Source organism: Schistocerca nitens, chromosome 7, assembly GCF_023898315.1.
Source record: "Schistocerca nitens isolate TAMUIC-IGC-003100 chromosome 7, iqSchNite1.1, whole genome shotgun sequence".
Lineage (NCBI taxonomy): Eukaryota > Metazoa > Arthropoda > Insecta > Orthoptera > Acrididae > Schistocerca > Schistocerca nitens.
In genome coordinates, this window is record NC_064620.1 from 78,765,213 (window position 1) to 78,837,301 (window position 72,089).

The following is a 72,089-nucleotide window of genomic DNA, read 5'->3' on the forward strand; positions in this document are numbered from 1 at the left end:
AGCAGTAACAAAAGCTTGAAGTACACTGCACTATTTTACGTCCAATATCTCTGGAGTTTTCGATAGGTGCATAATCAGTGATAGATATGGAGATTATAAATTAATTGCTGATGCAGAAACTTGCAAGCATCAAACTGGAAACTTGGTAGTAAATCCAACTTCTGTTTAACGTCTAAGGAAAAATTTTGTGATTAAAAAGCTTGAGTGGATGATTGTTATGAATGACTTTCATAAAAACATGTGAAACTCTTTCAGGACTACAATAACATGCGCACAACAATCGAAACTGTGGAACAATACCCGGCTGCTACAGAATGTTCTCTTAGGAGTAGGTAATGTACAATATTCATTTAATCAAATTATTTTTTGGTTTTACGGAAATGCAGGTTCAAATGGTTCAAATGGCTCTGAACACTATGGGACTTAACATCTGTGCTCATCAGTCCCCTAGAACTTAGAACTACTTAAACCTAACTAACCTAAGGACATCACACACATCAATGCCCGAGGCAGGATTCGAACCTGCGACCGTAGCAGTCGCGCGGTTCCGGACTGAGCGCCTAGAACCGCTAGACCACCGCGGGCGGCAAATGGAGGTGGTAAACCAATTACCGTAAATAAAAATGTACTCAGACTGAAATATATGTGTAAATAAACGTTTTCAAAAAATTCTCGAACGAATTTTTCAGTAATGTTACTCAAAATGATTTTAAATAATCGCTCAGATTGCTTGCATGTACCACACACAGTACTCTCGCAAAAGACAATTGTAAGTGCACAACGAATTTTAACGGGAACACCTGTTGCAAATGATATGTTCTAACTTCGAAGCGTTTCACAGTCGCCTAGTATTTGTTGAACTGAGATGTTTCTCCTTTTCGTTTTGTCAGTTTCAGTAAAAGTGGTGGGTGGGACAAGCAGAATTCTCTGAGAAAATTATATGTAGCTATTGGCCACCTTACTGTGATGTAATAAGACCAACTGCGGCAGAAAGACATATGAAAATTACACGCAAATGACAAAAGTTTGCTCAGTCATGGATGAGCCCTCGAATTCCTGTAGTCACGTAACCTAATCAAATTTAGGAACTTCAGTGTGAAAAACGCTTAAATGACGTATTTCCCTAATGCGCTGTGCTGCACAATAATATCACCACAGTTCATAAGGCACAACGAGGAACGCTACATGCAGCAGAGTGTGACCCCCGCCATTACTTTGAAGTCAGAACACCCGCTTCTCCACCTCTCCAAGCCCTGAGCTTCTACTTGTAAGTCTTCTTACAGAAAGTGTCAAATAATTCTTTCTTCTCCACTTTTCACAAAACCCCCGGAAAAGAAGACTTCTTCAGTCAAGCCACTCCAACGAACATTGGTCTAGGAGATATTATTACTGATATATAAATCCTATCATTCTATGGTTATGGTGCAGCAGGTGTGACATACACTGAAGAAATTGGCATAGGAATGTGTGAAACTTCCTGGCAGATTAAAACTGTAAGCCCGACCGAGACTCGAACTCGGGACCTTTGCCTTTCGCGGGCAAGTGGTCTACCATCTGAGCTACCGAAGCACGACTCACGCCCTGTTCTCACAGCTTTACTTCTGCCAGTATCTCGTCTCCTACCTTCCAAACTTTACAGAAGTTTCATATCAGCGCACACTCCGCTGCAGAGTGAAAATCTCATTCTGGGAATAGGAATGTGTATTCAAATGCAGACATATTGAAACGGGCGGAATACGGCGCTGCGGTCGGCGACGCCTATGTAAGACACAAGTGTCTGGCACATTTGTTAGATCGGTTACTGCTGCTACAATGGCAGGTTATCAACATTTAAGTGAGTTTGAACGCTGTGTTATAGTCGCCGCATGAGCGATGGGACACGGCGTCAATAATGTTCAAATGTGTGTGAATTCCTAGGGGACTTAAGTGCGGAGGTCATCGGTCCCTAGGCTTCCACACTACTTAAACTAACTTATCCTAAGAACAACACACACACCCATGTCTCCATACCCATATGCTCGGGAGACATCCTCATGGGTCCATGGACCCTGTTAAAGCTGGTGGAGGCTTTGTAATGGAGTGGAGCGCGTGCAGTTGGAGTGATACGTGACCCTTGATAAATCTAGATACGACTTTGCAGGGTGACACATACGTAAGCATCCTGTCTGATCACCCACATCCTGTGATTTCCCTAAATCGCTCTAGCCAAATGCCGGGATGGTTCCTTTGAAAGGGCACGGCCGACTTCCTTCCCCGTCCTTCCCTAATCCGATGAGACCAATGACCTCGCTATTTGGTCTCTTCCCCCCAAACAATCCAATCCAACCACATCCATTCATGTCCATTGTGCATTCCTACGGACTAGGGCAATTCCAACAGGACAATGCGATACCACACGTCCAGAATTGCTACAGACTGGATCAAGGAACACTCTTCTGAGTTTCAACACTTCCACTGGCCACCAAACTCCATGGACAAGAACATTATTGAGTGTATCTGGGATGACTTGTCATGTGCTGTTGAGAAGAGATCTCCCACCTCTCGTACTCCTACGGATTTATGGAAAGCCCTGCAGGATTCACGGTGTCGAGTGTGTGCCACGTCGTGTTCTCTCGGGGACCCTACACGATATTGGGCAGATGTACCTGATTTTATTGGCTCTTCAGAGTATGAAAAAACCGTGTAGATTACAAAGTCAGCAGAAGATTTTCTTAGGCGTTTCGCATTTTTGAGGCATCTTCAGCATTTGTTTAGGAACTGCAGATAAAGCATTAGTCACAAGCAGCTAAAACTTTCGGTGCACACCCACAGCAAAGGCATACAGCTGTAGTTTGGCCCCATCTAAGCATTGTTCCAAGCCTTCGCTGAAGGTACACACCGAAACTTTGGGCTGCTTATGACTAATGCGTTGCCCACAGTTCCTAAACAAATTCTGAAGACTCCTGAACAAGGTGAAATGCGTCAATGAAGCTTCTGCTGTCTTTGCAGACTAGACTGTTTCTACCTACTGGAAACATTTATTTATTTATTTTTGAAACAGCGAACCATCATCCCATCTACCAGACCGTTGGTAAGTTATCCAATGGACTGCCTTCCAGTGCTCCAAACTCCCACTCCTACGATATCTTTCTACATTACCCAATGAACTGCCTTCCCATGTCAGAAATTTCTAGAAAATTGCATCCTCAACCGGAGCTTACAGATATTTTAACATACAGTGGGCTTCCTTCCCAACTTGCAAGGCAGTCCTTCCATTGGAGTGGTTTCTGGCTGTGGCACTACCTCTTCCAAAGGGGTAGAGGAATAATTTTAGGCAGCTGGGATGAATATCTCCTATCCTGCCTGGCGTCCTAGATTTTTCTAGGAAGAGTGTTGTCATCGAAAAACAACAATCCACCCAGGTTTCTTTGAGAAGAGAGACTGACTTGTAAAAAATAATTAACTCTCCTCTGGCTCAAGACGCGACACACTTTATTACACCTGGCAACTTACAGACGGAATCAGAGACCCCCCGGCACGAGGACACTCGCGGATGACGCAGTCTTGATTGCTTGAGCCACGCTAGCACCAAACCGTAAAATATAGGGTCCCCCAATCTGTCTACCTGCGACCTAGTTCTTATAACTCCCTAAGGACCTCCGGTGGCTGGACCAACAGCGGTCTATACCCTCCCCTACGGTCGTGACTAACCCAGATTCACACAGCACACGTGAAGGATATGCAAGTAAGTACTGGGCAGTATCAAAATTAAGACGTGCTAATAGCTCGATGTTTCTCGCATTTGTACACTTAGAGAAATCTTTTGACAATGTTAACTGGAATACTCTCTTTCAAATTCTGAAGGTGGTAGGGGTAAAATACAGGGAGCGAAAGGCTATTTAGAATTTGTATAGAAACCAGATGGCAGTTGTAAGAGTCGAGGGGCATGAAAGGGAAGTAGTGGTTGGGAAAGGAGTGAGACAGGGTTGTAGCCTCTCCCCGATGTTATTCAATCTGAATATTGAGCAAGCAGTAAAGGAAACAAAAGAAAAATTCGGAGTAGGTATTAAAATTCATGGAGAAGAAGTAAAAACTTTGACGTTCGCCGATGACATTGTAATTCTGTCAGAGACAGCAAAGGACTTGGAAGAGCAGTTGAACGGAATGGATAGTGTCTTGAAAGGAGGATATATGATGAACATCAACAAAAGCAAAACGAGGATAAAGGAATGTAGTCAAATTAAATCGGGTGATGCTGAGGGAATTAGATTAGGAAATGAGACACTTAAAATAGTAAAGTAGTTTTGCTATTTAGGGAGTAAAATAACTGATGATGGTCGAAGTAGAGAGGATATAAAATGTAGACTGGCAATGGCAAGGAAATCGTTTCTGAAGAAGAGAAATTTGATGAATACACTAAGCAGATTCAGAAGGATGTAGGATGCAGTAGGTACTGGGAGATGAAGAATCTTGCACAGGATAGAGTAGTATGGAGAGCTGTATCAAACCAGTCTCAGGACTGAAGACCACAACAACAATAGCTCGATCTTTGAAATCACTGGTATCACTCGTAATATCAGCACCAGACATTCATCAACAGGTAGAAATATAATACGGATTGCGATAAAATGAATCAAAAGTATTAATGAATGATACGTGAAATACTACCACTTTTAACTTTTGTGTTTCGATACTATTACGATCATTTACGTTCTGGGGCAATATACGCTATAGGGAAATCAGAAATGTAGCGTTTCTTGATAAATACGTGTTCCACGTCGAGGGAAGTCTAGCAACGAGAAAATCAAACGCTGAGAAGACCTAAGCTAATGTTAAAACTTATCTATGAGGCTGCTGCTCTATGCTGCTGGGAATAAGTGAAAAAAAAAACCTTAGAGTAGAATCGGTGGAAATATTGAATAAAGGATAACGAATGACAAGAACCTACAAAAATAAATGAAGAGAGAGAGCGCCTGAATAATTATAAGAGGTATAAAACGTGTACAACACATACTGAGGAAAAATAAAATGCTGAGCAACATTTATGAGGGCAAACCTCTGTCTGAAAGGGGTCAGAGACGTATCCAGGAAGCTGCTTCTTGAGCATCAGAGAGAAGAGTCCCTGATACACTTATTTACATCGCTGTATTACCCGGAGTGGGTAATCATGTCATAGAAAAACTAGATCGGTTTCATATTAGGATTGTGTTGTTGATCCTCCATAAATTGCTTATGAAAAGCGGGAAATACAGACGAGGTCATAGTAACATATGATTTGACGCGGAGTAGTTGTATGAAATTAATGGCTGAATAACAATTTCATGACGAACGCGGCAGTGGCTACAGATGTACTTCCCAACGGTGACGTATGAGAATTTGTGCCAGACCGGGATTCGAATCCGGATTTCTCGCTTAATGTGAGCGGTTGCCTTAGTCATTGCGACTTGCTTCAAACCTCCGTATGTCACTGTCCGCTTTCCTATCGTAGTCTTATGTACGAGGGTTGTTTTTTAAGTAAGGGCCGTTCGCGCGTATAGTCCCGTAGTTCGCGCGGACGCCGCAACAAGCCACCGCGCCACTTGCCGGCATCCTTCCCGTTCACACTGATGCAAGTTGCAGCTCTGTAGCTGACGTGTGCGCATCGCTGTGCTACTTTATAATGTTTACGATTATTGAATCGCCCGCCGCGTGTGAGATACGGTCAGTGATACGTTTTTTGACCGCGAGAAGCCTATCAGCTGCAGAAATTCATCGTCAGTTAACAGAAGTTTATGGCTTGAATGCAATGAATGAAGGTAAAGTGCGTCAATGGGTTAGAGAGTTTGAAAAAGGCCGTCAAAACGTCAATGACGAAGAACGCTCAGGCCGGCCCTCTATGATCACTGATGATTTGGTGGCTGCAGTCGAAACAAAGATTCGTGAGGACAGAAGATTCACAATTTCCACTCTTTCTTTGGAATTTCCACAAGTTTCAAGTTCGGTTTTGAACAAAATTGTGTCTGAAAACCTAAACTTTAAGAAACTGTGTTCTCGGTTGGTACCCAGACTCCTCACAGAGGACCACAAAGGGAAGAGATTTGCCACTTCATTGGACTTTTTGATTCGTTACGAGGAAGAAGGGGATGACATGTTGAGTCATATTGTCACTGGAGATGAAACATGGGTATCCCAATCACTCCCGAAAGCAAGCGACAATCGATGGAATGGCGACACACAACCTCACCCGTCAAGGTCAAAGCCAAACAGACGCTGTCAAAGCTCAAGATTATGGCAACTGTGTTCTGGGACCGGCGCGGTGTTTTGCTAGTGGACTTTATGCACGAGGAACGACAATCAACTCAGATGCCTACTGTCCAACTCTAAAGAAGCTCCGCAGAGCAATTCAAAACAAAAGGCGCGGCATGCTGACAAAAGGAGGTTTGCTCCTGCACGATAACGCTAGGCCTCACACCTCTCAAAAGACTCTGGATTTGATTGATTCTTTTGGCTGGGAAGTTTTGGACCATGCACCATACAGCCCCGACCTTGCTCCTAGCGATTTTAACCTTTTCCGGTACCTGAAACACCATCTTGGCGGGCAGCGCTTCAATGACGACGATGAAGTGAAAGCGGCGTGAACTCTTGGCTGTCGGAGCAGGCGGCCGAATTCTTTGAAGAGGGAATTAAAAACTTAGTTGTACGGTATGACAAGTGCTTAAATAAACAACTATGTAGAAAAATAGGTAAAAGTGTGTAGAATCAGAAAGTAAAAGTTTTTTTACAAAAGTATTTCTATCTTTTTTTAAAAATAAAAACGGCCCTTACTTAAAAAACAACCCTCGTACGTCTCCTTTTCAGCTCGCAACATTAAAAAAACAACAATGTGGATTCCAAAGTTATGTGATTTCAACAAGGCGTTTCGCCCTATTGGCGCATCATCAGATTGTTCAAAAGTAAGCGGATATAGAACCGTCCCGTCACAAAGTCATACAGATCGAGCAATGGAGCTTGAAGTCACCAGCAGACACTACCATAGCAGCACTGCACAGGATCCCATGTTGAAAAGTATAAACGTGGTACCAGCTGTACACGGCATAGTAGCTCATATGATCATGTTTGTGTGGTCGCTAAATGGACCTACTGCGCAGTGTGCAACTGATAACACGTTTATATTTTTCTGAGCTTGGTCCTGTTCAAAAAAATGGTTCAAACGGCTCTGAGCACTATGCGACTTAATTTCTGAGGTCATCAGTCGCCTAGAACTTAGAACTAATTAAACCTAACTAACCTAAGGACATCACACACATCCGTGCCCGAGGCAGGATTCGAACCTGCGACCGTAGCGGTCGCTCGGTTCCAGACTGTAGCGCCTAGAACCGCGCGGCCACTCCGGCCGGCGCTTGGTCCTGTACTGTGCAACAATGGCAATGTCTGCTGGTGTGCTTAAGCCTCAACTCCCATTCTGTATGACCTTGTCGTACATAGGTTTTATATCCAGTCTGGCACAATCTGATGATTCACCAAAATGGCCAAACTCATTATTGATATTAAATAAATTTGCAATAAAGAAAGCTTTCCAATTTGAAACAATTCAAAGCGGTTGCTACGCCAGCCAGCCAGAATGGAATTGAAAAAAAAAAAAATTCGCAACTTTATTTGATTAAGAAAATTAACAGTGAAATATGGAGGTTTGAGTCGGCAGAGGAGCAGGCATGGAAACCCGAAATGATTCAGTCCGCTTTCGGCTGTGGTTATGGGAACACGCATTGGTTGCGTCTCGCCCGTTGTACTGCCTGCGAGCAAGCGCCCGTTCGTTTTCCTTCCTCTTAGCAGCTTGCCTCCGTGTCCGAATTCGCCGACCATCACGGAATTTTCCTACTGCCAAGCCACGATTAAATTAACGTTTCCTTTCGAACATGAACGACCCATTCATATGAATTTGAGCGGTTTAGACGGAGCGAAATGCGTTTCCTGCCGCAAAATGTTCTCCACATTCATCTTTTGATCCTCAGTACCACATAAAACTGGCGAACGAAGAGATTTACGCCAACGTTGTGTGGCACCACTTTACTAACGATCTCAAGTGTCGCTACTCTGACAGCCGTATAGGAGCTGTCGTGGTAGATGTCTCTGGTTTTGGACACCGAACGTTGCGGATTTTTGAACTCCCGTTGGAGCTGCCGTAGGACCTTAAGGAAACTTCGTAAGTCACGTTGCTGAATCGTGTTCGAAACATAACGAGTCCTCAATGGTGTCCAGTAGTTAAAACTGAACTGGGGAAGGACTTGCCTTCCTACTTGGTCATATACGATGGCCAGCCGCGCACTTGTTCAGATTGTGACCAGGAAGGCCATGTCCGAGCTGAATGTCTCCGACGCAGACTGGTTCAGATGCCGATCGGAGACGTCGCTCTGCGTGCGGCGTCCACTGTGTTACCTCTGTCTTTACCGTCCGCGGCGGGACTGCCTGCAGCGCTCACTCTGAATCAATTGGTACCGGCGTCGACTCCTCTAGACAACACGCTGCAATTCTAGCCTGTCCCGCCTACACTGTCACCATAGTCACTACCAAAGGAAGATGGCCGTCATGGTTGCTGATCTGGAGGTGATCCGACCTACGCTTTTCTGCAGTTTGGTCACACGTTGGACAATAGCCGCCCGCCATCAGCTACGGAACAACATGTTAACAAGTAACGGTCGCCTAGAGAATGGAAGAGATAACGACGTACACCTTCTGATGACGGCCACTATCGGATGTGTGCTCTGGTTGGCGACCCTCCTATTGACGATAAACTCTGATTAGATTACAAAATATAATAACAAATTTCTGAAGGATTGTGAACATTACATCAAAATAGAAAAGAATTTAAATAATCAAGAAGAAAGTGAAATGTGCATATTACGAGGAGAATCCTGTGACAGATAACTGTGCGTTAATATTCGGCGACACTTCATACATTCTACTGATACATTGTAAGAAATATATATTTTCATAATATACCGTTCTCAAAAGTACGTGTATCAATTAGTATGATATACGGGATAACTAAAAAGAGCGTCCGTTTCACGTTTTCGACAATTTTAATCCCTTCAAAACACGAGGAAAAATTCCCACGCACAGCTTACTGGAAAGGGTATAAACCGATAAAAGGACGAGTTTTTTTAAATACTCAATTGCGCCGAGAGCGGTGATGAAAACTTTGTATAACAGATTAACCACTACGATTTCCCAGTGTTACGTTATTTGATGCAGAAACGTAGCCCGGAAAAGTACCAGCCTGCATATTGTTCGTGTATTTGTAGGAAGAGGACACATATACATACGCACACACTCTGAGCTTGATTGGCTTTAGTGGCAATGAAACACTGTAAGCAAATATTCCTACTGATCACCAGATCGGATCCTTTTGGACAACGTCCACAAAATGAGAAAGCTTTTGCACAAATATCTTAAGAGGGCTGAAAATGACAAAAGCATGCGTAACGCCCGTAAGACGTAAGACACAAAACTGTGAATCATTGTAGCTTACGGGACGTATTTGCATCACCGCAGTTATGTTTTCTGTATTAGAAATTTCTAGAAAAATTTGGTCAATAAGGTAAATCACTTTCAGAAAATGTATGTAAGTTCACATTTACGTGGTGTCCCATGTATCTTGACCACTAAAAATAAATTTTTGTCCATGAGAAAAACGAAAAATGTATCAAGTAAATGCAGTTCAGATCTGGGATGCAATATTCCGAACTATTTCCTTTCTTGGAGCTTTGTAGAGGAGGTATGAACAGCAGCACGCCATTTATTAAATAGTGCTCTATGTTTTTATTCGGCAATGCACCTCTTAAACACAATCTCAATATGTAACACTAGTGTCTGAACGTTTCACGGCACTTTATTACATATACCTATATTGTACATATAAAAACATTATTGTAATTACTGTTTTGTTGACTTACATTTACGTGAGAAGCTTTAAACCTCCTCTTCACTGGTGTATATTGTATTTACACAAACGTTCAGCTGAAGATCGTTTACTGTTTTTATTTACTTACTGTCAACTCCAGCAAGTAGACGAATTACGTTACCAATGGATATCTCCAGTGTGTGCTAGGACTAGAGAGTAAAACTCAGTTTTGTGTTACATTTTTAATGACGTCATGTTTATGTGAAATGTACACTGCGATACGTTTTCGAACAGGTAATGAGGAGATAAGTTCGGTTGCCGAATAAATAAATACGGAATGGTTTTTGAAAAAGAACTATGGTTTTTGGAAAGACGCACTACCGCTGTTTTTTCGGTATGAACGAAGTTACAACAAGACGATCATACTGATTACTATCCACACGGGAGCTGAACCACAATTGCTTAATACATTTTTTATTCTGTATCTAGACAAAATGTTATTTGGAGTGGTTACTGAAATGAGAAACCCTGCTTAGTCGACAAGCAACTTTATTTTTAGTCATTAGTTCTCTGAATGGTTTGATGCAGCATGCCACGAAATTCTTTCCTGAGCCGATAGTTTTATCTCAAAGTAGCACTTGCAACCTGCATCCTCAATTATTCCAATGTTTGTGTCCCTCCACATTTGACGTAGGCAGAAAAGGTACAAATGTGATGAATAAAATTATAACCATTGCAAATACGAAATTTCAGCTTCTCTTGAAGACAGCGTATTTCACCAATCTCTATTAGCATCTGTCGTATGGTATGGTGCGAGCGTCTGGGCTCATAGACTGCAGCTGGGGAAGTCAGCCTCTGTAGTGAGAAGATTTCAACCAGGCGTGCTACTAAGATAAATGGGATTAACGAACGCCTACTGCACTGCACTACCCCGAATCATGCTTTGTAACCACTCATAATACTAGGAATGTGTGCAGTGGACTTGGAAATTAGGAAAAGGGGAGCCTTTTATTGGTTAAAGAAACGCAATAAATTGGAAGAACGAAGGGTGCTTAGAACTGAGGCCAGTCCGAGAAAGACAATGAAAGATCGCATATTACAACTGCGGAAAAATGAATGGGGCTCTTCAGGCACAGGCAGGAGACCATACGAATTTCTCACTAACTTTAGGGAGAGATTGAACACGAGATTTCTTAATCAATTGAGTGGATTGACACATTACCTCACTGGCCATGGCTCTTATGCCACGTATCTATACAAAATCAAAAGACAGACGAATGATAGCTGCGCCTGCGGCAATGTGGGCACTCCAGAACACACGCTGTGGGACTGCATGCACTATGAAGGTGCAGCGGGTAATGCACGTCACGTTTTGAGCATTTTGGATCCCAAACCAGCAATATGGAGCGAGTCGAGCTAGAGCATCTTAGACGATACTGGAGCCGCGATATTCAGGAAGACCGGAAGATTTCACGAGGCACTCAACCATAAGTCATCGTGCTGCCATTAAGGCTAGACAATATATAGTGCAGATGGAAAGAAGACAACTGAGGTCAGCGACCACTGATTGAAATACTGTTCCAAAGATATATATTGCGTTGGTGCAACTTATCACGGTAGAGTGGACTTCACGAAGTAACATTGATGGGTGGAATTACTTGCTATGGAGGAAACGCTACTGACGTGCTGCCCTGTGCCCAAGGAATCCAGTAGACAATATTTGTTGACCGGGATAGTATGAGGGCGGATCCAGTAGCAGAGACAACCATCTAGAAAGCTAACTACGCCAAATAATGAACAAACGGAGAGCAAATTTTGTAGTGTTTGTAGCAGACTAGTACCTGGGTAATTTTTTAAGGGTTCAGTGTAGTTTTGCAGTAGTAGAAGTAGTTTTAGCCAACGACCTTGCCGCAGTAGTAACAACGGTTCCCGCCAGATCACCGAAGTTAAGCGATGTCGGGCTGGGCTAGCACTTGTATGGGTGACCATCCGGTCTGCCGAGCGCTGTTGGCAAGTGGGGTGCAGTCAGCCCTTGTGAGGCAAACTGAGGAGCTACTTGATTGAGAAGTAGCGGTTCCTGTCTCGGAAACTGACGTACGGCTAGGAGGGCGGTGTACTGACCACATACCCATCCATATCCGTATCCAGTGACTTTTTGGCCTAAGGATGACACGGCGGCTGGTCGGTACCGTTGGGCCTTCATGGCCTGTTCGGGAGGGAAGAAGAGAAGTAGTTGCAGTTCTTTATATACATATCAGAAATAAATAATTAATAAAAAATGGTTCAAATGGCTCAGAGCACTATGGGACTTAACTTCAGACGTCATCAGTCCCCTAGAACTTAGAACAACTTAAACCTAACTAACCTAAGGACATCACACACATCCATGCCCGAGGCAGGATTCAAACCTGCGACCGTAGCGGTCGCGCGGTTCAAGAGTGTAGCGCCTAGAACCGCTCGGCCACAAATAATTAATACATAATATATTACTATCCCAGGAAATGTGTTTTGTATGGCCCATTTTAGCTTACAGATAATAGGCTGTAATAATGAAGAATAAATTAATAAATCCCTCCAAAGTTTTACCTTCCGCGGTTCCTTCTATAATCATGGACATTGTTCCCCAATATCTTAACAGACGTGCTATCATTTTGTCCCTTGTTCTTGTCAATGTTTTGCGTAATTCCTTCCCTCGCCCGTTTTGCTGAGGACCTCCTCATTCCTTACCTGAACAGACAACGTAATTTTTCAAGAGTCTCCTATAGCACCGCTCCCAAATGCTTCAATTCTCTTCTTTTTCAGTTTTACCATAGTCCAAGTTCCATTACCGTACAATACTGTGCTCCAGACGTATATTTCTAGGCCTATGTTTGACACTAAATGACTTTTCTTGCCCCAGAATGCCCTTTTTGCCAGCGCCAGTCAGCTTTTTGTGTCCTCCCTGCTCCGTCCGTCATGGATTATTTTGCTGCTTGGATAGCAGAATTTCTTGACTTCGTCTACTTCGTGTCCCCCAATTGTGACGCTAAGTTTTTCGTTGCTCTCATTTCTGCTACTTCTCATTACTTTCGTCTTTCCTCGATTTATTGTCAACACATATTCTGCAGTCATTAGAAACTTCATTCCATTCAACAGATCCTTCGCTTTCACTGAGGATAGCAATATCGTCTGCAAATCTTATCATTGTTATATTTTTACCTTGAATTTTAATCTCACTCTTAAACCTGTCTTCTCTTCCCGTCATCTCTGACATATAGATTGAATGGTATGGGAGAAAGACTAAATTCATGTCTTATGCCCTTTTTAATCCTCGCACTTCTGTCTTGGTCTTCCAGTCTTATTGATCTCTCTCGATTCTGGTACACTTTGTACATTAAACGTCTTTCCCTGTAGCTTAACCTTATTTTTCTCAGCGTTTCGAACATCTTGCTCTATGTGAAATTGTCGAACGCTTTTTCCAGGCCAACGAATACTACGACTCTTGATTTTTCTTCAATTTAGCTTCCATTACCAACTTCCATTATCAACCACAAAGCCAGGACTGCCTGTGTCATACCTTTATCTTTCCTAAGGTCGAACTGATCGTCCTCTGATAGATATCGTCCTCCAATAGATATCGTCCTCTAATATATATCATACTCTAATAGATCCTCAATTTACTTTTCCATTCTTCTGTATATTATTCTTGACAGCCACTGTATAGTGCATGAGTAGGGTATTCCCAATGTTTGACTTCATGTTCTCTAGAACATAAAAATGCAGGTATTCGATATTACGCACACTAAATCATTACTCTCTTTCTGTCATGCTTTGTACGTGGTAATCGAAATGTAGCTGCAGAACACTCAGACGCCCCTAGTTACCGCTTCTGTGAATTTGCTCTGCAGGATTTCACTACAACAGTGTTGCCCTCTTGCCAAGGGGTCCCATTAAAGTTCCTGGAACTTCTCGGTTGTACGTTAGTAAGTAGTATGCAGATAGGTTGTCATGACTGAAGTGCGTCTCTGAATGCTGTCACGTCACTTACCTCTTAAGAACTTGGAGCTGTCACGCTAGTTTCCTTTAAGTGGTTTTCTTCTCTACTGCTCAATCAAAGATTTGTTCCATTTCTTTGTTGTTGGTTTCTAGTATTAATGTTAGGTATTTAAAGTGAAATGTATCAAAAATCACTTAATCCAGTACTATCGATTTCTTTATGATGGTTCTGGCCATTATGTTTCATTCATTAACATTTAAAATGATCTGCCTTTTACTAAGCTAAAGAGTGTCTAATCAGTTGTGCATGTTCTTGTAAACTTCCATTAATGAAACATTCCTGTTGAAGATAGGTAACCGTTTGAAGGAAAATTCCACTGTTACTTAAATGTTTCTACTTAGCCTTTAAAAATATATTTAATCTGTCATTAATTGTTATACGTCGTCGTACCTCTTTTTCTAATTTTATGGAAGAGAACATTTCGTCAGTTTCTCATATCGTTTGCGAACGCACTCTGAAAAGCTGCGAGAGTGGGGAAATTTTGAAACAGAGCAGAATAAGGGAAATAATAATTGGAACAAATTGCAAACAAACGTTTCTGTGAAAACATGTAAATTGCATTTAGTGAGACTGTATTTGCTAGATGACTGTGACTAGATGTGAAATTTATTTGAAAGTATAAAATGCAAACAGAGCGCTTTGTGCTCTAATTGTATCCCAGTGCTATTTTTGCCTCTGTCTCTGTTTCATAGTGCATGTTTAGCTGCACTGTTGCAATATGGTAATTTACTAGCTTCTGTCAACATGCAAGGGTGAAATACAATAAAAGACTCATTAACAACACAACTTCTGCGCGCTTGGTGGGATGTTAGTCTGTGTTATTTGGGATACGACGAGAGAACAGAAAATCGCAAACTAGCTAAATTACATTTCTTCGTATTACTTTAAAGTATGTCGCAGTTATATTCGAAGGTCACTAGAGCAGTGGAGGGCACACAGCGATTAGATAAAGAAGCAGATCTTTTTCGTTTACAAGGAGGAGCGTCGGACAAACATAAACAACAGTAAAAATATCCAACTATCAGTAATAAATTACCATAAACTTTTGCCGACCATCTTCTGATTACAGGTCACGCGCCTAAAGCTATTTACGATATCAACATTTTGCACACGGAGAAGAAAGGGTGTAGATTAGATATTCTTGAAGAATTAGAGATTTTTAAATATTTTTCTCGAAATAATAGCCTCATTCTCAATGAGCAGCTGCACTTGCGTAATAAAAATTTGTTCAACTGTATAAAGCCGGTACTTGACATTTGATTTCAGGTCTCCTCGTGCAGTTACCGAAATGTTTTTTCCATTTTAGTCAACTCATATTTTTTCATTTATTAAATGGTGTATTGGCTGCATTTCATGTTATATCGTTTTCTACAGGCTGTGTAATTCAGCTTTTTTGTATTTTCTATAGTGATGTTTTTGTACTTCAGACTGTACTTCTAAGCTCTGATGTAGAAAAAATGTTACTTTATTCGTCGCTGTTAAACAAAATATTGCATTTTACATCATGTACTGAAAAATGATCATCATAATATTCGTATGTCTACGTTTGAATGTTAAGTAACTAAGCTGTACTTGCGGCTACTAGATGGCACTCTCGGTGCAATGTTCACCTGCCAACACTTGTTAATTCGGCGCCTCAGTCCATTGCTACCGATGGCTTTACAGATATGAGCAGCCCATAGTGGCTCGCCTCCTTGCTTTCTTTTTTAAAAAATATTGCGAGTAAAGCCTTTCTGGCCTGTTATTTATTTCATACGTGACATGTAAGTACTGTCTCTGTCTTGTATTGTTAGTCAGTAATTACACCGTTACATAAAAATTTTTCTTTTCCCATAAATTTGTAATTATGTTATAGGCCACTTAAAACATTTAAATTCTGATGAAGGTACTCTTAGAAGTGTTGAAACCTTGTTAATAAGACTACAAATTGTGACTGAGGGCTCATTTGTTTCAACTTTAATATGCTCTTATAGTAAAGATAAAACATTAAAGGCCAAACGCCGTATGTCAGACAAGAAGTACAACCACATCTGAAGAACAGAATTACAAATAACATCATATAACAATGTGAGAATTGTAGCATACAGACAGACGTGCTTAAAAGAAAAACAAAAACTGACAACCACAATACAATCAACGGGATTTACAGTAGTGCCAGTAGAACAATGACATAAAATGCACAAGAGAGCAATAACGAAAATGTAATGTACAAACAGAGATCCGTATGCAAATCACAACACAAAATTACGCACCCGATCAGGAGCCAGTCTGATACCATTTGAAAATGAAGACCTTGTTAACTAATAAATTAAATTTTTATGTCGGCGGCTACGCATAGTCTGTGAGCAAGTTTAATTTATCAAAGCACTAGCAGGCAGGGGGTAACGTCTCGCTACCAATTTCTTATTCAGGTCTGACTGTGGAGTCGTGTACTTGGAACATGCCAACATAACGCAATGAAGATCTCAAACTGCCGTTGTATACTTATCGCAGTGTCCGGAAGTGATAACCTTTAACCGACATACATACATCAAAAAACGTTTTGCATCACCTCGGTTCCGAGAGTTCAGGAATCTGTACAGAAAATTGGAACAGAGATCAACATAAACATCATTTCCGCCCTTTTTGATGTTCATGGAGACGACACATTGCATTTTGTACCACCATACAGCGAGACCTTCAGAGGTGGTGGTCCTGACTGCAGTACACACCAATACCTCTAATACCCAGTAGCACGTGCTCTTGAATTTAAGCGTGCCTGTATTCGCCGTGGCAGATTATCCACAAGTTCATCAAGGCACTATGGTCCAGATTTTTTGACTCCTCAACGGCGACTCGGCGTAGATCCCTGAGAGTACTTGGTGGATCACGTCGTCCTTAAACAGCACTTTTCATTCTATTCCAGGCATGTTCGATAGGGTTCGTGTCTGGAAAACATGCTGGCCACTCTGGTCGAGCGATGTTGTTATCATGAAGGAAGTCATTCAAAACATGTGCACGATGGCGCGAATTGTCGTCCATGAAGACGAATGCGTTGCCAATATGCTGCCGATATGGTTGCTCTATCGGTCGGAGGATGGCATTCACCTGTCGTACAGCCGTTACGGCGCTTTCCCTGACCACCAGCAGCGTACGTCGGCCTCACATAATGCCATCCCAAAACAGCAGGGAACCCCCATTTTGCTGCACTCGCTGGACAGTGTGTCTAAGGCGTTCAGGCTGACCGGGTTGCCTCGAAACACGTCTCCGACGATTGTCTGGTTGAAGGCATAAGCGACACTCATCGGTGTTGACAACGTGATGCCAGTCCTGAAAGATCCATTCGGCATGTTTTTGGGCCCATCTGTAGCGCGCTGCATGGTATCGTGGTAGCAAAGATGGACCTCGCCACGGACGTCGCGAGTGATGTTGTCCATCATGCAGCCTATTGCGCACAGTTTGAGTCGTAACAAGACGTCCTGTGGCTGCAAAAAAAGCATTATTAAACATGTTGGCATTGCTGTCAGGGTTCCTCCGAGCCATAATCCGTAGTAGCTGTCATCCACTGCTGTATTAGCCCTTGGGCGGCCTGCGCGAGGCATGTTATCGACAGTTCCTGTTTCTCTGTATCTCCTCCATGTCTCAGCAACATCGCTTCACTCCGAGACGCCTGGATACTTCCCTTGTTGAGAGACCTTACTGGCACAAAGTAACAATGCGGACGCGATCGAACTACGGTATTGACTGTCTAGGAATGGTTGAAGTACACACAACACGAGCCATGTACCCCCTTCCTGGTGAAATGACTGGTACTGATCGGCTGTCGGACCCACTCCGTCTAATAGGCGCTGCTCATGCATGGTTGTTTACATCGTTGGGCGGGTTTAGTGACATCTCTGACAAGTCAAAGGAACTGTGTCGGTGATACAACATCGACAGTCAACGTCTGTCATCAGGAGTTCTGGGAACCGGGGTGATGCAAAATTTTTTTTGATGTGTGTTTTTGCGCGGAGTAACACCCACGTCCCACCCTCATCGAATGACGTAAGTCACATGATGTCTACGAAGCTGCACCGAGGCGAACCGTGGTCGACAATAGACGTTCGGTTGTATGGCCACCAGGTGGACGCCTTTACAGTGCTGACAGATATGCCATTCACAGTTCCAAGCGTGATAAGTAGCCTTCCGTCACAGCAGTTGCGATAAGCACCGTGTCTGGATGGCGCACTAATTAATTCAGCTGCCTAGTAGGCAGGAAATCGCACGTACGTGTCCCGGTCGGCCACAGATTTTCACTCGTCGTCACTGATTCCGCATAAAGTCCCGGTGAACTTGACATCAGTATTTCCTTACATTTCCTTTCCTTTCCCTACTCTTTATTACTTTTTTATAAGATTTATTTTACAATAGGCTGTGCTGCGTATCTCAGGCCAACAAATAAGTAAAGTAAAACACATCTAAAACAAATGGTAAAAGATAAAAGAATGAATGTAAAAGAGAGATTAGACTTACGCACATAATCGTAGTTACGAAGTACGTTGTTTTATTTGACATTATATACGCATTTAATAAGAACGGAGGTCGTACAACTGTACTAGTGAAAAATGTAAAACATAAATTAAGGCAGCAAAAAAAAAAAGAACCATGGCCTATTACTTGCTCACTGTTTACAGTATCTGCGTTAATATGACGATGTGTATAAATTTTAATTCTTCTAGAATGTCCAAATCCCTACCTTTGAGGTCCAAATGTAGAGTGTCTAAAGTACTCTCGATAGGACCTAATTGGTGGTCATTTTCCCTCAAGTGACAGCCCAAACCATTGCCATTACTTGCATAATTTGGCTCCCTGAATCTTCTTCTAATATTCCTTCCAGTTTGTCGTAAGTAAACACTGTCACAGGACTAGCATCCACTCCTATAGACGCCAGCGTAATCGAATTTATATAACTTTTTATCCACATCGTGGCGCAAAAAATCCAAGTTTTTCCTTTAACGAAATCCAAACTGCACTATAGCCTTTTATCAATTTTGTTGCACCAGGGGCCAAATTATGAAATGGGAAAGTGTGCGACCTTGTCTTTAAGTATAATTGTCTGCATTTTCTACGTTGTTAGAAAGCTTTATACCCAAACCTCGAATTGTTTTTTCTGCAAAGCAATTAGCAAACTTCTACTATCTTATTAATATCTTACTTAACTGCAACACTGTCCATTTCTAACTTCTCCATCACATAAAACACTGAAGAGAAATACGCACGTCTAATGATTTAATCTACAGTAGGATGACAGGAGTCAGCCGCTATAATTAGATCTGTTGCAGTTGGCTTATGATGAATGGCAGTATTCTGATTTGGTCCCGTCCTTAAAACTCGCAGTTCTAGAAAGTTTGAAAGGTAACTTGTTTGGGCTATTTAATTGATTGAGAATGTTTGCAAAATTTAGTGTACGAACAACTTTTATCTTACGAAACAAGACATAAATTATGCTAAACAAGTTAGACACTGAATTCCCCAAACAACTAACAGATGGTTAAACACTCCACTGGGTGGCACCTGGTTGGTAAAGACAGTTTAACTAGGTGATCAGTGAGTCAAGTACTCTGACACTAAAAATGTTGATAGCGCAAGCCTAATTGATCTGACGCTGAGTAGACTTTGACTGATCTAATCTATTGCAGTTTCTCTACATAGCTGCAGCCGAGAGCAAGTGGCTATTGAGATCTGTACGCCCTGACAGTGCTGCAGCGCCATTACGTTACCCTGCTCACTTCGTGAGGCGACGTGATTTGCAGCTGGCGAGATTTGTGCGCCAGAAGAGGTAAGGCGTGGAGGTGGCACCTGTGAATCGGAAGCGGGCACGAAAGAAATGCAAAAATCTCAGGGTCTAGCAATCAGGCAGACGGATCGCAATTTACTCTCTACCAGAGCCCTGAAATCACGGTAGTTCACTGGTCGTATCGAGGACAAGTTTGGCTCCTTTATATGACAGAGCACACAAGGACACCAAACGGCAAGACTGGTAAACGGAAAACGAATAAGTGTTCCCTCGGCAAACTAGTAGTCCGAGACGTTTGAAGTCACACTGTTGGTACAGTAAGAACTTCACCACAGTCTCCCCAGTCCAAACTACTCGCAAGTGAAGTCAGTTCCAGGATTGGTACCAAGTACCAACCACACATGCCAGAGCTTCGACCAGAAGTGCTTAGCAGACCAAAGTCCCGCACTCGAGTGCTTCCCACCTATCCAGAAAAAAATATCCGTTTCCCCACAAAGCGCACGAACGATACCGCCTCCACACCGTCTTGGGCCAATCACAATGCTCTAGAGGCGCTAAATCTCCCCTCCCACACGACAGCACAAACTCATGTCGAACCAGGGCAAGAGTTTAGAAACCTGCGACTCTGAACGAAAAAGAAACCGCCAATTACTTTTTTTTTAAGTTTTTGCAGAGGGGAAACGAAGATTTTCTCAAAAGTTGTCTTTCCCACGGCAACGAGTGAACAGATACAATCTCAGATATCTTTATCTGAACCGTCTTTGTCTTGGAGCTTGTTAGTCCTAGCTATGAACTGTAATAAAGATTTCTCCTCTAAACGTTTCTCATATGCCAGAGTTTTCTTATACAACAGGGGCAGCTGAGGGAAGTGTCTCACTGGCCTTTTTGCAATATCGGCGAATGCGAAAACGTGAATTTTTATTATTTGTGGCTCTGCACACAACGCATGGTTTACGACTCCATGGTGTAGACACGTTCCTTTAGGCAGTCGGCCCTGCCCAGGCTTCTGCTGGCGCTGCACTAGGTACCATGGCATTGTTCTGCTGGAGCCCTGTACGAACAATGGGCTGTCCTGCCTGCCCTGTATGGCTGTGGACCTGTCCGGCAAGATTTACTAATGGATGGGCTCGCCGCAAATTGCTCTCAACTCCCAACAAGCCATTTCTATGAGCTAAGAACCATAAAAATACCTTATGCTTTTTAGGGCCCTACAAAGCTCCTCAACGTCTGCTCAGGCCGTTAACTTTCTGGAGTCTTGCTCAAGATGCGTCAGGTTTTAATAAAATCTTTAATAATTTTCGGTATGGGAAAAAAATGTGAGTGAGTAATTTGTCCTCTCTCAAGTTCAGCCAACCCTCATTCCCAAATTATACCATAAACTGGATTTTTTCATGTGTTCTGTGAAAAGTTTGTGCTAAAGCCTGAACTTCATCACAATTGACCAGATAAATAACGAAAATATCGACAGCATACCTGCAGTAAAGCAGAATTGTTTTACATAAATCTTTGTTGGCACTAAAAGTGTCTGTAATATGTCCATTGCTATTCCAACATCGATCTTACGAAAACGTAATGCATTGGTGAGCAACAGCGCCACCATTCATACAGTATCTAGCATAAATGAGTTTACTTATGCATTGGCGACAGCCGGTATATTCATTTGTCTGCTAGCTGTCTATCTCATTTCAATATTACGTGAATGCAGTAACTTCCTGATTTATGAGCCGAAAGACTTCTTTCTCACGTCATTGTACTCATATAGCATTGTGGTACGTTGTTGTTGTTGTGGTCTTCAGTCCTGACGCAGGTTTGATGCAGCTCTCCATGCTACTCTATCCTGTGCAAGCTTCTTCATCTCCCAATACCTACTGCAACCTACATCCTTCTGAATCTGCTTAGTGTATTCATCTCTTGGGCTCCCCCTACGATTTTTACCCTCCACGATGCCCTCCAATACTAAATTGGTGATCCCTTGATGCCTCAGAACATGTCCTACCAAACGATCCCTTCTTCTGGTCAAGTTGTACCACAAACTCCTCCTTTCCCCAATCCTATTCAGTACCTCCTCATTAGTTATGTGATCTACCCATCTAATCTTCAGCATTCTTCTGTAGCACCACAATTCGAAAGCTTCTATTCTCTTCCTGTCCAAACTATTTACCGTCCATGTTTCACTTCCATACATGGCTACACTCCATACAAATACTCGTACTTTCAGAAATGACTTCCTGACACTTAAATCTATACTCGATGTTAGCAAATTTCTCTTCTTCAGAAACGCTTTCCTTGGCATTGCCAGTCTACATTTTATATCCTCTCTACTTCGACCATCATCGGTTATTTTGCTCCCCAAATAGCAAAACTCCTTTACTACTTTAAGTGTCTCATTTCCTAATCTAATACCCTCAACATCACCCGACTTAATTCGACTACATTCCATTATCCTCGTTTTGCTTTTGTTGATGTTCATCTTATATCCTCCCTTCAAGACACCATCCATTCCGTTCACCTGCTCTTCCAAGTCCTTTGCTGTCTCTGACAGCGGGCCGAAGTGGCCGTGCGGTTAAAGGCGCTGCAGTCTGGAACCGCAAGATCGCTCCGGTCGCAGGTTCGAATCCTGCCTCGGGCATGGATGTTTGTGATGTCCTTAGGTTAGTTAGGTTTAACTAGTTCTAAGTTCTAGGGGACTAATGACCTCAGCAGTTGAGTCCCGTAGTGCTCAGAGCCATTTGAACCATTGTCTCTGACAGAATTACAATGTCATCGGCGAACCTCAAAGTTTTTATTTCTTCTCCATGGATTTTAATACCTGCTCCGAAGTTTTCTTTTGTTTCCTTTACTGCTTGCTCAATATACAGATTGAATAACATCGGGGAGAGGCTACAACCCTGTCTTACTCCCTTTCATGTCCCTCGACTCTTATAACTGCCATCTGGTTTCTGTACAAATTGTAAATAGCCTTTCGCTCCCTGTATTTTACCCCTGCCACCTTTAGAATTTGAAAGAGAGTATTCCAGTCAACATTGTCAAAAGCTTTCTCTAAGTCTACAAATGCTAGAAACGTAGGTTTGCCTTTCCTTAATGTTTCTTCTAAGGTAAGTCGTAAGGTCAGTATTGCCTCATGTGTTGCAGTATTTCTACGGAATCGAAACTGATCTTCCCCGAGGCCGGCTTCTACTAGTTTTTCCATTCGTCTGTAAAGAATTCGTGTTAGTATTTTGCAGCTGTGGCTTATTAAACTGATTGTCCGGTAATTTTCACATCTGTCAACACCTGCTTTCTTTGGGATTGGAATTATTATATTCTTCTTGAAGTCTGAGGTTATTTCACCTGTTTCATACATCTTGCTCATCAGATGGTAGAGTTTTGTCAGGACTGGCTCTCCCAAGGCCGTCAGTAGTTCCAATGGAATGTTGTCTATTCCGGGGGCCTTGTTTCGACTCAGGTCTTTAAGTGCTCTGTCAAATTCTTCACGCAGTATCGTATCTCCCATTTCATCTTAATCTACATCCTCTTCCATTTTCACAATATTGTCCTCAAGTACATCGCCCTTGTATAGACCCTCTATATACTCCTTCCACCTTTCTGCTGTCCCTTCTTTGCTTAGAACTGGGTTTCCATCTGAGCTCTTGATGTTCATACAAGTGGTTCTCTTCTCTCCAAAGGTCTCTTTAATTTTCCTGTAGGCAGTATCTATCTTACCCCTAGTGAAAAAAGCCTCTACATCCTTACATTTGTCCTGTAGCCATCCCTGCGTAGCCATTTTGCACTTCCCGTCGATCTCATTTTTGAGACGTTTGTATTCCTTTTTGCCTGCTTCATTTACTGCATTTTTATATTTTCTCCTTTCATCAATTAAATTCAATATTTCTTCTGTTACCCTAGGATTTCTACTAGCCCTCGTCTTTTTACCTATTTGATCCTCTGCTGCCTTCACTACTTCATCCATCAAAGCTACCCATTCTTCTTCTACTGCATTTATTTCCCCCATTCCTGTGAATTGTTCCCTTATGCTCTCCCTGAAACTCTGTACAACCTCTGGTTCTTTCAGTTTATCCAGGTCCCATCTCCTTAAATTCCCACCTTTTTGCAGTTTCTTCAGTTTTAATCTGCAGGTCATAACCAATAGATTGTGGTCAGAGTCCACATCTGCCCCTGGAAATATCTTACAATTTAAAACCTGGTTCCTAAATCTCTGTATTACCATTATATAATCTATCTGATACCGTTTAGTATCTCCAGGGTTCTTCCATGTATACAACCTTCTATCATGATTCTTAAACCAAGTGTTAGCTATGATTAAGTTGTGCTCTGTGCAAAATTCTACCAGGCGGCTTCCTCTTTCATTTCTTAGCCCCAATCCATATTCACCTACTACGTTTCCTACTCTTCCTACACTCGAATTCCAGTCACCCATGACTATTAAATTTTCGTCTCCCTTCACTATCTGCATAATTTCTTTTATTTCATCATACATTTCTTCAATTTCTTCGTCATCTGCAGAGCTAGTTGGCATATAAACTTGTACTATTGTAGTAGGTGTGGGCTTCGTATCTATCTTGGCCACAATAATGCGTTCACTATGCTGTTTGTAGTAGCTTACCCGCATTCCTATTTTCCTATTCACTATTAAACCTACTCCTGCATTACCCCTATTTGACTTTGTGTTGATAACCCTGTAGTCAATTGACCAGAAGTCTTTTTCCTCCTGCCACCGAACTTCACTAATTCCCACTATATCTAACTTTAACCTATCCATTTCCCTTTTTAAATTTTCTAACCTACCTGCCCGATTAAGGGATCGGACATTCCATGCTCCGATCCGTAGAATGCCAGTTTTCTTTCTCCTGGTGACGACATCCTCTTGAGTAGTCCCCGTCCGGAGATCCGAATGGGGGACTATTTTACCTCCGGAATATTTTACCCAAGAGGACGCCATCATCATTTAATCATACAGTAAAGCTGCATGCCCTCGGGAAAAATTACGGCCGTAGTTTCCCCTTGCTTTCAGCCGCTCGCAGTACCAGCACAGCAAGGCCGTTTTGGTTATTGTTACAAGGCCAGATCAGTCAATCATCCAGACTGTTGCCCTTGCAACTACTGAAAAGGCTGCTTCCCCTCTTCATGAACCACACGTTTGTCTGGCCTCTCAACAGATACCCCTCCGTTGTGGTTGCACCTACGGTACGGCTATCTGTATCGCTGAGGCACGCAAGCCTCCCCACCAACGGCAAGGTCCATGGTTCATTGGGGGGGGGGGGGGGGGTGTACGTATTACCATAAAAAATTTGAATTTAGATTACAAACCAATGTCCCTGTACAAACACGTTTCAGCACGTGTTCACATTTGTAACGTAAATATGTGTTGTCAATTCGTCAGGCCATTTAATGACATTTCGCGCCTGAAACACTTTACGAAAATAAGAGTTCTATTCTACATCTACATCTATATGGATTACTCTGCAAATCACATTTAAGTGCCCGTCAGGGGTTTCATTGAACCACCATCACAATTCTCAATTATTCCAACATCGTATAGCACGTGGAAAATACGAACACCTATATCTTTTCATGCGAACTTGGATTTCCCTTATTTTATTATGGCGATCGTTTTCCCTATGTAGTCGGTGTTAACACAATATTTTAGCATTCGTGGAGAGAGTTGTTGATTGAAACTTAGTTAGAAGATTTCCCCGCAGCGAAGGACGACTTTGTTTTAGTGATGTCCACCGCAAATCCTGCATCACCTCAGTGACACTCTCTCCCTTATTTCGCGATAATACAAAACATCCTGCCCTTCTTTGAACTGTTCAGATGTACTCCGTCACTCCTATCTGGTAAGGATCACACACCACGCAGCAGTATTCTAAAAGAGGACGGACAAGCGTAGTGTAGGCGGTCTCCTTAGTAGATCTGTTACATTTTCTAAGTGTTCTGCTAGTAAAACGCAGTTCCTGGTTAGCCTTCCCCACAACATTTTCTACAAAATGGTTCAAATGGCTCTGAGCACTATGGGACTCAACTGCTGAGGTCATTAGTCCCCTAGAGCTTAGAACTAGTTAAACCTAACTAACCTAAGGACATCACAAACATCCATGCCCGAGGCAGGATTCGAACCTGCGACCGTAGCGGTCTTGCGGTTCCAGACTGCAGCGCCTTTAACCGCACGGCCACTTCGGCCGGCCATTTTCTACAGGGTGTTACAAAAAGGTACGACCAAACTTTCAGGAAACATTCCTCACACGCAAAGAAAGAAAATATGTTATGTGGACAACTGTCCTGAAACGCTTACTTTCCATGTTAGAACTCATTTTATTACATCTCTTAGAATCAAATTAATCATTGCATGGAAACACACAGCAACAGAACGTACCAGCGTGACTTCAAACACTTTGTTATAGGAAATGTTCAAAATGTCCTCCGTTAGCGAGGATAGATGCATCCACCCTCCGTCGCATGGAATCCCTGATGTTGATTGTGAAAATTTACAATTTGATCAGGTTGGAATGAAGCCTCATCCGTAAAGAGAACATTTGCACTCAAATGAGGATTGACACATTGTTGGATGAACCATTCGCAGAAGTGTACCCGTAGAGGCCAATCAGCTGCTGATGCTGCCTGCACACGCTGGACATGGTACGGAAACAACTGGTTCTCCCGTAGCACTCTCCATACAGTGACGTGGTCAACGTTACCTTGTACAGCAGCAACTTCTCTGACGCTGACATTAGAGTTACCGTCAACTGCACGTAGAATTGCCTCGTCCATTGCAGGTGTCCTCGTCGTTCTAGGTCTTCCCCAGTCGCGAGCCATAGGCTGGAATGTTCCGTGCTCTCTAAGACGCCGATCAATTGCTTCGAACGTCTTCCTGTCGGGACACCTTCGTTCTGGAAATCAGTCTCGATACAAACGTACCGCGCCACGTCTATTGCCCCGTGCTAATCCATACGTCAAATGGGCATCTGCCAACTCCGCATTTGTAAACATTGCACTGACTGCGAAACCACGTTCGTGATGAACACTAAATGGTTCAAATGGCTCTGAGCACTATGGGACTTAACATCTATGATCATCAGTCCCCTAGAACTTAGAACTACTTAAACCTAACTAACCTAAGGACAGCACACAACACGCAGTCATCACGAGGTAGAGAGAATCCCTGACCACGCCGGGAATCGAACCCGGGAACCCGGGCGTGGGAAGCGAGAACGCTACCGCACGTCCACGAGATGCGGACTTGATGAACACTAACCTGTTGATGCTACGTACTGATGTGCTTGATGCTAGTACTGTAGAGCAATGAGTCGCATGTCAACACAAGCACCCTGTATGTGTTCCTTCCAATTTAAGTTGTTCGTAATTGTAATTCCTAGGTATTTAGATGAATTTGCAGCCCCTATATTTGACTGATTTATCTTGTAACCGAAGCTTAACAGATTCCTTTTAGCAATCATATGGATGACCTCACACTTTTCGTTATTTAGGGTCAACCTGTGAGGTGACAGGCGAGTTGTGGCGCCCTGGAAATACTATGTGTTCGGAGTCGGGGCGGCCGCACAGCTCGCTCGTCAAAGCCGCGGTCCGGCAGCGACCATGTGGTGCTGAACGTGCAACTGCGTGATGCCACACACTGGCTGGTCCAAAAAAAAATGGCTCTGAGCATTATGGGACTTAACATCGGAGGTCATCAGTCCCCTAGAACTTAGAACTACTTAAACCTAACTTACCTAAGGACATCATGCCCGAGGCAGTAGTCGAAACTGCGACCGTAGCAGTCGCTCGCCTCCGGACTGAAGCGCCTAGAACCGCTCGGCCACCGCGGCCGGCGTAATGGCTGGTCCAGCAACGTGGCTGGGAATTCCATGGTGACACTGTGTTGATATATTTATTAGTTTAAAGTTTAGTATCTGACGATAAATTATACAAGTAACACAGAGCAACAAATGTTCAAAATTCCATCGCTTCATCCGATTTCGTCGATCGACGTGTCTTTAGAAAGCTATTAGTGTAATCCTAAATTGGTACGAATTACAGGCATGTAACTTCAATAGTACATGAGTTATTGGAGGTCAAAGTGGGCGATTACGATCGATCGCGTCGGGCCATAAGTACTCCACACACGAGAAAACGGTAGGAGCATGCTTATAAATATATTTATTGATCTATATCTTTGTGTATATTCGATATATGCTATCGATGAAGAAATTGGTTAAATATTTACTGTGTTTTAGAAAGCACAGAGACATTAGGCTACTGGCCTACCTTTTGTTGCTGTTCGTTTGATATATGTTTATTCAATTTGTTTATGTATTTAATAATGAATGTTAGAGCGTGTTTATGGTCCAGCCGTAGGAATGTTTATTTAATTTCATGTTATTCAAATGGAAATCCAGTATTTAGAAAGTGTTTCATTATGTTTGTGAATGTGCATTGGCTTGAAGATATGGCGGGAGCACTCTAGCCAATCAAAGCGCTCGTGAATGGGGAGACTGGATGGAAGTGGGAGGAGCGTATCGTTTCGAGAGAGGACACAGGGTAGTTCTCGGAGAGTACGGCAGAGGACATGGGAGGTGCTGGACGCGACGGTGCGACGGACGGACGGATGGTCGCAGGAAAGACTTGCAGAGTGTAGGCGGTTTGCGCGTGATCGCGGGAGATAGAAATTCTTCGGAGTGCCGACTTGTGAACGTGTGAGATTTCCGTGGTTTCTACAGTGAAGACGTAGTATGTGTTTAGAAGTGAATATCTCGCAATCTATGTTGTCGTTCATAACTAATTACGTGAAGTAGGAACCCCCCTATAGCTATTGTACATGTACAAATGCGTTTCTCCAAGTGTCCACATTTGTGATGGAAAAAAAAATGTGTTATCAGTTTGGCAGGTCATCAGCTGAAGCGCCATGCCCGAAACATGTTATAAAACTAAAGGAGATCTATTAACAGCTAGAGACTACTTTTTGCGACCTATCAGCATTTTAAGGATCATAATGAAAATCTGATTATAACTGTTTGTGTTTCGTATTTTCTAAGGTGAAAGTTGGGTACCTTCCCATAATTTGCCTAAACAAGTGTGTGAAACCGCCAAAGAACCGAGTTCAAGCCGCTGTTGCACCCCCCCCCCCCCTTTCATTAATACGCCGCGTTGATTCCACCTGATGAAGATGACGCTGGTTTGTGGGGCGCTCAACATCGTGGTAATCAGCGCTCATACAAGTTCCCAATCTTTTCATTTTCAGTGTCGCCACATTTCGAATGGTGATGAGACGATGTGGACAACACAAACATCCGGTTCCCGGTCGGAGAAAAACCCCGACCCTGGCGGTATTCGAACCCGGGAGCCCGTGATCCAGAGACAGCAACGCTAACCACTAGCCCACGAGCTGCGGGCGATTCCTTCTGAGTTTGGCTGACTTTCCTGGCTAGAAACTCAGTGCACTGTACAGTTACATTACAAGATCAGGTAGAAGCCAACTACAACAATGCCACTATATTCGGTAGACTCGTATTTTTGCACTAAATGATAATGTAGAGTTATGTCGAATGGCTTCCAGAATTCATTGAACACGGTGTCAATATTTACTCTGGCGCTTACTAAGCTCTGATATTTAGCAAAGAGAACGAGATATGTTGCTCAGAATATTTGTGTGCGGAATCAGTGTTGATTTTATACAGAAGATTTTCCTTTTTCAAACCCGTCATAATTATCTTGCATAAATCTTCCCCATAATTCTGTAATGGACGGACGTCAGCGATTTAGGTAAATATACGTCAGAAGAATAAGATTCTGGTCAGGGCAACCACAGCTTAGAGGCATTTGGAATAACAGTAAAAACGTACTCCATAAGCATTCAAGTTCCCACAAAAATTATAACGGTTAAGAGGTCAAGACTGATGAGGTATTTCTAAACGTCGATTGCTGAGTGAAGGCGCTTTATTAGCGACTACCGGTTTCACGTCAGTGCAGACGCATCTTTAGCTTGTTTCCCTGTTATTCAACTTATATTTTGTTTTATTTCGGAATCATGGACACCAATAAGTCTTTTGCAGAAATATACCGCATTCTTAAAAGTACTTCCGCTATCGTACTCATAATTTAAAGTCGTTAAAATTGTACCTACATGTTTAATTTAATTGCAATCTTTCATTTATAAATTTCTATATTAATTTGCAATTCCCGAGTGATAAGAAACATCGACCATTCGATTCATGCATGTATTCATATTGTATACTGTAGACTCATCAGTATTTGGCTTGTAATGCGTCAACTACGGCATCCTAGCCCCTAGATAACGAAACCAGCCAAAACTTTTAACATTTTAACTTTGAGTCTGTGGGTACATAGTTGAGGGCCACCCACATCGTTTCATTCAATCATTTTTTAGAGAGCCCGCAAACTGCCATTTTTCGTACCATACAGATATCTTTTCTACATCGTTTTGCAATTTGTTTTGATCTTCTTCTGATTGTGCTATTTGATAAACGACAGTTTCACCTGCAAAGAATCTAAGGGGGCTGCTCAGATTGTCTCACAAATCGTTTGTATAGATAAGGAACAGCAAAGGGCCTATAACACTACCTTGGGGAACACCAGAAATCACTTCTGTTTTAATCGAGGACTTTCCGTCATTTACTGCGAACTGTGAATTCTCTGACAGGAAATCACGAATTCAGTCACATAACGGAGACGATATTCCATAATCAGCAATTTCACTACAAGCCGCTTGTGTGGTACGGTGTGAAAAGCCTTCCGGAAATTCAGAAACAAGGAATCAATTTGAAATCCCTTGTCAATAGCAGTCAACACTTCGTGCGAGTAAAGAGCTAGTTTTGTTTAACAAGAACGATGTTTTCTAAATCCCTGTTGACAGTATGCGAGTGGACCGTTTTTCTGAAGGTTCGAACACAATACATGTTCCTGTTACACGTTGACGTTAATGATATGGACCTGTATTAAGGTTTAGTGACTACGTTTTGCGACCTTACATCATTTTCAGAATCACATTAAAAATCATTAAGAATGGTCGACTCTCACGGTACTGACAATATTTGAAATACGATAACACTCAGAATACAGTTTACACAGCGACGGCATTTAACGGGACTTCTGGGGATGTAGTTAATCTCTGTAGTGGTCACCCCCTAGTTAAAGGAAGAAGGTAGGCAACCTGCTGCTTCGGCCAAGAGGAAAACAGGTGCTGGATAACTCTTTTCGCCGAGAGAGGAGATGGCTGGCCATTCGCTCGAGGACGAGGACTTGGGAAGCCTAGGCGCAGCGAATTCAACCCGTTCCCAGAAATGTTTGTCAAGACGCCTTGCGACCCCGAAGTCGTTACGGACTCATGCTGGCTGCTGGAGGTCCGAGGCTATTGCGCAAACACAGAATCGAGGCCTGTCGGCAGCTGCCAAATGCCGGACACAGCCAGTATAACATTTCTCAGAAACGTTTCCCACGACGGCTTCTGACTGCTGGAGTTGTTATGTAAGCACAGCGGCCTTGGAAACTTGGAGTTTGCAATCTCAGAATCGAGGTGTGTAGCCAGCTTCAAAAGTTACTCTTCCTTTGACTGTAGCGGTTACTGTTCGCAGGCCACAGTTATACCGGGAAATTCATCTGGGAGGAAAACGAGAGGCAACGGGGTAGTAAGAAGTCGAGTTACCAATGAGAGCTTGTAGCTGTAGTTGTTTGAGACAGCCAACCAAACGACGACAAAGACCAATATTTGCGTATCGAGATACAGGGACAGAAAAGGCATGAGGGCTGCCGATGGTGGTCCGGTGTCGGGCCCGGTGACAGCCCGAAGGAAGAGCGTGGTAATGCGGCCGGGTCCGGTTTGTGAAAACAAACAATATGTCAAAGTCTGAGATCAAAAATAGTTGTATTTTGGAAGTTAGTAAAATTCCATAAAAAAACGTAATTTTCCGACAGTCAAGAATTTAAATAAATACAGTGATGTAATAGTTCACCTTCAGTGACTATGTACGATGATCTGATAACACTTTCAGTATTCATATATAAATTTGGAAAGTTTTTAGTTTCAGAAAACCTCTGTGACTTTTCTATAATAATAATTTCAAGAATTCTAAGTAAATATGTGTAATATGTGTTAGGGTCCGTGTGAATGAGAATGCATGAGTGAGAGTATGTGGGACGTTCGCCATTATTAAAAATCATTCATGTAATTCTCTACAGGAACTGGCAAGTGTTCCAACTCTGGAACGTGGGAACAAATCCACTAGTGGTTCCCCTACTAGGGAATGTCGGATGTCAAAGTATGTATGCTTATGTATAAGATAGCCAGAACATTCACGACTACATAATAAATTTCCAGATGTAGAGTAAAGCTTATAGTTCATTTTGTTTCGTTTATTTTAATTAGAGAGTTTTGCGTTACTTAATTTGATGACTTCAATGTGCCTAGAGAAGTGGTTGGTGCTTGCTAGATTTTGGCGCGAGCCGCGCCCTGGAAGTGAGTTCTCATTGGTCGTAAGTGCTGACAGCCAAGGAGAAGCGCGACGGTTGGCCGCCTAGCGAGGAGATATAGTTTGGAGTAGTGGGAGAGGAGAGTCGCGAGCTAGCTTTGATAGGAGGCGGTTATGCTGGATGTGACTTTTCGCATTACGTGTAAGATGAAGTCTTGGGATGACTTCCGCGTTATGGTCCAGTGTTAATGGTATCTGGTAGTGATGAGAAACTGTTTATGAAAACTTTAGTGTGTTGTGATAATTCGTTCCGACGAAAATCGCGAGTGAACTTTGAATTATATAGCGTGGCGGTACTGAGTATATTCTTACTGAGTATTTTTTGGCGAGCATAAACTTTGATTAAAGACAACCACTGAATATCGTGTGCAGAAGTAATTGGCCGATCATTGACTGTGTTACAAGTAATTGGTTTCGGAATTTGGGAAGGTAAAAGTTCTGGCTGTTTTAGGTATGGTGATAACTGTGACCAGATACTTTAGTAATTTTCGTAAATGTGGGCTGATGATCTTGCTTAACGGCAATAAAGATCTATTGAAGGTTTAAATTTGCACTTCATGTTTAAACTACATCCCCTTTCCGAATCATTTCTTTAAAGTACATAGACAATTTTCAGCAAATTTTACTTATAGCGGCCTCCGGCGTGTAGCTATGAGGTTACAGTTTCCTCAACACTGCTTTTCTGTGATCTCGTAAGTAGCTGCAGTCAGGAGTTTACGTGCGACGATCTACCGCTGTAAAGAGGTAGGTGAACAAAAATTATAAAAGTAATTGCATTGCAGCAGCAGCAACGTATAATCCGTCGCAATTGGAGCATCGCACGTACGCACGTAAAAATCCGTCGCACCTTTAGCTTCATGAAGCTTCGATAGGTGGCGGCGCTGTAGGTAGCCCTCAAAATGGTGTCTGTAACGGAGGTACGTTCCAAGCAAAGAGCTGTCACTGAGTTTCTTTTGCCGAAAAACCAAAGCTTTTCTAGGCGCTTACAGGATGTGTACAGAGACCTGACAGCGAAAAAAGCATGGTGAGTCGTTGAGTTTGTCGTCATTACAACACGGTCGGGCCAACATGGCCGATCTCCCACTTTCCGGCCCAAAGTAGACAGCTCTTACTCCTGCAGTGTTGGAAAATGTGGACACTCTAATTGGAGGTGATCTACCTATCACTGTCAAACACTTCGCTGCTCCACTTTACTATTTCCGCTGGTACTGCTGACATACTCACGCAAAGTTGGGATGCTCAAAGGTGTGTGCCCGCTGTGTTCTCACCACCCAACAGAATACCATAAAAAACAAAAAAGGACAGCTTTTGCGGTATTGCTGGTGGGTCACGAGGCTTATCGTGGTAGTTTTTATTCGAACATTGTCACAGGCGATGAAACATTGGTTTACCACTCGGAAGCGCAAACGAAACGGTAGCCCACGGGCAGACACCGCACAACCTATCCTCCGAAGGAAACATTCAAATCCGTATCCGCAGCCGGTGAAGTCACAGCGACGGTCTTGTAGGACTCCTTGATGTCCTTCCTTTTGCTGCGACGATCATCTCTGAATTGTATTAAGCAAGGAAGGGGAAGCAGAAAGGTGGAAGGAATAGAGGGTCTATACAAGGGCGATGGACTTGACGACAATATTATGGAAATGGAACAGGATGTAGATGAAGATGAAATGGGAGATATGATACTGCGTGAAGAGTTTGACAGAACACTGAAAGACTTGAGTCGAAACAAGGACCCGGGAGTAGACAACATTCCATTAGAACTACTGACAGCCTTGGGAGAGCCAGTCCTGACAAAACTCTACCATCTGATGAGCAAGATGTTTGAGGCAGGCGAAATACCCTCAGAGCGCAAGAAGAATATAATAATTCCAATCCCAAAGAAAGCAGGTGCTGACAGATGGGAAAATTACCGAACCATCAGTTTAATAAGTCACGGCTGCAAAATATTAACGCGAATTCCTTACAGACGAATGGAAAACTAGTAGAAACCAACCTCGGGAAAGATCAGTTTCGACTCCATAGAAATATTGGAACACGTGAGGCAATACTGACCCTACGACTTATCTTAGAAGCTAGATTAAGGAAAGGCAAACCTACGTTTCTAGGATTTGTAGACTTAGAGAAAGCTTTTCACAATGTTGACTGGAATACTCTCTTTCAAATTCTAAAGGTGGCAGGGGTAAAATACAGGGAGCGAAGGCTATTTACAATTTGTACAGAAACCAGATGGCAGTTATAAGAGTCGAGGGACACGAAAGGGAAGCAGTGGTTGGGAAGGGAGTGAGACAGGGCTGTAGCCTCTCCCAGATGTTATTGAATCTGTGTATTAAGCAGACAGTGAAGGAAACAAAAGAAAAATTCGGAGTAGGTATTAAAATTCATGGAGAAGAAGTAAAAACTTTGAGGTTCGCCGATGACATTGTAATTCTGTCAGAGACAGCAAAGGACGTGGAAGAGCAGTTGAACGGAATGGACAGTGTCTTGAAAGGAGGATATAAGATGAACATCAACAAAAGCAAAACGAGGATAATGGAATGTAGTCAAATTAAATCGGGTGATGGTAAGGGAATTAGATTAGGAAATGAGACACTTAAAGTAGTAAAGGAGTTCTGCTATTTGGGGAGCAAAATAACTGATTATGTTCGAAGTAGATAGGATATAAAATGTAGGCTGGCAATGCCAAGGTAAGCGTTTCTGAAGAGGAGAAATTTGTTAACATCGAGTATAGATTTAAGTGTTAGGAAGTCGTTTCTGAAAGTATTTGTATGGAGTGTAGGCATGTATGGAATTGATACATGGACGATAAATAGTTTAGACAAGAAGAGAATGGAAGCTTTTGAAGTGTGGTGCTACAGAAGAATGATCTAGATTAGATGGGTAGATCACATAACTAAAGAGGAGGTATTGAATGGGATTGGGGAGAAGAGACGTTTGTGGCACAACTTGACTAGAAGAAGGGATCGGTTAGTAGGACATGTTCTGAGGCATCAAGGGATCACCAATTTAGTACTGGAGGGCAGACCAAGAGATGAATAGACTAAGCAGATTGAGAAGGATGTAGGTTGTAGTAGTTACTGGGAAATGAAGAAGCTTGGACAGGATAGAGTAGCATGGAAAGCTGCATCAAACCAGTCTCAGGACTGAAAACCACAACAACAACGACACCCTCGGAAAACTGTAGAGAGGGCTTCAGCATGGTCGTCGTCACAAAAAAGCAAAAGTGAGACCACACAAACGACTGCGCAACGGAGAGGAGCTCGAAAAACTTCATTGGACTATTCTTCGTCATCCAACGTACACCTTGGTTCTCGCACATTCCCAGTGAATAATCACTCCACGTGAAGCAATACGTGGATAATGAGGAGGCAGTTAAGACGTTGGATCCGTTGTCGACCAGTAGAACGGTATCGTGCGGGCATCATACAGGCCTGCCTCCCAGTAAGTTGGCGTAAGGCCGTCACATTGAACGGAGGTTATCTTGAAATATAGTGTTTTGTATCGGTGTACAGGAATCCTGAATAAAACCAACCTTCCTTCAGCAATAAATTGTGTCTAATTACTTACTGAAACCCAGCGTAGACAACGCCGGTAGCTTCTTGACGCTTTTCGCCTTCAGTGATTTTGTTTTTAGAAGGGCTGCAACGACAGAAGAATGTAGTGAAACAAAATGGCTCTGAGCACTATGGGACTTAACTTCTAAGGTCATCAGTCCCCATGTAGTGAAGCAGAGGATAAATGATTTGTGCCGCGACAGGCAGTTGACACCGAACTTATTTAAATGTAACGTACTGCATACAAATCAGCTAAGAGGTAGATGTCATCATCCAGACCAGCCTGAAGCGCAGTGATCATTTAAAACAAATTGTAGAGTTACAGAACTATCAAATATAGCTTCACAATTTGGTTTCGCATGTGTTACGAGTACTTGATGATTTATTGTGTGAGCTTGATCGGTAAAAAATGGAACAACAGTCGTCTCGATGGCGAACAGTTTCACGAAAAAGGTCTTGTTCTCCGAATTGTTATTGTGATCAGATCCTGGTGCTGATTCAATTACCACAGACGCGATGCTGCCGTACGCCGCAGCGTTCGCCTGTGAGCACATGAGTGTGAAATTTGCCTTTCTGTCTTCGCGTGAAAAGGTGCCACCTTACGCCGCTACTGTGGCGCGAGAAATTGCATTGCTTTTCCTCCGCAATTTAAGGACTCTCCAATCAAAATATCTCCTCCGCCACTAGGCTTTTTGCCGACGTCGCTAACCAATAGTGGAAGAAATTTCGAATCCAATACCAACGTAACGATCTACAATACATATTTCTACACGACTTAAGTGGTAAGCTACGGTTGTGTTCCACTGTTCTTGTGTTTGTAAGATTGGCAGGGACATTTCATGTGTTTGAGTTTAGGATTCAGGTTACTGGGTTGGAGAGAACTTGGGTTCTAGCCAGTCGCCACTCACCTCTAATCTCGTCCGAGCCCCGCGTTCTGTACTTGGGAGATGTAAGTTTCGCTCTGGCTGTAGCAGACATCACCTTATTCGCAGCTAGTATTTAACTAATTTTGTTTTTCATCCTGCATGCCCAGTTTGTCGTATTTCATATACGCTTCATTTATCTTGAAACTGCAAGTTACCGAAATGTGAAAGTCTTTTTTGATGTACTTCCTGTAGCCTTCTAATTAGGTACAATTGTCATAGAGTTTAGCGTCATATTACTTCAGTTAACTGCATTTTTCTAACAATATTGTTCCGCAGTATTATTGTCAGTTGTTTAGGTAACTACAAAAAACAAAACTTTGTGTCTCATTCTTGACTTACTTTTTGAGACGACTACGTTCCCACTACTTCTCCATGTTAGGCGACACTTAATTAAGAAATAAAATCGGGTGCATACCTATGGTGTTGCTTCATAGTGGAGAGTTCCCGTTGTGTGTGGCGGCCATGTACTGGATCCAGTGAAGTGAGAGACATAGAGCTGATAATGAATTCGTGGTGCTCACATCTTTCATAGCGGGAGTGATTTGTGTACCAGCTATTCAGCTTGCTTTAAACCTCTTCCAGCTGTGTTGTTGTGATATTACTCACGTCGGTGTTGTTATGCGATCCGTGAAAGAACATCTGTACGCCCTACGCTTGATTTCCTCAGCCACATAAAAATAGCAAAATCGCTGTTTGAGTTCTGATGGTCCCTCTGAGCTTGCGTCACTTCGAGACTAACGCTGAATCCTCATGACAGGAAGCATAAACACACGCGAAACATTTATTTTCAGTAGGGACATGAGATGTCAGACTGAGATGCATTGTCAGAACCTTAACTGAACTTAAGTCATCCACTAAAGACTGAAACGCCCCCTTAGAAAAATTTACGAATTACTGTGCTGATAAACCTCTTACATTATTTGATTTTCAAACAGCTGAGCAGAACTGAACGTACGCAGACATTTCGCTCTTTACCTATTCTGATCAACACGAAACTGACACACAATATTTTTAGCGCAACGCAATCTGACTTCCAATAATCCCTACAAAAGAATGGCCCTGACTAACATTAACCTATACCTTTCACAAATCACTTACCTCACAAAAATCTTCGTTACTCGAACTACTGCAATACAGCGAGCGCCACTACTGCCAGCTAAAAAAAAGATTAAAACTACTGAAGGCACTAACTACTGATAGGCATTGTTAGCAAATGAAAGATTTTTATAGAGAACAAACAATGTATTTACCTTAATAGTGTTCAAAAGTCATTATATATATATATATATATATATAATCAGTTCATGATATCCAGTATTACAAATTTACTCTCTCTGATGGACACACATCCAGATCATCCGTTCTCAAAACTCCGCCGTCTCTATTCCCATATCCACCACTGCTGGCGGCTAACCTCCAACTGCGCAGCGCTACGCGCTGTTCACATCCAACTGCCCAACACTACAATGGCGACTATTCCGACAATGCCAACCAGCCACAAACTTCACACAGCACAGTCAGTGATTTTCATATAGAGCGCTACGTGGCGTTACCAACATGAAAACCTAAACAGCCTACTTACATAGCCCCAATGCTCCCCACAACAAATTTTACAAATTGTTTTGGGCAGTGGCCAATAATAATTTGATGAAATTTTTCATAATTATAATAACAAAGATATGAAATGCACACACATATTCATGCAATGTTGGTCAAAAGCAAAAATGTTCTCTTAAAGACAGTCCTGATCATTCATCACAATAGTAATTGCAGTTTTTTTCTCAAAGTCTGAGTAGTGAAAAGAATGCACACGAAGTAGTGGATTTCCATGCAGTCTTCAAGAAGTAGTGTTGTCCTTCCAACGGAAAGACAATGCTGACTTTTGACATCCAGACAGGTAAAGGGCCACAACAGAGCAAACCCACAGCAGAGTCAGTCGAAGTTTGGAAGAATATTGATAAAAATTGTTCAAATGGCTCTGAGCACTATGGAACTGAACAGCTGTGGTCATCAGTCCCCTAGAACTTAGAACTACTTAAACCTAACTAACCTAAGGACAGCACACACATCCATGTCCGAGGCAGGATTCGAACCTGCAACCGTAGCAGTCGCCCGATTCCGGACTGAGCGCCTAGAACCGCGAGACCACCGCGGCCGGCAATATTGACAGGTAGGTCATCACAGAACAGACCCACTATAGCCCTGGTAGAGATTACGGTAGTGGTATTGGTGGGCCACCAGAGGTGCAGACCCACTGCAGTCCTTCTAGAAATAATGGTATATGAAAATCACTGACTGTTCTGTGTGAAGTTCGTGGCTGGTTGGCATTGTTGGAATAGTCGCTGTTGTAATGTTGGGCAGTTGGATGTGAACAACAATTAGTGTTGCGCAGTTGGAGGTTAGCTGCCAGCAGTGGTGGATGTGGGAAGAGAGATGGCGGAGTCTCGAGAGCGGATGATGTGAACGTGTGACCATCAGAGAGAGTGAATTTGTAATACTGGATATCATGAACAGATATACAGGGTGAGTCACCTAACGTTACCGCTGGATATATTTCGTAAACCACATCAAATACTGACGAACCGATTCCACAGACCGAACGTGAGGAGAGGGGCTAGTGTAATTGTTTAATACAAACCATACAAAAATGTACGGAAGTATGTTTTTTAACAGAAACCTACGTTTTTTTTTAAATGGAACCACGTTAGTTTTCTTAACACATCTGAACATATAAACAAATACGTAATCAGTGTCGTTTGTTGCATTGTAAAATGTTAATTACATCCGGAGATATTGTAACCTAAAGTTGACGCTTGAAACCTCCGACGATCAGTTGCGTGTTGTAACAAACACAGGCCACGGTTGGCGAGCAACATCTGCAGGGACATGTTTACGATGACGACCGTGTTTACGAGTGTGGCTGTAGTGCACTGTTGTGGTTTGGTCTAGCTGTCGCAGTGTCCGCATGTAACGCTTGCTGCTATTGTTATTCTGCATTCGTCTCCGCACGCAGAGCAACTGTAGTACACCGTGTTACCAGACGTCTGTAATAGTGTAGTGTTGTAGGAACTGTGACCATGGTGTATTCGAACTCTGAAAAGGCGGAGATGATACTCATCTATGGCGAGTGTCGACGAAATGCAGCTGAAGCCTGCAGGGTGTATGCAGAACGGTACCCGGACAGAGAGCATCCAACGTGCCGCGCCGGCCGCGGTGGTCTAGCGGTTCTAGGCGCTCAGTCAGGAACCGCGCGACTGCTACGGTCGCAGGTTCGAATCCTGCCTCGGGCACGGATGTGTGTGATGTCCTTAGGTTAGTTAGGTTTAAGTAGTTCTAAGTTCTAGGGGACTTATGACCACAGATGTTGAGTTCCATAGTGCTCAGAGCCATTTGAACCAACGTGCCGCACATTGCAAAACATCTACCGCCAACTGTATGCAACAGGTATGGTCGTAGCACGCAAACGGGTCCGTAACAGGCCCGTCACAGGATAAGCGGGTGCAGTTGGTGTGTTAGCTGCTGTTGCCATGAACCCACACACGAGTACACGGGACATTGCGAGACCGGTGGACTGACTCAAAGTAGTGTCATGAGCACACTGCATCGTCACCGCTTTCACCCGTTTCATGTGTCGCTACATCAGCAATTACATGGTGATGACTTTAATCATCGAGTGCAATTCTGTCAATGGGAATTAACAGAGAATGCGTTGCAGTTCTACCTGTTTACCGATGAAGCGGGTTTCACAAACCACTGGTCCGTAGACAATCCTCGCTGGCTCATATAGTTAGAGCGACAGCGACCGTAGACTGTAAATGTATGGTGCGGAATCATTGGCGACCATCTCATTGGTCCCCACTTCATGCAGGGTCCCAAACAGCTGCAACATACATCGCGTTTCTACAGAATGATCTGCCAACGTTGCTCGAAAATGTCCCACTGGAAACGCGTCGACGTATGTGGTATCAGCATGATGGTGCACCTGCACATTCCGCAATTAACACTAGGCTGACCCTTGACAGGATGTTCGACGGGCGTTTCATAGGACGTGGAGGACGCATAAATTGGCCAGCCCGTTCTCCTGATCTTACACCTCTGGACTTGTTTCTGTGGGCTATGTTAAAGGAGAATGTGTACCGTGATGTGCCTACAACCCCAGAGGATATGAAACAACGTATTGTGGCAGCCTGCGGCGACATTACACCAGATGTACTCAGGCGTGTACGACATTAATTACGCCATAGATTGCAATTGTGTGCAGCAAATGATGGCCACCACATTGAACATCTATTGGCCTGACATGCCGGGTCACACTATATTCCACTCCGTAATTGAAAACGGAAACCACGTGTGTACGTGTACCTCACCTCTCATGGTAATGTACATGTGCGTCAGTGAAAAAGACCAATAAAAAGGTGTTAGCATGTGGACGTAATATGCTGTTCCAGTCTCTTCTGTACCTAAGGTCCATCACCGTTCCCTTTGGATCCCTACGTAATTTGGTGCTCTCCAATACACACGATCAAACAGCGGAGGACTGGTACTCAAGCTTCAAATTTAGGTTACAGTATCTCCGGATGTAATTAACGTTTTACAATGCAACAAACTATGTGCTAACAAAACTAACGGGGTTCCATTTAAAAAAACGTAGGTTTGTGTTAAAAACATATTTCCGTGCATTTTTTTATGGTTTGTATTAACCAATTGCACTAGCCCCTCTCCTAACGTTCGGTATGTGGAATCGATTCGTCAGTATTTGATGTGGTTTACGAAATATATCCAGCGGTAATGTTAGGTTTCACCCTGTATATATTATGACTTTTGAACACTATTAAGGTAAATACTTTGTTTGTTCCCTATCAAAATCTTTCATTTGCTAACAATGCCTATCAGTAGTTAGTGCCTTCAGTAGTTTTAATCTTTTATTTAGCTGGCGGTAGTGGCGCTCACTGTACTGCAGTAGTTCGAGTAATGAAGATTTTTGTGAGGTAAGTGATTTGTGAAAGGTATAGGTTAATGTTAGTCAGGGCTATTCTTTTGTAGGGATTATTGAAAGCCAGATTGCGTTGCGCTAAAAATATTGTGTGTCAGTTTAGTGTTGATCAGAATAGGTAAAGAGCGAAATGTCTGAGTACGTTCAGTTCTGCTCAGCTGTTTGAAAATCAAATAATGTAAGAGGTTTATCAGCATAGTAATTCATAAATTTTTCTAAGCGGACGTTTCATATGGCGACCCTGCCAGGATACCTCACTGGAATCTTCTGATTTTTTCTTGTAGTTTGTGTAATTAGTGTAGCTATTGTTTATTGCTAGAGTGTAATTGTGGAGAGATGTTCCTTTGTAGTGGTAGTTTTTCATTGTTGTACAGTAAAACAGTTGTGGCATGCATGTAGATTTGCACCAAGTATTTCGCAGCTGTGCTTGCAATTAACGAGATATTATTTTTAGTGCTATGTTAATATGTTTTCTTACTTTACTCTTCAAATTGTGCCTTTCCGTGTTATCATGTGAAACATTGTGACAATTATGGCGTCTGAAAAACGTAACACTAGGCCCCAAAGTAAATTGAGGGAAGATAGTGATGACGAACGTAGCTTATCAGCACCACAGTGTAATGAATTAACAGACATTCAAAGAAGTAATTTGGTAATTGTGCATAGGGAAAAGGAGCGGGCGGAAAATAATGGTGTGGACAGAGAAACAATTAGTGAACAGGGAAGCATTATCGATCGATCGGTCGGCAACATCTCACCTCAGGAATCCGAAATGACAGGACACAATATTGCAAATACTGTAGATTCAGGTTTTGGGTCCTCACCGTTTTCTAAAATAAGTCAAGACACATTTTCTGCTTGTCAAAATGTGAATGTTGCCAGTGCAAATGCACTACCGAATACCACTGAGGAACATGTTTCAGACACCATTGTTATTACAATTAATGCAACAAATTGGACAAAAGCTTCAAAAGTTAGACACAACGGAACAACACCCCAGACTTCACATAGCACAGTCAGTGATTTTCATATAGAGCGCTACGTGGCGTTACCAACATAAAAACCTAAACAGCCTACTTACAAGACGTCACAAATGTAAGACTCAATGGTTCAAATGGCTCTGAGAACTATGGGACTTAACTTCTAAGGTCATCAGTCCCCTAGAACTTAGAACTACTTAAACCTAACTAACCTAAGGACATCACACACATCCATGCCCGAGGCAGGATTCGAACCTGCTACCGTAGCAGGTCGCGCGGTACCAGACTGTAGCGCCTAGAACCGCTTGGACACCCCGGCCGGCATGTAAGACTCACCTGACCGTTTATTGTGTATTGCTTATCATTTTGGCACTCTTAACATGTTTGATTAACTGTACAGAATTTTGCCCTCAAGACATCTATCAACTCTATCAAACAATGCCAAACTGAATAAGTGGTAGCAGAATGGTAGGAGGTGGATCAACGTGTTGTTGATATGCTCAATTTGTGAAGCTCTTTTTCTTGAGTAAATAATCTGAAATTGTAACCATTTGTTTGCCTGTACATGTACATCTCATCTACCGATTTACGTCCAATTCGGATAATTTCTTCGTGGTGCCTCTCTTTTTTTTGTCTTAGAGTGTACTTGACAGGAATACTCGTACAGTTTAGAAGTTATGAGCTGACTAAGCCCACAGATTAGCTTGAGTCTCCAAAACGGCGTCGGCAGTGTTGTGTCAGATCGCACCGTTAGGCGGAGTTGAGGTCAGATGACTTTTAATTGCATCACGTCGTAGAACCTCTGCTGCGAAGCTCGGCCACACACATTATAAAGCGCCGTATCTGGCAACTTCCTGCCTGCCAGAAATACTCTCCCATCACTCCAGTTTCTACCACGGAACGACACTATTGTTTGGTTTCTGACCTGGTTTGCACGGAATGCTTTTAGATCATTCTGTGATTCAGAATATTATAGAAACATAGTGTGATCTTTTATTTTGTTATAAATATAAGTGTTTACAAAATTGTATAAGCAGGCACTATTGGAATCTGTCAGATTTTCCACTAATTACAGGGTACTTTCCCTATCTTAGGGACGCCCGAATCTCTGTGTATTTGTTTGCTACGTATGAGACAAGAAAGTGTCGCTCTTCGTATGCGAATACGGTGTTGCACCATATTTGAAAATTTTAGATCAATACATCAGAACGATTCCAAAGTCATCCAACCATCTTACAGTCAACTGAAATTGAGTGCACCAAACACAAATCCCTCGTAAGGTATCTGCAATTTTGATACATGTTTTTGGAGTCTTGACAAGCTCAGTATCACTACGCGTAAATAAATTCATGGAGTTTTTAACATCAGCCACCAGATCTGCTAAACTTCTATGTGTAGTAAAGTGGTACTCTGAAAGTCATTTTCTTGACATTATGTTTTCCCTCACATACAAAGCTGGTTGAATACTCCGGAGGCTTGTCGAATTGCCCACTAGAAAACAGTGAACTGTTGTACAGTATGCCCCATGGAACTCAAACAACAGGGCTGCAACCTCAGCGTCCTAAAAAGAAAATTTTCTTTGTTTGAAATGGCTTATTATGTGAGACTCCATTACACCAAGAACATAGTAACGCTAATCGTTTTCTGAATGCTGTGTACACTTCCATACATCTGCAGGCCCATATGTATCAAACTTTGTGGAGAAAATCATCACACATCGGGTATTACATGCTTTAACTTTCATTTTTTTCCTAACTTATTTCTGATATTTGTGCATAACAGGAGCGAATGTCTTCTAGTGTTCGATGTGAAATGGAAGAAAAATAGTAGCAAATGTCATCTTGACCAATGTCTTACCACGATTGATACACATTTTGTGCCATTTCTTGGACTTCTATAGCTGGAGTTGGTATGGAACTATATGTCTTCCTACTGTATCATAATAATCTGTGTGGGTGCCAGATCAGAGGAGCAGGGAGGCTAACCAAAGATCATTACATTCCTGAAGACGTTTTTGATTTGAATTACAAAATGGGGCGCTGAATTATCCTACTAGAATATGTAGTTTCGTAGCCTCGTCACTAAAGGAATGGCAACAGGTTTTACCGTTCTTTCCACGTACTGGCGAACATTTATCCTCCATTGCACAATATTACAAGAATCAGTCTTATTCTCTTTTCCAGGAGCTTGGAAGACATGGGTCGCGAGAGATGCTGTATTCAGTTATTTTTCGTAAGGAATCTACGGAAACGTTGGCTTCGATCACACAGCTAAAAGTAGACGAAAGACTCATTGCTTGGCATTACAAAATCTCACTCCATCTCCCAGCTGATTCGGGCTATACACCAAGCAAGTATCTGTTGTCCGTGCTACGATATCATCGGTAAACGACACATGGCAACTCAGTCCAGCTCCCAATAGCTGGCCGCTGTGGCTGAGCGGTTCTAGGCGCTTCAGTCCGGAACCACGCGGCTGCTATGGTCGCAGGTCCGAATCCTGCCTCGGGCATGGATGTGTGTGATGTCCTTAGGTTAGTTAGTTTTGAGTAGTTCTAAGTCTAGGGGACTGATGACCTCAGATGTTAAGTCCCATAGTGCTTAGAGCCATTTTTGAGCTTCCAATAATCTATTCCCATATGTTCGTGGTGACACTCTGCAACCTCAGCCTGGAATTCAGCCAACGTCGCAAGCCTATTTTTCAGAACCCATCGGAAAACTTCACAGTCGTCTTGTGGTGTCACTTATGTTGTCACTGTGAAAACCTTTCCCAACGGGAAGATGGTCCATGAACGGAACCGGCTGTAAATAAATAATTTTATAAGACAGCACTATGTCAACACACATTTTTTCGAGTGTATCGATGTCGATAATGGTTACCTGCTTAAATAGAAAACAAAACAACTTCTGGAAGGAGGTGTTCCTACTCTTCTTGACACGCTGTAGTCCTGGGCCATCTTGTCACCACTTCTTCTGTAGTCATTGTGCCTCAACGTAATGTCTGTGTGTTCTGTTGTTATGATCCTCCCATACCAAGAATGCCAATGATTAGATCTATTTCAAAGTCTAAAAATAGGGAATAAATGCACATACACTTTCACTTGATATGCTCCGTTGCGGTCTCAATCGGAAAGTTCCAGTAACGTTAGACATATCCAGTGGTCTACATCTTCATCTTGATCTAAATGATTACACTTCAATTCACAATTAAGTGCCTGGCAGATTCTTCATCAAATCACCTTCAAGCTGTTTCTCTACCGTTCCACTTTCGCAGAGCGCGCGGGAAAAATGAACACTAGTATCTTCCCGTGCGAGCTCTCATTTCGGTTATTTAATTATGATGATCGTTCCTTCCTATGTATATGAGCGCCAACAAAACGTTTTTCACGCTCTGAGGAGAAAGTTTGTGGTTGAAATTTCATGAGAAGATCCTACTGCAACGAAAATTGCTTTTGTTTTAATGACTGCCACTCCAGTTTGTGTAATCGTGGTGCCCTGTCCCCTATTTAGCGACAATACAAAATAAGCTAACATTCTTTGAACTTTTCCGGAGTCCTCTGTCGATCCTGTGTCATGTGGATCTCACACCGCACAGCAGTAATCCAGAAGAGGATGGAAAAGCGTATTGTCAGCATCTCATTAGTGGACCCGTTCCATTTTCTAACTAATCTGCCAAAGAGTTGCTGTCTCTGGTTTACTTTAACCACAACATTTTCTATGCTATCTTTCGAATTGAAGTTACCCGTAATTGTAAGCCCTAAGTATTTAGTTGAATTTATAGACTTAACATTTATGTGATTTGTCGTGTAACCGAAATGTAGCGTGTTCATTTTAGTTCTCATATGGATGACTTCACATTTTCATTATTTAGTGAATTACCACCTTCAGCGGCATACAGACACATAGTCTAAATCGTTTTGCAGTTTTTTTGTAATCATCTGACAACTTTATAAGACGGTAAATGATAGCATGGTATGCAAGTAGTCCAAGAGGTGTGTTCAGATCGGCTCCTAAGTCGTTCATGTAGACCAGGAACAGCTGAAGGCCTATAACATTTGCGCAGGAAACGTCAGATATAACTTCTGTTTCATTCGATGTATTTTTGTCAGGTGCTACGAACTGTGACATTTCTGATAAGAAATCACGAATCCATTCACACAACTCAGACGATACTCCATAGTCAAGAAATTTGATTAGAAGCCTTGTGAGCAACGATGTCAAAAGTCTTCCGGAAATCTAAAAGTATAGAATCAATTTGACATCCCATGTCATCATCATCATCTTGGACAGTTTCCAGCTGCTGGCTGGGTCTGTCGGGAATACAAGCCTCTCCATCGTGTTCTGTCTTTCCACCATTCCCCCTCTTCCACCTTCGTCCAGTTCTCTCCTCTTCTCGTCACACATTCCTTCACTCCCTTCACCCATCTATCTCTTGGTCTTCCTCTGGGCCTCTTCCCCTCCAGTTGCAGATCAAACATCCTCTTTGGAATTCTTCCCTCATCCATTCTCTTCATGTGTCCATACCACTGCAGTCTTGATTTTTCTATCCTGTCCTGTACTGGTTCCTCCTTTAGTCTTTCCCTCACATACACATTTCGCAATCTGTCTCGTCTTGTTACACTCAACCTGCTCCTCTGGAACTTCATTTCACTAGCCTGTATTATACTTTTGTCGCTTTTGTGCATTACCCATGTCTCACTTCCGTATGCCAATATGGGGACAAAGTAGGTTCGGTATATAATTCCCTTGGATTTCTGTGGCACCTCCTTGCTCCAAATAAGCCCCCTAATGCATTTGTAGAACTGCCCTGCTTTTCTGCACCTTTCATTTATTTCCATTGCGTTTCCCCCCTTACTTTCAATCATGCTTCCCAGGTACTTGAAGTTCTCTACCACTTGTAGTTTTTCCCCTCCACAAGTTATATCCACATTTGGCCTATCCTTCTTCCTTGTTGTGACAATTATTTCACTTTTCTTTGCAGAGAAATGCATTCCATATTGTGCTGCCGTTGCCTCCCATACATCTAACTGCTCTTGCACCTCCTCCTCGCAATTTCCCCATAACATCAGGTCATCGGCAAAAAGCACTGCTTTCATTTTATGATCTCCAATTGCATCTGATACTTGCTGACATTCCATGTCAGTAGCAGTTATTACTTAGTGAGAATGAAGAGCTAGTTGAGTTTCACAAGAACGGTATTTTCTGAATCAGTGTTCGCTGTTTTTCAATAGATCGTTTTCTTCGAGGTAACTCATAATGCTGGAACACAGTATATGTTCCAAACTCCTACGGTGAACCGACGTTAGCTATATGGATCTGTAATTCAGCTGTTTACGCCTGTTTCTCTTCTTGGATATTGGTCAGACCTGCGCAACTTTGCAGTCTTTTGGTTGGTATCTTTCGACGAACGAGCGATTGTATAAGACTGTGAAATATGGAACTAGTGTATCAGCGTCCTCTCAAAGAACCTCACTGCTACAAAGTCCGGACCGCGCTCTTTGCCTTTCTTAAGTGTTTTAAGTTGCTCCGCTACGCCAATGATATCTACTTCTAAGTTACTCATGTCAGCAGTTGTTGTTGATTCGAATTCTGGAATATTTACATCGTCTTCCATGGTGAAAGAATTTCAGAAAACTGAGTTCAGTAACTCTGCTTTAGTGGGACTGTCATCAGTGACATCACCCTTGTTATCACGCAGTGAAGTTATTGACTGCGTCTTTCTGCTGGACTATTTTCATGCGATTTTCTGTAAGATTTCGAGACAGAGTTTCGTTGCGGAAACTGTTGAAAGCATTTCGCACTGAAATTCGCGGTAAATATCGGGTTCTTGTGAAACATCGTCAATCATAGGCGTTTTTCGTTCTTTTAAATTTGGCATACTTCTTTCATTGCCTTTGCGATAGTTTTCTGGCCTGTCTTGTGTACCATCTCACATTAATTTAAGTGGTGAAAATACTGAAGATATACTTCGGATAAAGTTTTAATCAACATATTCCACGAGCACTGAAAACTGTGTTGCGTTCGGCAGCAATCAGACAAGGTGTTCGTAGTGTAAACATTCCATTTCCTCCCATGTATGTCCGTATAGCTTGTAACGTGGTTGCTGGGAGGTAAAATAGACTGCGACCGCAAGACTGCAGCTGCGTGGGTTCGCGGGTGGTGGCGACGCTGAAGTCTTTCCGCTTTCAGGACCGGGTCCTGGCCGGCTGCCTATCGCTCTATCGGGATGTCTCCAAATAACCCGGCGCCTGTGGGCAACGGCGAAGCACGAGTCAAAAGTGTGACCAGCGCGTGGGTTGTGTAACCCGAAACGGTGATTGCTATCTAGAACTAATGTTAACCTTATACCAATGAATACGGTTGCCACGAATAAACATCTTGTAATGTACTTTTCTGTTTTGTTTCAGGTAAGAAGTAAGGGATCAACACGGGAGCGTTTACGTGAGTTATTATTTCACTTTCATAATCTACTTTAAAGTATAAGGTTATTCAGAAAGGTGGACCCATTTGCTTAAGTACCCATATTCTGAAATACAAGGTGTTAAAAAAAGTGATCTACACTTAGAGGGGTGGCAGTACGGATGGAAACAAGGAAAAAAGTCCAGTAAACGTGGGCTCAAAAACGCATACCTCAGGAACTATTAGCACTTGTTCATCTTCGCTACTGTTAAACACATTTCTCTATAAATCGAAATTCCGCAGGAAAAAGTCAAATGCTCTTGACCTAGGTTTCAACTCATATAAGTGAGCCTTCTTCAGAGTCTTATTACGTTTTACAAGCTAATCGCAATGTACCGCCACAGGTTTAGTCATAATTAAAATTGACAGTCATAAAAACAGACGTTTTGCTTTGTCGTACATAGAATAACACAAGTATCAATAAAGGAATACCGGATAAACATGCAGTTCATGCTGGTCACACATGCCACATATAAAGTGTGTATTATTCTATGTATGACAAAGCCAGACGAATATTTCTACGATTGTCAGTTTTAATTATGATTAAGCCTATTGGAGAGACGTTATGATCAGCTCGTAAAACGTATTAAGAATTCTGAAGAAGGCCCACTTATAGGTGTTGAAACCTATGTCAAGAGCTTTTGACTACTACCTTCCGGAGCTGGTAGCAGTTTTTATTCGTTATAATATGTTTGTACAGTAGCTGCTGCAGCCATACTTAACACTGAAACACATATTCTACCGCAGGACTTTGCTGTTTTTAACGATCTACAGAATGCAGTAAAAAGTGCGGACACATCCCTCTGTTATTACTCATGGAGACAGCATGCAGTAAACATCTGTTAGATGTTGTTACGGTAAACTGTATTACGAGTTCTGGGCGACATTAGTTCCAACGGAATCAGTTTGTGTTTTGATAAATTTTTAATGCTTTAACTTTGTAGTTTCATCTTTGCTCTTGCCAATATAATGGAAGCCTATTATACCACATGGGAAATGGCGGATATGATTTGTTATGTCGTGGCAAATCGAAACAGCCGTCGAGTCCTCGTACTGTATGCTGAAAAATGTTAAGAACACCGGCTGCACAGTTGTTCACGCCATGCGCCCTCTTCTTGTGCAGGAGTAGTTATTGCAATGGGAAGGAGAAATCCCTAGAACTAGTGTACCTAATATTTCAGCATTTTTCGCGGTTATTCACCCTTAGTCTGGGAGATCGTACGTCAACGGTTACTATACCCATATTGTATACAGTGTGTCCAGGCCCTAATGCGATACGTTTAGCCTGCCAGTATGCAGTTCTGCCAATGGCTCTTGCAAAGGTTGAATATCCGCTTTTCACAACGAAGAGACCGTCCACAGTCGAGGCTAGTTTCTCGCGAGATGGAATAGTTAGTTTTCATTACCTACATGTGTGAGCTGATGGAAATCCAGCTAGAGAACAGCTAGAGAAGCAAGGCATCAATGCCGATTCTCAATTAATACAGTGGCAGCAGTTACCGTTAATAGACTAATAGGATCTTTTGCACCACCAAATAGATCGACTAATTCAATGTATCGTCAGTTACAATCAAACGACTGCTACGGGAGGGACCATTCCGACAATGGCTGGAGATGTGGTTCATCCATGACGGATCACGAGCGCCTTTTCTCCGAAATCTCCAATAAGACCTCACACAGATCTTTAGCGGCCAATAGATTGGTCGAGGGGCTACAGTACGTCGACCATCTGTTTCCACCGATCCTAATGCCTTTGATTTTTGGTAGCGATAAACATTGTTTGCAAGCCCCATTAATAGTGTGCAGTCACTACAGAAAAGTGACGTTAGTGGCTGCCGGTACATCTGCGATCAATCTGAAATTTTTCAGTGTGTGTGTGTGATTACATAAGACTTCTGACAGATTCATGCTTTACTGTGAACGGACACCACATTGAGCACTGGCTTGAGCGTCGGCTCGCTAGTACAGGTCGTATATAGTAGCAAGCAGATTAATTAATTTAATGAGATCCGCTTCAGTAGTACTACTTATTTATTCCAACGACGATCAGTTTCGGGATTTTAAAATTCCATCTTCAGGTGTAAAAAATATTGTATTTAGTAACGCATAACATGCGATCGGGACAGTCGGTACAAATGCTCCAAGTCTCTTCATCTTGGTGGATAACACCCGCCTCCGAGAGCCGCATGGTATGAACACCAACCACTACTGAGTAAGCCGATTCATTAGAAATTCTTCTGTTTCACAGTAACAAAATAATGCACTCTCAATTGTTCACTCATGTGCTTACTGCATTACGTAGTCGTTCTTAACAGCAAAGAACTTGGAGTAGAAGAGAAATTTTCCGAAGTACGGAAGATGAAGAGGATCTCATAGTTCTTTAAGTATGTACTTTAGAGGCCATGTTTTCCGGACATCTTTTCTTGTTTTGATTCGTGTTACCACCTCTCAAAATAAAAAATACTTTTTTAACACCAAGTGTAAATTTTAAACGAATAATCTTTACACATATGGTAATGGGACGCTGTGTGCCCTCTTGCAACACGGTAAACACCTAAGCGGTAACCGAATTCATCCCTCGCATTTTGCGTCACTGAGTTCACTGCAGCTATGGTAAGGCTACGCAGGTCAACCTTCATTGCTGGCACAGGATTTCCCAGATCTTAACTGGGTCTGTTAGTTGAAGCACTTGGCGTCCGCCAAAAACGGTTTCAAATACTAAAAATCAAATAAAAGCAAGTTCGATTGCGTTTTCAGACTTTTTGCTTTTTTTAAATAAAAAATAGAACACCTGGATTTTTCAAATAAAGTAAAAAATCTGGAAACGATGAGGAAGCTTTTTATCTGATTTTTATCATTTATTCCGATCGCTTTCCTTCAGAATGCTTTCTAAGGTTTCAAATTCGTCTCATCTTCATTTCCTCATCTCTCTCTCTCTCTCTCTCTCTCTCTCTCTCTCTCTCTCTCTCTCTCTCACACACACACACACACACACACACACACACAGTTATTCGCCTCCCTTCTACTTTGCAGAAATATCCCACTTGTTGAAGGCGTTTCAAACAACAGCTTATTCTCCTCTTAGTTGGTCGTTCGATGCTGAATGGGAGACGAAATGCCGTCAGCACTTTAACTCACGACACACGTTTTCCGAAATCAGGTATGCAGAAAACCGTATGTTGCATCTTCCAACTTAGGAGAATTGGCGCTTGGCGCTATCACTCTGACGCAACTGTCACCTCTCTAGCTGTGGTAATCGAAACTTCAAATATTCTTCTTTGCCCTGGCGTGTAGATTTATTTATAATCAGTTTATATTTCTGGAAATATTTTTTTTTATAATCTCACCACTTTAGCTGTGCTTGCTAAAGAGCTGCTTCTGCTATGGGAAGGTGCCCCGACCACAGATTGAATGCGTCCGGTGGATTAACTTCGGTGTGCCGTTCAGACTGTTTGTGGATTGTAGGCCCTTTCCCACATTGTACTAGGTTAGTCCAGGATGATACCAAAGTGGTACCTCAGTTCCTCGATTCACACGCATTGAGAAAACTTTCAATAACTTTTAAATTGATAACAGTGCACGCATACAGTTGGGATACACATATGCCGTCCCATTGTGGGGTGGGGGGGGGGGGTGGGGGGTAATGGGGTGGTGACAGAATGAGCAACAGGCCACCCCTTAAATTAACGATGCCAAATCCTTTCACAACCATGCCGACTCCGCACCGATGCGGGACAAAGGCACAAGAGAAATAAATATTATATGGGTCCATCTTTCTGAACAGTAGGTAAGTCAGTTTAGTCCTTGTCTCGTTCTCACATTTCATCTCGAACCGCTGCCCTGTATTACGTAACGGCTGTTTGTATTGATGAATAAAATACTGTTAATTGGTGTGAATCGTTGCCGTAGTTTGTGAAACAAGATTCTCCTCAGGGAGTTTACTACAGCGGTGATATTCGTCTCCGCTGCAAAATGGCGTGTCTGGCTTTCGGCACTAAACCAGTCGGCAGTCGGTTACGTAAATTTGTGTACGTCCATTAAAGTATCTCCCGGACGTTGAAGATGAAAATTCTACATTTGCTAGAAGTCACTGAAGTTGACGTAAGGAATTGATTGTCGAAGATGATTTCGGATTTTGATTGAAATAAGCACCTCTGCATCACAGTGTAAAGTCCCCCTTCCCTTCTGTCGACAATGTTAGAAATATATGACCGTGTAAGAATGAACCAAAACAATTGAAATAAAATTTTGAAAAGGCTATCGTTGCGAAGATTCAATACAAAGTCGATAAATGAGGGGAGGTGACCAACAAGATGCCTTCTAGGATAACGTATTCCGCCTACTTAATTACTGTAAAATTTAGTATGGTTGTTCGAAAGGTTTGTGCTATCATTTGCGTAGTGTGCCAACGAGAATATGTACCACGTGCATCGGAACAGAATAATAAGAGTTACTGAAATAATCATAGCTAAAAGAAATACGGTCGACAGCTCAATTGGGCAAAATTTCGGTTCGGTAGGTGCATTAATGAGCTGAACAGTCAATGTCAAGAATTACTCGAACACGCGAGGCAACAGAGGGCTGCACGCACCTTAGCAAAAATAACTGAAACATTTACGTAATAAAGCGAAAAGAAAATAGTTTGCACTCGTAATATCATTAACTAATAGAGCTGAAATTTTGAAAACATACAAGATTACACTTAGATTAATGGTTAATTACTATTGTAAGTGGCAATGGCGCTACCTTACAATAACGTCCACTATTTTCATATGAATTTTGGAAAATGGCAAAAAAATAATTTAAAAAATCTATTGACTTCTAAACAAGGAAGTAGAAATTGATAATTACTGTATCATAAGGTAATTATATACTTTAGCACGACTGCAAGTCAAAATGTGAACCAGAACTTTACTAACAACAAATTCCAATGATCACTTATATTTCCACTCGCTCATTAATTCTAGTTAGTGCTTTTGTTCATAGTGCCAGGAATCATTTTAATTTAATTAGTTGATTTACTATTTGCAACAATTAGATCGCCTCAGATTAAAGTTCAAATTTAAAGTTAGTGTGGCGGAAATTACTGAATGCTTTAAGCTCAAATCTTTAACCTAACTGAATCCTTTAGTTCACAAGCAAAATTAACTGGCACTGCAATTTTCATTTTTCATAAACGGTACTCGGATTATTGTAACAATAGAACGGGACAGGAACCTACTTATTGGATGATTTTAGGAGAATCTCGGGTAAACAGTTTTGATTAAACTGTGGTAATTATTCTCTCGCAAAACACGACAAAGCTGAGTAACGCCGTTACAAAACTAGTTGACAATAAGCTGTGATGCAGCAACCTTACTTCAGTCCATTATCGCCGTGACGATGTTGCTGACGACGATACTGCTGCTGGCTCCTTTCCGTGATAATTAGCGAGCACGGGAGTTTATGGCAATGATATTGGCGTGGCGGGTTCTTGATGTTGCTGCAGCCAATATTTCCACCGCCCACGCTCATCACTGGCGACGTGCCGCTAAAAAATCACTCCTCCAGTACAGTGCACGGCATCCATGCGATCGCACTCCACCAAGTCTCACACCAGAGTTCTCTCTCTGTGTAGCGCGCGCTCTGACGTAACATCCTACCGCGTCCAGAGACGCCGCTACTCCAACGATATTTATTCGTTGACAAAAACCTAACCTTTCCCAAACATTCCCTCAGCGATTACTCAGCGATATTTACATAATATACATTATTGATTATACAGCAAAATAAACAAATTAATTCATACATCGTGTACATACAAATTTACATAAAGGTAAAAGCAAGTATATATACAATAATAAATGGTCAAAGAGCACATCGGCATGAAAGTGTTACAACAGCACGAAATTAAGTTTATTGCAACAGTTCAAACCGGAGATCATCATTAGAACGTACATAGAAGTTTGTCAGACTTACTGACCCTGTTTCCTGTATAACGTAACGTTAGTCTAGGACGCAACCAGACTTTTCAGTTACTCAGGAAATGACACACCGTTGTCATGTAACCACATAAGAAAAAAAGTAGCTCTATGTATACTATACCCACGACTGTGCTTTGATATAGCACCATGAACGTCCACGTGAAAACAAGAGCATGTTACATACATACGTCTCACTCTCATGATAGTAGTAATGGTAGTAGTAGTAGCTTTATTCATCTGTAGATCTCTTTTTACAAGAATATAGGACATGACAAAGTATTTATAAGTTTAGACCAATTTAAAATAAGCTAATTCGTACACACATATATTTAAAGACTTCTAGTTAGAGACAATCATTAGATTTACTCCTGGTATACAGCACGTTTTCTTACAAGTAACTTATTAAATAATGTAATGCCACACTGTTCACTCATATCTCACTATTAGTCACTGCACACTATACACATACTGTTTCGAACACTTCACTCACTACACACACAAACGCACACACACACGCTGGTGATCTCTGGGCCATTTTCTGTACCACAACTTCCCATATGCTATCCTGAAAAACTAAGTCAGCATCCCTCTATAATGAGTGAGATGTTGTGCTCAGAAAGAGGAAGAGGTGTTACTATAATGTTATGTATAACTTGGGGGTAAGTATTTCTAGAAAGGAAAAAAAGAAGGGCCGGCCGCGGTGGACGAGCGGTTCTAGGCGCTTCAATCCGGAACCGCGCGACTGCTACGGTCGCAGGCTCGAGTCCTCCCTCGGGCATGGATGTGTGTGATGTCCTTAGGTTAGTTAGGTTTAAGTAGTTCTAATTGTAGGGGACTGATGGCCTCAGATGTTAAGTCCCATAGTGCTCAGAGCCATTTGCACCATTTGAAAAAATAAGGAAAAAATCATAATATGAAGGTCTATAAATTATAGAGTGCAGCAATCAGTCACAATTTTTTTAGATTTTATTACGCAAATCAGGATTTCAGCTAATGGCTAGGCATTCTCGATGCGCTATTTTCTATTCTAGATGCATCCCTGTTGATTGGGCGTCAGTCACATTCCTTTGAATATTCAAAGAAATGTGACTGACGCCCGATTAACAGGGATGCATCGAGAATAGAAAACAGGGCATTGAGAATGGCTATCCACTAGCCGAAATATGGATTTGCGTAATAAAATCTAAAAAAGGACAACTGATTGCTGCGCTCTACAATATATAAGCCACATAACAGTCCCTGAGTGCGCCCACTTTCCGAATGGAAGGTAACCTGATTACTTGAAGGTGATATGTGGAACGTTGGATGTTTTATAATCATTATTATTACTTATTTGTATAACATTCTTTTATCAAACCCGTACTCCGTTATATCTAAGTAATCCTTCAATGTATAAAATGTACTGCATAAAAGGTACTTCTTAGCTGCCTTTTTAGATAAGTGTATGTTTGCAATTCCCTTAATCTCTTTTGGTAATTAATTATATAGTTTTATTCGGCGTAGAAAATGCTGTTTTGAGTTTTATGTTTATTTTTTCTTGGTAAATGTAAGCTGAGTCTTGCTCTTGTTTCATTGTCATGGACAGAGCTGTTTGTGCAGTCTTTCACGCAGAGCCGTCTCCATTGCGTCTCACAGCTTTAGGATCACTCCTGTAGTCAGCTGCGTTTTCTCACTATAAGCAACTGCTCAGCAAGTAGGTGAAGCATCCATAAGACGTGGCGAGATGCCAGTGTAGCTTCGTTCACGTCTCACCATCAGCAAATCAGTAACTGATCAGAGCTGCAATTCTCTGTGACGGATAGAAGGCCATCAACGTGCATTAGTGCTGTTCGCATTTGGTGTTGTTACTAAGTATTGTAGTGTATAAGTGGGGTGAACAGCGTTACATGTTGAATAATCACTCATGCGGGATTGTGCTGTAATAGACTGACAAGCCTGACAGTTGAAAGTTTCGTCATCGTTGGTCTCCTTTTAGCCGACGGGCCGAATCGTCCAATATCCAGATTCCTGGGAACTTAGGGCGTGATAAGTGGCTCGATGTTTGTCTACATGGAATCTGCCGCCAAACAAAGTCGTCGTCAAGGTACCAGACGACACACGAGAAAAGAATGGCGTATCGCCCGCCAACGCACATCTTCACATCTTCGCATCTTCACAACAGCACACGCTGTGTAATGGGCTCGCTGAAACACTGTGTATGACCCCATTCGAATGATCAGAGACTAGAAGCGACTGGGCTAGAGATTTATGTCCTATGTGTAGGCTGCTGTAGACTCAACGAAAGAAGCTCGTCCGTCTGGAGAGGTGCCGCAATCAGAAAGACTGGATTGTTGACGATTGGCACTGCACTGTGTTCAGAAACGAATCGCATTTCTGCACTACCCTGAACAATCAATGTAAGCGAGTGGTGGCAACCTGGTGAGAGGGCCCCTTTATTTCAGTGCTTTGGAGAAGTGCAGGTGGCTCAAATGGCTCTGAGCACTTTGGGACTTAACTGCTGTGGTCATCAGTCCCCTAGAACTTAGAACTACTTAAACCTAACTGACCTAAGGACATCACACACATCCATGCCGGAGGCAGGATTCGAACCTGCGACTGTAGCGGTCGCTCGGCTCCAGATTGTAGCGCCTAGAACCGCTCGTCCACTCCGGCCGGCAGAAGTGCAGATGTGTTAATCGAGCCTTGGGCTGTTGACAATGTATCGATATACCGATATTTTTCAGGGAAGTATCGATATATAAAGGCATTATTCTTTCCCCCGATATATCTACATTAAACCAGCAAATCGGGTGCCGATATATCTATGTTATATTATTTTTTTCACAATTTTCGGAAAATATTTGAAGATGTTCTTTTTAAATTGTAGTAGGACTGTGTGAAGGAGTCTTACTACTTCTTGAGCTTACATCACCTCCAACCTTTCTCTTTGACTGCGTCAATCAAGCATTTGTCACACAAAAGAACAGCTCTGATGCCAGTGGGGGAGGGGGAGGGGTGGTTATGTGAATGGAATAACAAGATTTCCGATGTGAAGAGACAACTTTTAACGCAACTAGTGTACTATTTCTTCACACTGATATTCCCCAAAAGCAGTTGCTGAAAATAACGAACAAAAATCTAAATAACAAGATTCGTCGTTGCGGTGGAAGGAAACGTGTGAAGAGAGATGCTGACGTACGGTAATCGACACTCGGTGCTACCAACAGAAACTGCAACGCTTAGCTTCACCAAGCAATTTTGACACTACAACTGGTAGATTGCTGACGTCAGCAGAAATGACATAAAGTGTTTTGGACAAATTCAGTATATGACAAAACCGAACGATGGACCCACCATACACCTTTTATTGTGCCACTTAATAATGCAGTTAACATTGTTAGCAAAGTCCTTATCACCGAGCGTGAACATGCCTCGTTTTCCTTCCAATTCATACTCTATGGGGGTAGGCAGGCTGCTAGTCTGTTGATTTAAAGAACATCTAATAATAAATCAGTACTTAAAGATGCAGCTCTAAAACTGGCAGTTATACTTACAATGTGCAGCCGATATTTTTATAGGCTGGTACGTCGTTATTTCTTTGGTGATATATAGATACTTTCATCGATGCATCGAGAGTCGTTAACGATATACTTTTAATATTGATATAGCGGATTTCCGTTATTTTTAAAAACTTGATTCAGTCTGGAACCGCGCGACCGCTACGGTCGCAGGTGCGAATCCTGCCTCGGGCATGGATGTGTGTGATGTCCTTAGGTTTCTTAGGTTTAAATAGTTCTAAGTTCTAGGGAACAGATGACCTCAGATGTTAAGTCCCTTACTGCTCAGAGCCATTTGAACCATTTAAAAACGTGAACAGTCTTACTCAGGACACAGCTGGTACCGATTGAGACAACTCCGACGACAAACTGTACGTCAAGAAAAAGCTGCGTTCTCGTCTTACCTCTCATTGGAGAGAATCGTGGTGTCAGTTTTCAACAGCACAACGCTTGTCTGCACATGGCGCACGTGTCTCAATTTTCTTCGGCTGTTCACTTATGTAACAAAATGGAACACCTAAATACACCCTTATGACGTTATTTATTGAAAGGGCTACGAGTTTCGGTGCTTCAGTGCACCATCTTCAGGTCTTACCTGGCTCTAGGGGGGGGGGGGGAGTTAACCCCCTCAGTGTCATTTAACGCCTGAAGATGATGCACTGAAGCACCGAAACTGGTAGGCGTATAATAAATTACGTCGTAAGGACAGTTGTAGGTGTTCCATTTTATTAAATGTCTCTGAATTGTCTGCATGATGTTGAGGTGCTCCCGGAGTCATCAAATTCCGCAAAATTGTACGCAGTAGAAGACGCATGGGAGCAGCTGAGACGTCAACTGCATCCCACTGCCAGTAACCAGGGTGTCAATCCAAACACATCAGCTGTGAGGGAGCTTGTCTCACGAGAGGATACAACGCGCTTATGACGCACCTCCCATCCGAAACACTGCACGCACCCAGACCAGAAGATGTGCAATGCCATATTTACGGATGGGCTCATATTTCTAATTTCTTTGTACATTGAGCTCGATTTTGTAGTAGCCGAAATAACATGACTTTACCTTTCAAACTATGAAGTTTAATTTCATCCCCTACTCCCTTCTGGGCTTTTCGCTTTTCCGTCGTACTGTGTATTTCGGTTTCACTGTAACTACCTGATAATAAAATACTTTCACTAGAATAAACCATCTGTAGCGCATTAGCGGTAGTAGCAGTTTATTCCAAAAAGGAGGATTAAGCAGTGGGGAATGAATTATCAATCCGTACACATTTTATCGTGCATACAAAAAATACGTCGAGGACGTCAAAAATTGATGTAATCTGTTGTTTAGCAAATTAGACTAACTTTTCCTTCAGTCGAGGAAGTCATGGACTCAATCATCACAGAAACAGATCACATTATTTTCCTTGCGAGAAAACTGAAATGTAGTAACAAATTCTCATTTTCTGTCCTCTCCCCATTGATACCAGTGCAAGTCCCTATACGTACGGTTTTTATTTTCTGTTTAGCATAGGAGAGAAATTCAGATTCATACAGCATCACTTCGGTTGCAGTTTTCTTGCAGAAAAATTTATATGATTCGTTTCTGTGATGAATGCGTCTGGTGATATTCTCGACCTTTCAGATATTAATCTAATGTGCCAAATTGTTAAATTATATCAGTGTTTGATGTCTTCTACGTCTTTCTGTGTGAGTGATAAAATGTTCATGCATTGCACGGTCGGATAACAGAGAGGACTCTTTTAACAATATTATTTCTTATTAACAGTTCTAGAGAGACAGCAATTTAGATCCAGTCAAGATATCTGGAACTGGAGTTAAAATCCATTTGCGCAACGATAGTGGGACATTTGTGAACATATTACCCTGGAACAATTAATTGATTGGGAGGATGAGTTATGAGAAGAGCAAGGGCGAGAATTGAACTCAGTTCTTATTAACTGTGTCAGACCATTTCTTAGATAAATGACATATACTCTCTCTGTAATAACCTCCTTTGCAACTTGTGAGAAACTTTCGTCACATATTTTTCACTTATTTTCATATCTGCGAAATGGTGGCGGCAAATTTGATAGGCAGCTGACGTATTCATGCGGGGACGAAGAATATAACATAGCAATTGGATCGAAATAATCTTAGCCTACCTTGAAATTATTCGTTGAATTAGTGCGCCACTGTTTTACGATATCGAAACGTGTCCTTACGACATGACACTCTACAGCGAAATCCATGATCTACGTAACTGTGGGCGCCGCAAGACACACGTGCACTCCACACGAAAAAAGACTTGACAGGCATGTTTTTATCTGAGTATAAATAAATACAGTAGTTCAGCCTGCCTCATGCGAAGTGGAAGAGTTTTGTTAAGCCCAGCTCTCCCTCAAATCTCAATAATTGTGAGGTACTGTCCGCTACTCCAGGAGCGTTTTTCGACTTAAGACTTTCAGTATATTTCTTTCTGTGTGAAGTTCAGCCCAAATTTACCTCACACTCTATAAAAGTGTACCTCTTACCAAGACTATGGGCCCACAAACTGTTAGCTAACTTAAACACGCCCGCATCTCGTGGTCGTGCGGTAGCGTTCTCGCTTCCCACGCCCGGGTTCCCGGGTTCGATTCCCGGCAGGGTCAGGGATTTTCTCTGCCTCGTGATGGCTGGGTGTTGTGTGCTATCCTTAGGTTAGTTAGGTTTAAGTAGTTCTAATTTCTAGGGGACTGATGACCATAGATGTTAAGTCCCATAGTGCTCAGAGCCATTATTGAACTTAAACACGTGTGCTAACCTTTGACTAAACGGAACCTAATTTGAGCTGAACTGTAACTGATCTGAACACAACTTGTCTTTATATTAAATGCGCAACTGGCTCTTATAAAAATTTCCACTTACCTCGCGTCTTGACAACATTGTTGCAGATTTATCGAAAGCACAACAGCAAATAGCAAGTAGGCGGCGGCTAAGCTAGATTTCTATTTCCAAACAAATATTCGAACTGTTGCATACCACATTGTGCACTGTGGTAACGCGTAATGATAAACAGCGGGATGGGGAGAATAACTATTCCCATGAAATGATATTCCGAGCAACGATTTTAGAATGTACTCAAAAAGACAGAGTAAAACTTCGCGGCATGATCTTCACACATAACATAGATCTGAAGAATACTGTACTTGACAAGGTGAACAATGATTTGAATATGGTGTAATGTTAACAGAGACTTTCTACAAAAATCGAACACCTTAATCACAAGTTGACAGAGCGCTACTGAATACGTCCATCGCCTACCACATTCAACTAGTATGTATTAGACTGCGCAGAGGAAAGGACTATGCCACGACAGGACGAAAAATTGTTTGACAGTAATAAATCTTGCCCTCTCTCTAACGTGCATATCGATAACATATCAAAATCACAATGACATCCACGTCTTACAAGTGTTCTGTCAAATTTTGCTTGTAGTGTCATATGGCCCATTTCATATTCACCTACTTCTCTTTCTGTAACGCTGTCATCAATTTTGTTCTGTCACCAGTTTTGTTTCCATTGTAAAGACACTGTAAATATTCCTTCTGCCATTCATCCATTCCTCTTTTCTTAGTAAGGGCTTGCCATATAAATTCTTAGTTTCCAACTACTCTCTTCCTTCCTGTGACCCAAATTCGTTATCACTATAATAATATTCTACTATAATTCGTAATGGATAACAAATAACACTCAGTGAGTGAGGTGTTCAGTAACAAATTCCTATGTTTAGAGTGACTAGCTGCTGTATTCAGTAATTGCGGAAATAGCTACATTTATCTCTTGTACCCTACACTGGTGTGACTACTGGGTTAAATAAAATCTCCATATCATTACTTCAATTGACCTTTTACCAACGGAGGAAGCAGGAAAGGGATGTGAAGTAAAGATACCTCGTTTGAATTTGCCTACCGCTGCCGCCAATATACTTTCTTCGATAATTTTCAGTGCGATGGGGTCCGCAGCTGCGATGAATTTTTTTAATGACTTCTTGAAGTCATCAACTGCCATTTTCTTCATTTCCTGTGCTATTGTTCAATTTCGGCCTTACGCCTTTTTCAAGTATTTTACAGATGATTTTTTGGTAACAGATTGTCATTTGCGTGGTTGCTCCTAAGACATAATGTTACCAAAAAATCATCCGTAAAATATTTTAAAATGGTCTAAGGCCGAAAATTACACAATCGTACAGGAAATAAAGAAAATGGCTGCTAAAGGCTTCAAGAAATCAGTCAAAAAATACTTTCTTCGACTGAGCAAACGTAAGAAATATTTACGTTAAAGTAATGTGAAATGTACCGTTTTCTTCCTCAAACACATATTATTAACGAAGGAACTTTTCCGTGCCTTGCACCACATCCACTACTGAATAATGTTAAGCATATAATACATAAAAGGCAATTAGTTTATATATTGGAATTCAGGTGCTAAGGAGATTATAGAAGGAGCAGGACTAACGTCGTTCAAGAAAGCGTCTGATGGACTGAATGCATTACATAGTAAAGCCAATACGAAATGACAAACACAGACGTAGATAGTAAAAAAAAATTGCCTGTGTTTGAAAAGATAACCATCTGACGTGGACGTCATATAACAGATATGTGGCATACCCTGTGAAAAAATTGCTGTGAGAGTCATCTGTACGAATGCGACAGCATGCCCTACCTAATATGATACAAAACTCCGCACATTAGAAACTGGATTCTTCCGGTCTCATACCTAGAAGTCTATGGGTGGTAAAAAGGTAGCGTCAAGTATTTTGGAAAACCCTTGGGTTGGATACCATACGTGTACCAAACAGAAGCATGGTTTTAGCGTCACTATCCTACAGTATAGTACGAATATTACACACTCCCCCCTGCTTAGGCAAATGGACGAAATCGGTTGGTTCGTTTGCATTTGATGTGGGTTAGGATGTACCTTAAAGGATTTATGGAGGGACCATTATTCCATCGTCGGTTTCTTAGAAAACTTCAAAAAAGCCTTTCTCTACCTTTCTTTCTTACCAAGAGCAAAACTATTACTTACAGAAAAGGGTTAATGTTCTGAAGATATATTCCTAATACCCCTATCTCAAAAAATCTTGAAAATTTTCTAGGTATCTCATCCGTTTCCGAGATGCATAGCTTCAAATTTACCCTACATCTACTCATCAACTACGCATGTAAAACTGAGTATGAGGTGAAATTTTAATATAAAAGGAGCGCAGAAACTTGCTCACATTTTAACTGTATAATTTCTAGGTATTTATCTAGAAATGTCAACTTCTCGTTTTCAAAAATTCTTATCCGTTATCGAGAAACCAAACCCGAGCCGCAGATTCTAAGGCTACAATGAACAGCAAATTGGAGTAATTTTTACGATACACTCCTATGATCCCGATCTCGAACAGCCTAGAAAAGTTTCTTAATTTCTTTGATTCCGAGGTACTGTACACGTAAAATCCAGTGTGAGGAGGAAGTGCAGTTTATAAAGTGACGTAGCACGAAGAAATATCGTATAAATTGTCTGCGTTATCATCGGAAGACTTCTGGCAATCATATGTTGTAGTACTGAAACACATGCAAAATTTTTTTTTACAGCAAATCTGGTCTGAGGTGTAAAATTAGTTTTGCGGTATTTCGGTTTCTCGTAAGTAAACTATCCAAGGCCGGCCACAACGGGTTCTAGGCGCTACAGTCTGGAACTGCACGACCACTATGGTCGCAGGTTCGAATCCTGCCTCAGGCATGGATGTGTGTGATGCCCTTAGGTTAGTTAGGTTTAAGTAGTTCTAAGTTCTAGGGGACTGGTGACCTCAGATGTTAAATCACATGGTGCTCAGAGCCATTTGAACCATTTTGAAACTATCCAAATTTCACTGACCCATAAATTTCGTTCGGTATGACTCACATGTCCTGCAGTAGTAGGGGAAAGAAGGGAATCGGCGGAAAAATGCGTCTATCGGATCAGAAAAAAAAGGCGAATATCTTCCTGTTTAAAAGGCTCTGACTGAAATGAGGGGTTCCATCTTCCTCATTATAAAATTCCGGTGTGCAAACGTATTCGCTCTCTTTCTTATGAGACAGTCGGAGACAGCGGCAGTGGGAAAGAGATGAGAAAGTGAAAAATACAGGAAAATAGTGGATAGTGAGAGTGGTGTAGAAAGAGCGAGGGGGACAATGGCAGTGTGAGAGAAAAAGAGGGCCACAGGGGTAGCGGGACATAATAGACAGTGACAGAACGCTGCTAGGGAAAAGTGGAGAAGTCAATGGCAGTGGAAGAGGATTAAAGAGGCAGAGCTTGGAACTGAGTGAGAGCCAGTATTAATGGCGGACAACTACACACAGGCAGAGAGAGATAGTGACAGTGAGAAGAAATATCAGCAATTGGAATAAATGAGATAGCAGTGATAAGAGATAGCAAGGGGGAGACAGTGACAGTGACACTAATAGGTGTCGAGATACTTTTGATCAGATAACGGAAATGGCCGCATCTGTAGCGCTATGGGCAACGAACCTGACTGCCATGTGGAGGGAGTACAGTTTTCGATAAAAAACGAAGGAGACTTTGGCTATCAACATGAGACAGTGACAGAGAGGCAGAAAGTGATAATGACAGTGAGTTGGACTCAATGATTGAGTGAGACTGGGCAAGTGGGAGTGGATGGGCATGAACGACTTAAAGCGATGGACCAGTAGGTGTGAGCGAGTTAAAGTTAGGGGAGCTTGCGAGAGTGAGGTTTGATGTAAAAAACAGAACGAATATGTTAGCACCAAAAACGTTTTGGGAACATGAAGATGCTCTGGAAGGGAGAATGGGGCCGCTGGTACCCCATTTTCCTGTCAGCGTCTTCTAACCAGCAGCATATTCGCCTACGTTTTGTTGCAATACGAGCATTTTCTCGCTGGTTTCAACAATGTAAATAAAACAATAAATTTTTCACAGAGTGCTTTCCGCATCACATTTGTCAGTCTACAGCTTCCGGCAAGTTTCTCCGTCCTCATCTTCAGGATATTAGATTTCAGTACACTGTTAGGCTCTTCAGTTGGCCAAACTGTCATGGAGATGTCACGAAGTCTCGAATCTTCCAAATGCTATCAAAGATTGTGTCGATGTCTGTAGCTGAGGAGCAACGGTAGTCATCCTGGTTTCGTTAGATGGTCAATGACTCAACTGATTTCTCTGCAGCCTTTCTGCATTAAGCACCCGTTTCCACTCACCACTAAGGGTTTAGCCTCTGTACTGGTTAAACTAGTTGCTACACATACGATCTCAACGGATTCTTTGATGACAGAATCCCGGTAGCTAGATCGATGAGGTAGTACTTCCGTGTCATCAGACGCAGATTTATGTTTGTTCATAAGGTTGTGTTCGGCTGCAGCAGGTTTGTGGAAATCGCGATATTTTAACGTGGGGTCTGTGAATCTGTGCGTTCTACAGTGGTTCGCATCGATTGACCAATGAAAGTGCTACCACATTCACAAGGACTTTTGTATACTCAATGAACACCGAGTAAATAAAAGAGCCCTCGTATCGGTGATCCTGGAATTCATAAAATAGCCTTCTGAAAGTGGTAGCTGTTACATTGATTGATCAATACGAACGACTTGAAAACAATGTACAGGGCCCCGAAGCCACGTTAAATATCGCGATTCAACGAATCTGCTGCTGCCGACCGTAGCCTTATGAACAAACATGACTGACGATGATTTTCAGTCACAGACGATATAATCTCAGGTAACATTGGGAAGCTTCTTGACTTCGTTACGTCTCCGTGACAGAACTCGGCCAACTAAAGTACCTAAGGGTCTACTGAAATATTATCTCCTAAGAATGAAGACGGGGAAAGACGTCCAAAGCTCGACACTGAAAAATTTTACATGTCAAGAACTCATTGAATTATTTATTGAAGAATGTCGCCATGATAAAATACGTGGTCTTTGTGAAGCAATATTAGCAGCTAACTGTGCTGTGTGTACGTCAGTTCGACAAACAGTAGGCACAAGCTAGTAGATCCGTAACAGGTATTATAAGCTATAGATAGATTAGCTGCTAAAGCTGATATAAGTTTCACAAAGCAAATACCTCTTCTTCCTGTCAAATGCACGTAAATCCGCATTATTAGAAACTACGGTGGTGATGCCAGTGGGAAGAGTCACGGACCGTACTGTGCTGTCGGTGGTATGAACACGAAAAACCTGCTTTTAGGTTACCATTTGAGGTATTTATTTGCTTCCCTACCATCTACAACTTTTTTATTTATACTGAATCTTTTTAGGTGAACAGTAGATTTAGTGGTTCGAAGCGGCTCGCCACATCTTCCTTTCCTGCGCAGTCCTCTCTCTCTCTCTGAATACTAATTACACTTCACGTCCTCCATTATTTGTTTGATAGATTCCAACCTCTGCTGTCCACCACATTTTGAGCTCTACGGCTCACACTACTACCATGGAAGCTATTCCCTGACATCTTAACATTATATTTATGTGCAACATACTTCTTTCCTCGCCCATTCTGCGGAGAATATGTTTATTTCTTATATCAATCCACTCAATTTTCTGCATCCTGTAACAGTGCACCAGAAAAAGATCCTGTAAGAATGGGGCCAACGACAAAAAATGGTTCAAATGGCTCTGAGCTCTATGCGACTTAACTTCTGAGGTCATCAGTCGCCTAGGGCTTAGAACTAATTAAACCTAACTAACCTAAGAACATGACACACATCCATGCCCGAGGCAGGATTCCAACCTGCGACCGTAGTGGTAGCTCGGTTCCAGACTGCAGCGCCCAGAACCGCACGACCACTTCGGCCGGCGGGCCAACGACGACAGAAGAGAATTGTTCAGTGCGACAAAAGTGCAATCCTTCCGCAAATTGCTACATATTTCAATGCTGGTTCATCAACAACTGTCAAAAATGGTTCAAATGGCTCTGAGCACTATGGGACTCAACTGCTGAGGTCATTAGTCCCCTAGAACTTAGAACTAGTTAAACCTAATCAACCTAAGGACATCACACACATCCATGCCCAAGGCAGGATTCGAACCTGCGACCGTAGCAGCAGCGCGGTTCCGGACTGAAGCTCCTAGAACGGCTCGGCCACAGCGGTTGGCGCTGGTTTATGTTTCTACCATTCTGTGGTCAAATTTGTGCAGGTGAGTGCATTTGTTTTCAGTTTATCGTTCTTTGTCTATAAAATAATTATTTTCAGTGTAATTACAAACAAATTTTATTTTTATAGACATGTCTCAAAACATACGAGTTTGTAAGAGGCAACTATTTCCTGTTGAAGGTAAGTTTGTAATAAGTATAAATGAAAATGCGTAGCTTTCGTATTTTGTTTCCTCTTTTATGAACTTTGTTCAGTGCTTTGTATTTTTTTTTTTTTACTATTTTCCCGCTGAATCGCAGGGTCGCCATAGTTAATCGGATGTGCCAATGTTAGTGGAAGCGGTGGTCGGATGCCCTTCCTGCCGCCACACCATACCCCCCGGGACGGATTTAGTGTACCCCAATTATCTGCAACTAGTGTAATGCATGGAATAGTGTGAAAGTGTTCAGATGTCTGCGAGCCGTGCAACTGAGGCGGAACGTGGGGACCAGCCCGGTATTCACCTAGCGGGATGTGGAAAACCGCCTAAAAACCACATCCGGGCTGGCCAGCACAGCGGCCGTCGTTGTTAAACCGCTGGGCAGGTTCGATCCGGGGCCGACGCGCTTACCCGAGTGCAGGAAGCAGGGCGTTAGCACTCTCGGCTAACCTGGCGGGTCCACTTCATTATTTGTATAAATATACAGGGTGATTCAAAAAGAATACCACAACTTTAAAAATGTGTATTTAATTAAAGAAACATAATATAACCTTCTGTTATACATCATTACAAAGAGTATTTAAAAAGGTTTTTTTTCACTCAAAAACAAGTTCAGAGATGTTCAATATGGCCCCCTCCAGACACACGAGCAATATCAACCCGATACTCCAACTCGTTCCACACTCTCTGTAGCATAGCCGGCCGAAGTGGCCGTGCGGTTAAAGGCGCTGCAGTCTGGAACCGCAAGACCGCTGCGGTCGCAGGTTCGAATCCTGCCTCGGGCATGGATGTTTGTGATGTCCTTAGGTTAGTTAGGTTTAACTAGTTCTAAGTTCTAGGGGACTAATAACCTCAGCAGTTGAGTCCCATAGTGCTCAGAGCCATTTTTTTCTCTGTAGCATATCAGGCGTAACAGTTTGGATAGCTGCTGTTATTTCTCGTTTCAAATCATCAATGGTGGCTGGGAGAGGTGGCCGAAACACCATATCCTTAACATACCCCCACAAGAAAAAATCGCAGGGGGTAAGATCAGGGCTTCTTGGAGGCCAGTGATGAAGTGCTCTGTCACGGGCTGCCTGGCGGCCGATCCATCGCCTCGGGTAGTTGACGTTCAGGTAGTTACTGACAGATAAGTGCCAATGTGGTGGCGCTCCATCCTGCTGAAATATGAATTGTTGTGCTTCTTGTTCGAGCTGAGGGAACAGCCAATTCTCTAACATCTCCAGATACTGTAGTCCAGTTACAGTAGCACCTTGGAAGAAAAAGGGACCAAAAACTTTATTGGCTGAAATGGCACAGAAAACGTTCACCTTAGGCGAGTCACGTTTATACTGAGTTGTTTCCCGCGGATTCTCAGTGCCCCATATACAGACATTGTGACAACTGTCGTCGATTCAATTCTGCCGTACTCAACAACACAAAAAGCTTTCTGTTGAGCGGTCGCCATCTTAGCATCAACTGACGCTGACGCCTAGTCAACAGCGCCTCAAGTGAACAAATGTACAACTAAATGAAACTTTATAGCTCCCTTAATTCGCCGACTGATAGTGCTTAGCTCTGCCTTTTGTCGTTGCAGTGTTTTAAATTCCTAAAGTTGTGGTATTCTTTTTGAATCACCGTGTATAATATTCGATATCACAATTTTATTACAGAATTTTCAGTACATGTTCCATATTTTTTTTCTCTGTGGAATATTCTAAGATTATATGAAACGGAATGTATGCAATACTCTCAGCATTCTTTGCTCTCCCCTTTATCTCTGACAATCAACATTTCTTTCAGTTGAATACGAAGATGAAATTTCTTGTTGTGCTTTCCCGTGACCTCCTCATGCTACCGGCTCGACCTAAAATCAAGGTAAAATATGAAACTTCCACTATTTTTTGTCCGACGTTCACTGCAGAGTCCCCGTGCACGGACTGAGGCAAATCCGGGCGGCAGAGTTAACAAAACACAGACTAGACGGGGCCGAAGCCAGTACACGCTTAGCATGGCGTCGGCCACCTTCCGTTCCCCGAGTCACCACGCCTGGCGGGGAGAGGGCACCGAATGTGTTAATACGAACCAGAATATTCCCTGCCTCCCGAAATCTTTTTGTTTGCAGCTATTACTGACCATTTATCACTGTTATTATCATCCAAATCGCCGATATACGTTAAATAGCAGTAATCGTTGGTGCTTTCAGGCCAATGTTTGCGTTGAAGTCGAGCAAAATATATTCTTGTGTGTGATTTCGTAAAACCCACGTTTTATCGAAGTACTAGTATACTACAAGGTTATCGTCCTCAGCACGCAGTAAGCGGACTTTACACAAAACTGGCTTCTTCACTGTTGGCCATGTAAGTAGAACATCTCCAGTACTTTCGTTACGTAAATTTTAGATTGTTTACTAATGTCAAAAAAAAAGGGTTCAAATGGCTCTGAACACTGTGGGACTTAACTTCTGAGGTCATCTGTCTCCTAGAACGTAGAACTACTTAAACCTAACTAACCTAAAGACATCACACACATCCATGCCCGAGGCAGGATTAGAACCTGTGACCGTAGCGGTCGCTCGATTCCAGACTGTAGCGCCTAGAATCGCTCGGCTTCCGAATGTCTTTTTGTGCTTTATGCATCTCCGCTGAATACGAAGCACACGTCAACGCACCATTGCACGGAAGACTTAAGCTACAAGTGAACGTACAATATTGCAGGGAAGCACAGAATACCTACTACATTGTCAAGAGTGTACGTGGGGCAACAAAGCTAAGAGACCGGCGAATCACAGTGCTTAGCGACGGCGGACTCCAAGGAGCGGGTCTTATCTTGAGGCGTCCAATTTCGTGACGGCCACTGTAGTAGACTTCCCGTAATGACCGCCGCTTTCTTTACTTGTCTTTATTTTATACTCTTTTCTTCAAACATCTTTCGCTATATTGCTCCTAAGTTAGTGGAATTCCTTCAAGACTGCAACAATACCTTGCGCCCTTTGTATTCCGAGGCCTTCTTCCTTCGTCTTCCGTTCGCATTGTCTCCTCTTATAGGTATATTGTATTCTACTTTGTTTTTTGTGTGGCTTATATCTTTCTTTCTGAAATTTTTGAACTCTTCCATCAGTTTTCCAAGGTCGATAAGTCGAATAAATCTCGTTGAAGACGTATCATCCATTACGTCCAACTCAACACCATCTAACACATCATCAGTTTTTTTTTTTTACATATTTGTATATTATTTCTGTCAGCAAGTTGGATGCGTCAGATGATAAGCTGACTGTGCGGTGCTCATGCTTGTTTTTCTGTGAGCCCCCATGTGTGAAGGATGTGCTGTCAGCGGTACAAACGTTCCGCTCTTCAAACCACTGGGACGCCAGTGCGTTAGCACAGCTTGTTCGGTCAAGGGAATAGCTGCCCTCTGTAATAACAGAAACCGAGGGAATGGATGAAAGATGAACTTGCACAAGCGCTCTGGAACGTCCGCCCCGAAGAAATACAACGACCAATAACGAACAAAACGAGATTTAAAAAAAAAAGAAAAAATAGGTTTAAAGTTCAATGAGTCGATACAGCACATTTAAAGTGATGAATTATTTACATGGGCTCCTAAATTATCAATTCATGGTTTAACACTATTAACAAAAGCAAACGGAACACGAAATAGGCGTGAAGAGGTGAAAGTCCATCAAAAATTGCACTATCCTTTTAATGAAACATGAAGGACAAGTACTGCAAAGAAATACTTTTAGGACAGGGTGTCTTATTTCATTTTACGACAGATTTACACAGGTATTTGGTGATATCTAATGTCGAGATAATTTTGGTAAGTGGAAGATGGATGATAGAACGCTGGCGTTCGGGACAGGGACCACCACACTGAGAGCTAACATCCCAATAAGGTGATCGCGCTCACATACGGTTCCTCTTCGTCGAAATGTCTTGGCTTAAACTTGTCGAGGACGTGAACCGCACGTGTCGCATTACACGCCCGAAAATAAGATACTTGTGACCCTTTGGTTAAATTGTCTGGCTGATGGCAAGTTTGCGAAATACGAAGTTAATACAGCATATAATAACAATAATAATTATATCGGAAACTAATTTAATGGTCCATAAATGATGTACTCCACACAGTTGCGAATTGGTTGGAGTAATGTTTATTCAGAAAGCAAAGTAATAGCGGAAGTGGTCGTATTTAGAGTTACTGTTACACTAGAGCGTATATCCACTTGAAAAAGCTCGATCGTTAACAATGTCATCGCGAAATACAA